The following is a 72,089-nucleotide window of genomic DNA, read 5'->3' on the forward strand; positions in this document are numbered from 1 at the left end:
AAAAAAGTGAGGGGCTGGTTCTTAAGTGGATAGATCTAGTTCTTTTGTTTTTTTTTGTATTTCTCACAATTAAGCCATCTGAACATATCCACATAAACAATCATTTTTAATTATTATTTCTTCCTAACACTGTTTAGCAACCTATGCTTCTATCCATAGTTGCTTTGTTTTCTAAACTCCACGTGACTATTGGAAATCAAAAGGGTTTTGACTAAATCTCCTTTGTTATTAATCATTAGTTTTTAATTCAAGGACAGTTCCTGAGAAGCAAGCAAAAGGTAACTGAAAAAGCCCAAGGGTTTTCATATGCTAAAATATGTCATAGAGGGAGATTAATTTCATGTCTGGAAAATATACAGGAAATCTGAAAATTGAAAAGCTGAAATCCACTTCTTATGCTACCTATTTGCCTCCCATCTCACCGCAGAATGTTGTTGTGTTTGATTTTTTCTTTCCAAACTCTGAAGACCTCTGTTCATTAGCTGCTATCCTATATCTCCCCAGTACATGTAAACTGCTCTGGTTACTGGAAGCAAGAATTTACAAGCTTGATTTTGCTTGTCTTGGCTGAAGTGCTGAATTCTGCTTTTTGTGACATTAAATGAACGAGGTAGAGCCTAGAAGGACTCACCATCTATTTTTAAGGGAACTTGATATTGTTTTTATTTTAGCGTTTCATAAAGCATATTTTGATTGCTGAAGTAGTTGCGATATAACTGTCAATGAAAGTGTGTTAGTATGCAGTATCTATTTTAGTAACATGTCAAAACTGAAGATATATTTTGAAAGTTCTTCAAATACCTCTGTTACTAGAACAATGTAAAAAGACACATTTACAAAATTTACTGTATTGAGCTGTTTATATTAACACAAAGGATTCCTGCAAAATTGTGGTTTGAAACAAACATGCAGAACTATTCAGATTCAGAAACCCTCCAACTAGTTACATAGTTGGAGGGTTTCACAGGAATCATGTATTTTAAAATTAGAACAGTGGAGAAACAAAATGATGTATTCTTGAATAAGCAATTAGAAGTTTCTGAAAATAAACTGTTTTGTAAAAGAATACTGACCTCAGTGGACTAAGAGATGTTACTTCAATTTGGGGTTCTTAACTTTTTTCTTACTAAATGGAAAGCCTTTTATTTTACATTAAGTGTTCCTTATGAGAATGAGGAAGATAAAATGAAGCATTCAGCAAATGAGTGTATAGATTATGAAATACATAGTAAAATTGTATTCCTCCTTGCTGTCCTTCAGGCTGGTGTGATTGGGATAAAACCCTAAAAATCCTGTTTTCACATTAGTACTAATCTTTCTGTTGAAGACTGATATAATGATAGAACAGTATTCAGGATATTTATTAAAATATTAATCTTTGTTTTACTTTGAAAACTAATATGTAGTCCTGTTCACTCATGTCTTTCACTTACTCAAAGAATGATATGAAGAATTTGTATGGATAGAATACATTCAAATACAGCTTTTTGAAAATAAATAGATAAATAAAAATTAATAAAAATAAAATAAATAAATAAAAATCACATTTAGCATTAAAATGTCTTAAGTAAAACACTCTGTAGTGTAGAATTGGAGAAATTTCCAGTGATTTCCAGTATCACAGTTCATCCTTTTTTCTGTTAGCCTAGTTGAACTTTACATTAATTTTCTATTTTATGGATTTTTATAAATTATTTAGTTGTATGCTTAAATACTGAGAGCAAAGTTAACAAAATAGTTTTTGTAAAGTGATTTTTTTTTTTTTGGTAGGGAGTAACATCTGTTTTGGAAAAATCTGCTACATGTTTTTTAAGAAAAGAAAAAATGGCCAAGTTTATCACACGCCAATATAGACCATACATCCAACAGTATTTTTAAGCTGTGTATAATACTGAATAATCAGTAAAATATCTGACTATAAAGAAGAATAAAAACAAGGTAATTGATCTGTACTGTTCCTCCTAGGACACAGCTTTGCTAAAAGGAGAAAAAATGGCAAATGAAATAATTATATTTTAAGATGCTGAAGAGAATAGACTACATGAATGCCAATTAGTGCATGGTGTAGATGGATGAGGCATGCATTATCCGTTCTTGGGATTCAATTTATTTTTTTTTTCAGTGATTTTAACAATCTGCGTTAGAAGCATAAATTTTGAAGTAGTTTGTATGTCTAATACAGGTTATGCAGGCACAAATGAGAGAAAAAAATGCTGCTTTTTCATATGCTTGAGAATAATCTTTCTTTCTGTAAGGCCTATGTACTCTTCCTCAGGCCTATGTACTCTGAGGTTCTGAGGCCCATGGCTTGTTCATGATACTGCTTCATGAATATATACATTATCTGAGCTTGACTCCAGATTCCTTGAAACCAACAAGAGACTTTACATACAATTGAAAGGTATTTGACCAATAATCTGATTCCAAGGTATATTTCTTATTCACTCATTAGCTGGGGGGAGGAAGTTACATTGTTCTTTTTCTGATATGTGAGGAATCTTATTAATAAATTCTTAAATAATTCTTAAATAAATTATTTAATAAATTCTTAAAATTTTATTTTAAGAATTTATTTAGTGATAATTTGGTCACGTTTTTTTTTTGCCAACAGGTAATTCCTGGTTTTCACCAGTGTGAATACATGTAAGTGGGAAATAAAATTCAGCATTTTTCTCTCATAAAAATGCTGTGACTGTAGATTGTACATGGCTTCAGAGTTGTAACTCTGAAGACTGATCTTCAATGCGAAGTTTAAGTAGCATAGTTCAGACTACAGATGGTTGGAAATATATCACCACAAGGGACTGTTGCTGAAAAATGTTTCATTAAAACTATTTGCATCCTTTTCCTTTTTCATCTTTATTTTCAATTTGTAAAAAAGTATGTTTTCAAACAGTTTTGACCGGTAATCTTTCCTTAATCCAAGATATAATGTCTCATCTAAATGAAGAAAAGGAGCTACCCAAAATCAATCTATTTTGGACAGGCACTTGAGTCTGTTTCCCTTGCATCTCAGATAACGAATCTCAGCACTAGACACATTGCTAATCATAAGTAACAGACTAATGACATTTTTGAGAGATCATGAGTTTTACAGATACTGAATGAAAACACTAGCTTCATCTCAATTTTTTCCCAGGTGGTAATGAAACCACATATATCACTCTTCTAAAAAGATTCAGAAAACAAGAGGATAGGAAAAAAAAAGAAGAAGAATTAAAAAAAAAAACTCAAAACACTGGTAGAACTGCTTCCCCTAATTCACCTCTGAACTGTGTTTTCAGCTATAAAATGTTCTTTCATTAAAAAGAAATATTTATTAAAGGCTTTTCATCCCCTGTCTTCCACTCTTCCCTCCAACCCCCAATAAGAACACAAGGAACTGCACTCAGGACCCCTTTTTTTGTTGTTGTTGACAGAAATCAAAAAGTCTGCATGCTAATGAGTTCTTTTCTCTGAAAATGAGCTCATTACTGTTCATTTTCCTCTGCTTTTAATCTATTCAAGTGTGTTTCTTTAAAAATTTCAAAAGGCATTTCATGAATCTGTAACAAAAGGAAAGTTAAAAAAAAATAGACTCCCTCTAATGAGAAACATAGTCGTGCTTCAGTCATGAAGGCAGGAATTAAATTATTGAAGAGAGGAAAACATGGATGGGCTACAGAGAAGTGAACTGGGAAAACATACAAAATTTCATAAAGGGAGATAAAAGGAAAGCCGAGAAGCCCCAGATTGTTATTAACTTTGTACAGTGAAATGCACAACATACTACAATGTAGTATAAATTACAAATACGTATAATTTCTTGATATAGTGTCCTCTGGTTGGGCTGAGATTTTTTCTAATGTTATATTTTACTGATAAAGAATTCAGTTTATACAGTAATAAAATGAAAGATAATTTCTAAACAAATCTGATCTTTAACAATTTCAGATTTTTCCTAGTCTGACTGCATCTCTACTGGATGCCACATTGTGTATAGAAGGTAATACTTTGCATTAGAGTACTTATATAAATGCATGACTTTTAGCCTATTTATTTACCTGTGCTCATTAACGAGATTCGTTTGAATGACCTGACCTCAAGTTGCTCATCAAATAACTTAGGAGATTCTTTGAAGAATCGAACATGGAATTCTAAATGATTCTGTGCTTAACAGTAGACATCCCTAACTTTTTTTTTTTTTTATTTTCCTTTTTCTGAATCTTCAGAGTTTACATGCTTTCATTGAGTTAGATTTCTACTTTTTCTCCTTCAAGCAATACGTACTAAACAGTTTAAAGATGTTGTAATTACTGAAATTTCTGATTTCTTTTGCCAAGCAGTATAAGAATTCAAAAATTTGGTATGTACTGCTAGGTTGAGCAAAATGGATGCAAGTTGCTAAAAGAAGAGATGTTTTCTTGCTTATGTAAAACTGCTGAGCTGAGCAATATTTGTGCTTTCTTCTGAGATTTTCCATTTGGTAGCGCAGCTGATTTCCAGCCATTCCTATTTTTCACGCAGTATGAGTTCAGTTCTGAGCTCATACATCACTGACCACATGCTAAAAATGGAATTCCATTTACATTTAATATATCTTCATCCCATTTCTACCTTCCAGAAGGCTTGTTAGGTTTACACCCTCCTCTTCCTAGCACTCCTCCTTTATTGGCTTGGGGTGAGTTTTAAGAGCATGAACATAATTCTTGACGGAACACTTTCTCTGTTTCTCTCCCCTCAACATGTAATTATGTAGTGGGCTGTTGAAGAGACTTAATAGCCCTCTCAATGTATAGACAAAATACTTTAGAGAAAGATATATATGTCTAATTAAAGAAAGGCTGGCACTTCAGCATCATGTATCATCTGAGCATCATCCAATTAAAAATAACACAAAAAATACATGAATTGTAATGCCATCTATTCAGTCATGGTCTGTGTGATTTTGACATTGTCACAAGGACGTTTGCTTCTCTATTTGAAGCTGGTGTTGTGGCATAAAAGAAATTGGAAAAACACCTGACTCAGGGTTGCATAGATTTTGGAGAAACAGTCGTGAGAATATTGACAAGCTTTTAAAAGATTTACTCTTTTATTATTCTTTTCTATTTCCTGTGATGCATGTCAACTTGGGTTATTGGAGTTTTATCTTCTGTAGCCTTACTGATCTTTAGCTCTTCAGTAGACTAATAACAGACAACACATGCTAAATAAAGGTAAGAGCACAGGCGTTCTGTCAAGAGCTGTCTCTCAAAGTTCATTTAACCTATATGCTAATATTTTTTTTTTCTGTAGTGAGTAATGTGTATTTACACTTACACCAGTTAAGGTTCAGTCAAGCATTGGATGTGGCTGGTAACGGATATGCTGGCATGATCAGTTTTTGCATGAACTATATGCTCTTGAACCAGAGGCAATTTACACTGAAAAAGATTTTTTATGCCTACTTATTCTTAACTATAAAGATGAATGCCACAATGTATTACTACACCTATTTGTTTAACAGTTTTGGAAATAGAGACAGTTAAAGAACTGGCAGCATAGGCTGAAGGTTAGATGGTGATTTCTGTTCATGTGATCAAACTTAATCATGGTACCTTTTAGGCTACTGCAGCTGTAATACCTGACTGAATGCTGTGAAATTGGGAAAAAAAAAAAAGGAAAGAAAAAAAAAGCCAGTTGTTCTTTCTTCATTCATGCATATTTTTGAGTTCCTGTTTTCCTTGCATCATATATATGCTGTTCCATTATGATTGAAAAACAGAAACAAAAAATAACCACTTCTAACATCAGTAGTCATATTCCTTTGCTTGGATAATCATGTCATGATTTTGCTCCTATCAGAACATTTGTTGTATTCTTCAATTTTGGGGATTTTAGGGAGAGAATACTTTTCTAGAATTTCAGAAGTTTTGAAAATATTGATGCTTCCAAGAGTTGTTATTGCATACTTGATAAAGTAATCAATTTTGTTGTATAAAGAACAATGGTATGAATTTAGTAATCTAGGATTGCGTTGTGAATATACTCACACAACTTTTTCAACTTCCAGTTTTTCAATTGAGTTTTCTGTTTCTATTCATACTTGACTTAAGCATATAGAAGACTGAAATTGTCCTGGAAAGAGGCTGGATCGCAATCAGAAACATCTTTCTTTTCCGTGAGTATTGCAAGTTAAGATACTCAGACTTCAAATTTGTTTGCTTGTTTGTTTTTCATGTTCTGGGGAAAGGTACTACTATAAAAGTGTCTCATGATAGCCTGTTTCCAGATGTATGTCACAAGAAAATGTATGTTTTGTGGTGATCTCACTGTGATAGTTTGCAGTATGTTTTCTCTGAAAGAAAAGTACACTTACCACTGGACCTTACAGGACAAATGTTCTTCCGTGTATTAAAAAAGAAATAGGCTCTGAAAATCAAATGTATATTGATCTCTATAGAGTTATAGATGGTAGAATCTATTTCTAATAAGCGAATGAAAGCAGCAATGAGGACTATTCTGTGAGCATATAAATCTATGAGATAGCACTTAATTTTTTTGCAAAATCTAGTTTTACAAAGTATGTATCTTCACCAGAAACATATAATTTAAATTGAATATGTATTTGGGTAGTAAAGCATTGGAATCTTCATGATAACTGGAAATCTCCGTTGGCAAAGTATGTTCAGATGGTGAGGTATGAAGCTCAGCAAACACGCAAGAGGCAATCCAACTTCTACAGTATGCAACCTGGTAAAGCTCTGCAAAATTTTACCAGTTAATGTGTATACAGTAGCTCATCCTGGAAGGTGCATTCAGTTGAAACTTTAAAAGAAGAAATGGATTAACAAGACACAGATCTTTGTTACTAAAATACGCAAAACAAGGTAATAAATTATGCACCCTGATTGTTAAAATACGTAAATGGATCTACCATATGCATAACAATTTGACTAGAAAAATATGTACATAAGTCAATGAAGAATCAGCAGGCTGTGCAACTTGATGTATGCATTATATAACTTGATCACAAATGTAAACGAAATATTAAATGACAAAATACGTTATGTAGATGAATCTTTAAAGAATACTAAAAAGATTGAAGATCTAATCCTTTAGAGGTGGCAATATTAGGAGCAGTGTTTTATTGTGTATTCATGTAGGAGTGTCAGAACCTGAGTTTGGCAAACTTGATGAAGATAAATGGGATGCATTTTTGATTTAGTATGGAGCTTTTGTTTGCTTTGCTTCCTGGTTCCTTTCTGTTATTTTGTCTGTTTTCATGATGTCACACATCTCTGTGGACTGTATACACATTTATAGAAACAGCTGAGTCACTTGGGAAACTTCTGAAAGAAATCAACTCTGCTGCTCAATCACAACATGGAGATTTCTGTGCCTTTGGTCTGAGGAGGAAAAATGTAATGTCTTTTGTTTCCCAATCAGATGGGGTTACTCCCTGTTGTTTTCAGCACCTTTTTGATTCCTAGCCCAGTTTTCAGTCTGGATTTTTATTTTTCAGAAGTGAGGGAAGCAGTACAATAATAGTAACCCTGCTTTTGGGAGATTGCCAGTTTCTTGTATGTGAAATGAAGGTGTACCTTCAGAAGAACTATTTGCTGTTTACCAACCTGTTTGAAGGATTCTTTATGGGAAAAGACAACTTTAGTAAGATCTAAAAACCTCAGATTTCCTTGCTGCTGTTTTTTGTTTTGTCATCTTTCAGGAATGATATGGGAATCATATGAATTGCATTATACTTATTTCCTGGTGTTATGAGATTATATCCATGCCTTAAGAGTTTCCTTGATACCATTGTCCTCTTCTGGATGGTAGAATTATTATTTTTATAGGTTTTCAGACCATTCCTCTTTTGGGCCTAAGCATGAGGAATCTAAAATATAACTCCTTTGCAAGACATGCACCATCATATCTCTAAAGTGGAAAGTAACAATCAGCAGTTTGATATTGACTCCAAATCAACCTGGATTTTATGTTATGCACATGCTTTCATCAGATGCTGGCGTGGGAGATCTGTGCATAGGATATCTTTGTGCTCCAAACTATCCATTCAGAAAAGATGATACAGGAATCAGGAAGGTAACACTGAGCTATTAACTATTCAGGGCACTTGTTTTGCTATATAAGAAGTGCATTAATCTAAAATGCATAAAACATTGAGTTAATTTCATTGAATTTCAAAGCATGAGAACAGCACATGCGATCAATGGCCTTTTAGGCTATTCTGTTTCTTACAGTAACTAGTAGGTGCTAGGGAGGCTTATGGAAGACTATAAGGACAAGGCAAGCAAATAGAAATGCTCATAGAATGTCATAGATTCTCTTGGGTCAGAAGGGATACTGTTGCATGAAACACCCTTACCTAGATAACCATTGCATTATTTTGTCTAATCACTTTTTTAATCTCTGTCAACTCTTAACAGTGTTTTATAGAATTGAGTTCCACAGTGTAATACATCCTACCTGATGAAATAGCTATGTTTTGTATGTTTTGAGCCTACTCTATGTTAGAGTGTTTCATGCCTCCTAGATAGTGAGCAGTCTTTTTTTTTTTTTTTTTCTCATCTCTCTTTTCTGTCATCTCCTCTCCAAGTTATATCTATTTCTTGTGTGGCAGGCATTCAGAAATTTTGAATGTCCTTCACTATGGTCAGTTCTTGTATCTAGTGCTAATTCTAATCTATCCTTTTTTTTAAATTGAGTAAAAGTGAGACACTTAAGTGAGCTCCAAGCAACAGGGGTCACATCAAAAGCTTTTATTGATAATCCCTCTCAGAACTGTCTGATATTGTCATTCTCAGAAGGGAGTTGATGAGTGCATCATACTTTTGTATCTTCTGCTCCTGCTCACAGCTGCATAGAACAGTATGTAGGAATTGGCTTTGAAATATTTTACAGAATTCAAGCCTTTTGATCTTTCTGCTCTCTGAATAAATTCTGAATACTTCTCTTTAGCATTCCTTCCTGCAATGGATTCCTCCCTTCTAGGGATGGGAGATACTTTTTCTAAGGCCACTGAGTAGCACAGACTCTATGTAGCTACCTTTGTGGTATTTCTTAAAAGTAAGCTGATACGACTTCAGAGGTCACCGATAGGCCATGGGATGCTTTTGTCCCATAGTAAATCTTCACTTGTTTCCAGGAGTTCTTAGGGCAGATCTTGAAAGTGGAAGAAAGAAGTAGAATAGAATTGAATGGAATGGAATAGTTTAGTTGGAAGGGCTTTACTGTGATCATCAAGTCCAACTGCATTACCACTTCAAGGCTAACAAAAAGTTAAAGCATATTAATAATGAATATTAAATAATTTCATTAATTAATGAGGAAGGATATGCTGGTTGATCTGATTGGGATGGCCATTTAGCACAAGTTCATCAGTCAGCAATGTCACGAGACATCTGGAAAAACATTTTAGAAGTACTGACAGAGAAAGAGGAGGAAGGTAATAGACATGGGAATGAAAGAAAGTGAAGGCTGAAAATTAAAACAGTAGAGAAACAGGATACAAGAGAAGATAAGGAGCTACAAGGAAAGTAAGAGGGTGAAAAGAGAAGGGGACAGCAGGAAAGGGGGGAAAGACAAAATACTAGCTAGCATTGCTTCATTGGAAGGTGAAAATGTTAGCTGGGCTGTGTCATTTAATTTTCTGTATGAATGAGTACTAACTGTGTAGCTAGTCTGGGGTCAAATACCTAGTTATGAGGGAAAACACATGAACATACAGAGAACAGTTGTCTCTGGACTGGCCACTAACTGTAGACAGCTGCAGCTGATGTGAATATATACCTTCTTCCTTATGGAGAGTGATTTTTATATGAATGACAGGAGTCTGCCAGCCCAGAGTCTTCCTTTGGCTGTAATACTCTGTATATTGGCATTAGTTTCTTGGAGAGCACAGTTTCCATGCGTAGGCTCTTTTCAGGCTGCCTTTGTGGGTTGCTGATCCTGCAACTGCTTCCACTAAGACCTATACAGGACTAAATCTATTCTGTGCCTTTACACAGAATAGCATTTTCTGGTCCCGAAATGATTAGTGTGGTGTGTTAAGAATATAAAACTCATTTTCTATATTTTGAATTAGACCAGAATAAATATAAAACAGAATATCCCTTGTGCTACGTAGTTTGTAATTGAGTTTGCTTCTTTCTTCAATCTTGAACATATAGCTTATAAATTAGTGGGGCAGCAGAGTGAAACAGAGTGTAAAATATTGCAATAAAACTGAACACTTCGTATCTTCTTCTTGCACAGTTATGATCATTACAGAAAATAGTTATTAAATCTCTAAAGATTACTTTAATTGAATTGCTTGTGTAATGATAAGTTACTGTTCCTAGGGTCCCACAGATAAAAACAACAGAAAACCTTTCAGTAATACTGCTCTTTTTTCATTCAGAAGAAAACTGCAATGTTGAATTTTCACATGAACAAACCTTTTATCTCTGTTATATTCAAAATAGATATACATACTATGGTTCTGCTTCTCATAGGCAATTCATTTAAAATTGCTACATGTCTATGGGGTTAATGCTATTTTACTTCTGTTAAAGAATTTGCCATTTCCTTGAGTATGTGCCCGTCTGCCCGGTCATTTAAAAAGCAGGAAAAAAAAGTCAGTGTACTTGACATATGACAGATAACTGAAGAAACAAACAGTATTATAGTCTTGCTCTTTTCTCTCTTATTTATCAGTCTGTCATAACTCTTTTGTCAACAAGGTGTGGCTTTTGGCTTCCTGGCTTGTCAGACATGCTCACAAGTAAAGATATTTTTCTCTTCTGTGGGGTCAGAGTTTGACAAGACAGGTATCCTAGAGCTTACAACTACCATTTTAGTTATTGGTACCCTTTGTTGCTTATACATATTTTCTTGAAGTATCATCACTGCTGCTGTGACCTTCTTGAAGTTGCCACAAAGCTTTAACTGTTTTCCTTAGGCTGCAGGTCTCCGGTGAGGTAGCAGTGATGTGGTGCTCTCAGGATCTCTGCTAGACCTGTGTTTTGCACTTGGAGTATTTCAGTCTCTAGCACAATCCATTTATCACCCAGTGATGACTGCCAGGACTTTGTCTCCTACTAGCTCATATTTCCCAGCATTATATGTAGCCCTCTTTCTTCCAGTTCCCTGTAACATACCTCTCACCTTATCTGGTGCCCTTCTGTGGTAAGTTCACGAAAACTGGGCCATCGTTTAGAAATGTGTTTTGCATCCAATTTTGTGTGTTTTAAAATTTGTCTTTTATCCACTAATTGCAACAGCAATAGATGAAAAAGAAATAGGAGTAGATTAATAACAGCATATAACGTAAGTAATCAGATGCTTACTTAATGAACCATTGCAGATATGATCCATAGACACATTATTGGCATATAAACTGGCCACAACAAGTATTTTAATGAGATATGATAGGCTACTTAAATCAGATTCTTGACAGGGTTATCCAAATGTGTTCAAGCTGGAAAAAAAAAAAAAAAAAAAAAAAAAAAAGTAATTGCAACATTTGTGGTAGCAAATAGCTAGAAGTTGTAAAACAGAAATACTAAACCACATGGCTTAGCAAGACAGTTTTCTATAATGAGGATAACATCCTCATTGTATCTCCTCTAATGAATATGAGGTCCACAGTGAACACTTTAGTAGCAAAAAAGAGGAACTACCATGCTTTGGGTATCTTTATGGATCAATCAGTCCTTAGTAAGAATACATTTTAGACAAAGCTGCACTAACAAATAATATGTCTAACGAGGGCAAACATTGTGGTAAGAGGCAGGGATATCGTTTCCTTAAGTAGTAGATATTTCTGTTACTATTTTTTCTAGAAATAAAAAAACTCAACATTTGAATACCTTTAATAAATTAACAATTTTTAAAATGTTAAATCTAATGCATATCTTCTCAACCCACACCGATAATTGGTCTCACCATCACAACTACACTGTCACTGGGTTCAAGCGTCAGTTCTTGTTTTCTATACCAGTCTGATATCCATAATAAGTTATTTAGTCATCCATCTTTCCTCATTTCTGTAACTAATAATCTCTCTTCTTTCAATCTATAAGTCTGCTTTATGTCTTCCAATGTAGGAAGTCCCAGATTCTGAGCATTTAAAAGCTAGTGTTGCTGAACCATTGTCCAGGAGTTTTTCAATGTAAACTGGAATAAAATGTCAAGATGTAGAACTTTGCTTTTGTGAGTAACAGATTTCTGCTATTTAAATTTCTGTGGATAGTGTAAATTGTAATTCTGAGTGACTTCCAGGGGACAAAAGATAAAATTAAAATGCATCTCTCAGAGAAATAAGAGAGAAATATGTGCTGTTTTCATTTAATAAGGACAGAGACTGACTCATCATCATCAAAGTCATTCTATTTTGGAAGTCTCCCTCAAAAAACATTAGTATTTCTGTCAAGCTAATAGTTTGCCAGAATGTGATTTGTTCATGGTCGGCACATTCACTCAATTAGAATAAAGGAAGTTATGTGTTTTTAGTCTGTCTAATTTGGGTCTTTGTGAGATTCCTGACGGGATTATCTAAATGTATTCAAGCTGAAAAAAATCTCACATTAATAAAACTCGTAATATTTAAGGCAGCAAACAACCAGAACTGGTAAAACAGAAAAATAGGGGAATATGTGGCTTCTCAGAGCAGTTTTCTTTACTAAGCATAACACTCTCACTGAGAGAATTGTTTAATTCAAAAGAATTAATCTAATTTCAGTCCTCTCGGGAGCTTCCAGTGAAAATAAAGGTACAGGCTATGTAGTGCTGTCCTGGTTTTTTATTTTTGCAGTGGTTGCATTGCTTTATTACAATTCTACGGAGCAGCCTGTTTCTTTTACCCAATACTAAGCCCTTTGTTTGTACCTGATTTTAAGCAACTAGAAACTGCATTGTACTAGTAAGACTAGTGTTTCTTATTTTCCAACGAGGTTTGTTGTTTGTTTGTTTTTGTTTGTTTTGAGGCATAAGGAGGGTAAGGGTACCCCGTCACTTTCTCCTGATTTTGTGCAGTGTTCAATTTCTTGTGCTATTTTATTTGCAGTTTTCTAAGGTCTTGTAGAGAATAAAGCTGGCATCAACAGCAGTGCTTCACCATTGTGTAACTGTAAAGTTTTTCAATAAATGAGCTTAAACTGACAAAATTTAAATAGGTAGCATGTCTTTTTCATTAAATAAATAAAAATCAAGAATTAATGCTGAGAATGATCAGTGAGGAATTACGTCTGAGATCATAATAAAAATGTCCTGTTTCTAGGATGTATTTCAATTATTACTCGTTTCTTGTATTTTGGTGATGGGAATTTTTCTATGGAAAAACACGATACTGTATTATTTAATAATGTACTACACTATTTTTTGTAGTATAACCATTTTGAATATCAGATTTTTAGAAGGGCTTAGCTCATGGGACCTGTGGCAGGGACTATGTTTTCACAGTGCCTAGCAGAAGGGTGTACAAACACTCTGCATAAGCAGAGCATATGCAAAGCCATAATGTAAAACTGCAAGTAGTCTCAGATGGTTGGGAGTAGACATCCTCTTCCAGGTGCAGGTGATCAGCTCCAGAGGTCACTTACTCTCCATTTCCCTGCCAGAGAATATCATTTCTTCAGAAGTGCTGGCAGAGCATTCAGGTAGGAATGCTCTCTAAGTTGTTTAATGTAGGATGAAGTGGCTTAAAAAGACTTGCCAGTTAAAATGTTTCATCTAACCCAGCTTCCTGTGACTGAAAGAGATGAAGGAGCTAAAAAATCACAGTAACATTTACTGAAGAGGGGAGAAGGAAGCAAGGCAGCCTCTGTTTTCAGAGTGCATGTCTGTGTGTCTGTTTCCTGCACTACAGCTGGGTTTGTGGCCCAGGAAAGAATCTGTCTACACATATTCAAGAGAGAATGATGCCTGTGTATCCTAACTCACCTGAGTGAGTTAGTCCTAACTTACTCATACCCATAATTTAAAACAAGTCTAGAAGAGAAAAGTAATTATAATTTAATGTAGAACTGACACTAAAATGGACATTATTCCTGTTCATAGAGTGAATTTATTGATGTTAGTGTAGAATCTAGAAATCCATTTTGGCAAAAAAAAAAAAAATATATATATTGAAAGCGTGAACTTTTTTTTTTTTTTTTTTTTTTTTTTTTGTGAGTGCACTCCTGTTTCTACAAGATAGTATTCACTTTTTTTTGACATTTCATCTAAGGAAATTAATTAACCTATACTCATCTGTTTTTCAGTTGCCCATACTTCAGAAATACTTTAGGCAAGGTACGTATTTGCTTTTCTTTTGTAATTTAAGATGTAAAAAAGAAAGTCACTCCAAAGTAGATCTTTTATCCTGAAAAACAGAAGGATATAATGTCTTGAATTTGAAATTAGTTTTTGAAATTTAGGAGACAACATGTGAGAAATTTTCTAAAATTTGCAGATAATTAATGATAGATAGGTTTAAGTACTCCATACATATTATTTTATAACTTAAATATATAATGACTGCTTTTTCTTTCATTCAGTAATTCAGCTCCTGAATAATTGATTTAATGTACCATAGTTAAACAAAATGTCATAGAAAATCAATATATCTGGAACCCCCTGCAGTGCTATCTACTGGATATATTTTTCAATGTTTGTGCAGTGGCCAAGGGTAAAAGAAAAGGACATTATATTTTTAGTGCCTTTTTAATACCTTCAGAGTAAAATACAATGTAGAGATTCTGTATAAATACGAGCAACAAAAAATAAGAATTTTAAGGATTAATGGAGCAAGGTGATATCTCTGCATACGTAGAGGAGTTTGATGACATAGTTTGTAAGAGAAAACTGCTTTTGATTTTATTATTTTTTTTTAAACTTATATAAAAGAAATACAGGGCTGAAATAAATGGTATTCCTATTTGAAGTTTTAACAGGGTGAATACTTTCACACTAATCTATTAAAGCTTTTGTGGAGTCCAGCTGAATAAAAGAGAGTCACTCTTCTTACTTAAAATTAAATACTTCACCTGCACTGTGGATGGAGTTCTTAGTTTTTTGGTTTAATCAATGTCCCATTGAGCTCGCTTAGAAATTTCCTTCTTCACCTGCTTCTTATAATTAGCCAAGAAGTTTAATGTCTCTTAATGGAATATCTAGCATTGCCTCCTGCTGCAGGTAAATTGACCATTCATCTTTTGCTTTTGTGGTAATTCCTGTTTCACTCATACCCATTTCCAACTCCTTCCTTCAAAATATATTACTTAATTAGCATCTATAACAATAGCTTATTGTAAGGCAGGGGTTCAAAGGTTTGAGAGTAGTTTAGCGAAATATTTCAGCTGCTGAACAGCCGTTATAGCTCTCTAGAGTGGAGCTGTAGACTTTATATGATTCACTTAAAATGGACCAAAGGTGAGAGTAAGGTGATCCTTAACAGGGTTATTGGTAAGATTGTACTGAAGAGAGCATACCCAGGAAATAGGATTGTCTACAGGATAACAAGATTATCCCCTGCTAAGTTCACGCTGTAAAGAAACAGGCATAATATGCAGTAGAGGAAATGAATGGGACTGTTAGAGATTTGAAACAGATCTTTGATTACTTCAGTGCTACCTTTTAAGAAAGGTGGAATTTGGAAAAGTTAAAGATTACAGGGTCAAAAAAAGTTGTAAAGTCTCAAATAAGGTTAATAGTAAAAATGGTTTATTACGTGTCAGGTAAGATAACAGTTTAATATTAACCCTTATACAGCAACATTTATTTTGAGTGCTTTCAGCAATTCTTTAATTACATACCTCTATCGGATAGACTAACATCTTTCTGGCTCCATTTGTCTTTGATTATGTAAGACCACGTCAGGGTCATTTATACCATTTATAGGTATAAATTCCTATAAATCTTTTACCTGATCTTCTGCCATTTATCTCAATGCAGAAATACAAGTAAATTTGTGCATGCCATCAGGCATAGGCATACCTGACTTCTTCCAGAATAGTCACTAAACTTCTTACTTAAGATTGTGCACTGTATCATACTGCTGAGTATTTCTGAGGAGTCTTCTTTTTTACAGTGGTTGCAACTTGCAACTTTGGGGCTGAAATTTCCCACAAAAACTTTTGTGATGCTGTCTTGATACACTGCATGTTTATAGATTTCTGGTCTACATGTGGTAATCCTGGTGAATTGCAATTGGTCAGTCAAAGGCAAGAAATGAATGCCTTTGGGTATGTGAGATACATCTTTATTCTCTTCAACATTTACACTGTCCCAAAATGAGCTATGAGTGGCTTTTCACAGATTTCTACTCCCTGTGCCACAGGATGTACACAGAGGGATATGTCTGATACATTGAATGCATGGAGTACAATTCAGGCTTTACACTTCTTTCAAGTTTAGAAATGGGGTAAAATTTGCCTGTATACTACCCTTATTGCATCTGTATAAGCTCCAGCTATGGTCTACCACTTCTTCCAGAAAGTATTTATCTTTTCGAATACCATCAGCCTCACAGTAACATTTCCTCTTGAGCTGTAATGTTATCAACAGTGGCAAACCAGTCCCACTTCAGCACTGAACAGTTTAGTCTAATAAAAGAAACCGAGGCACCTGCAGTCACCGTCTAGAGCATCCAAGTAATTCTGTCCCCTTTTTTAATTGCATATAATGTCTTAGCAGAGAATTGCAAAAGGATTCAATTGTCAACAAATGTACAGATCTAATAGCAAGATTAAAGAAATGACTCATATTCAGCAGTCAATATGTTCCATTGTTTCTCCATGGGCCAATCACTAGAATTACGGTCAAAAGGTTAATCTGTGTATTGGGGTGAGTGGGTGGTGAGGGAAGAGGAATAACGCGAGGAGTTGGTTTAGGCTAAAGCAAGACAAAGCTGGAGATACTGACAGGTAAATCAGGAAAGAAAAGCAGGGACTGTGAGAAATGAACCACTGAGATGGAACTGAAGAGGTCATTTAAATGAACCAGAGGAGAACCAGAAGCAGAAGAATAATCACAATATTAGGCAGGTGTATGCTGTGAAACCTGGCTCTGCCCCAACTCCCCCATCCCCTGCCCTGGCTCCATCTTTTCCTTTTAAAGTGATCAAAACCAGTTTTATAACTGAGGAAGTCTAGCCTAGAGGCTTTGGCAGCCCTTGTGTTTTATAACAAATCATTTAAAAGAAGAAAACATGTATCAGCTGATTCAGTTCTAAATTCATTTGGAAACATGGGGAAAGAAATTCTCCCCACTTGACCGGACATGATGTAAAATAGCAACCTGTATGGTACCATTTTGAGAACTGGAACTTTTGCTAGGGAGGCCAGGTTAGATCTGAGGTGTGCAGTTTCTTCCTCAGACTGATCATGATTTGTGCTGCCACAAGACGAAATTAACCTGTGCAGACAGCACACGTTACCATTGTGGGCTCCCTGGACCTTGCTGTCAATATTGGGATATAGCAAAAGCATTTTGCAGATCTGTCCCTCTTTTGTTGCCTGTGTGTGGGAGTCATACAGTACACAGACATAGGGGCAGAAGAAACACTTGTCCAAACAGAGAAATGGCCCTGCACTCCTTGTTTCAGACATTGTGTGGGTAAGGAACTGGCATGGCACGAGCTTCCAAGTTTTTACACTTCCAAATTGTGCTCAGTTCCTGCTACTTTTACTTTAAGCAGCAAGTCCTCTTCATTTTTGGTGATAAATACTTTTTGGTTACCTCAGGAGCCTCTTTCACTTCCTTGGCTGTGTTTTCTTCTGATAATTGTTTCTCAGCTAGTAAAATATATGCTTGTGAGTTTATCCTGTGATTTTGATTAAGAATCACTTTTTTTTTTTTTTTCCCCCCCAATCTTCATTCTCCTTCAGTCTTGCTTTTAGAAGAGGGAGAAGAAAACTCATTGGAGAACAAGCCCAAACATTGTAAAACCTCAATGAACCCTGAACAGAAAATCTTGTATGTCACTTAGCAATACAAATAAGCATTAGATGCAATAAAAATGATAACTGTATCATTAAGCTCTTCACATGTGAAAGAACTCTGAAAAGAGCAGAAGATATGAATGCTATCTTACAACTCTTCTGTAATTACCTGAATGAAACAAACAGAAGGCTTGCCAATTCCCAGTTATGGTATTGTCCCCATTTGGATTATATACATTCATTACAATTAACTAATATATGGGTCATATCATCTGCAGTAGTTGCAAAGTGTCTGTGCCTTCATTATGGTCAGTGCAACTAGGACAATTTGCATGGGTAGAAAATATGACCTCATGTCAATGTGATATGAAAAAAATATATTTTATTCTATCCTCACTGCCAACACATATGGCACTTTTATTTGGTACAGTCTCCTTAACACACAGCACATATTTACAAAGTTCTTCTGTTTGCTTGGGCTGGACTACAGATGACCAATCACTATCATCCAAGTGCTGCCCATTAATTCAGCAACTGTGATCATTATGCTCTTATTTTATAAGAGCTTCTGATCAAATAGGTTTCTTGCTGACACATTATCCAAATTCAACAAACTGATTCATGTATCATGGTACTTATCTATAGAACTTGGGAAGTTTTTTGGAAAGGCACTGTGGTCTTCCTGAGAAAGTTTCCAGTTATTCTGGGGGGAGAAGCAGTCTTGAATGATACCTTACCATAAAAGTCTGTGTCCTATTGAATGCTAACATAACAAGCATTACTGTTTTAATTTCAATTTTAATTAAGTATTGAATACCAAGTATACCAAGGGGCTGTCACTGAGATATAAGACTCTCTATTTTTATTACAGTAATAGAGACTATTCCTAAATACAAAAGACTTAACACCTTGAAATATTAATTCTTCCAGAGTTTTGTTTTATAAAATATATATAATTCAAAGTCACTGGAATCTACAGTGGCAAATTACAAGAGCTACTAAAAATTCTTTTCAAGCTAGTGTCAAGTCATCAAAAAATGAATACTCCTGACCCTTTTACCAAAGTGTAAATTAGTGGTCTAATAGTAATATTCAGATGGGCAAAAGAAATATAAGCTCCTTTTGATGAAAATAATACAAGAATGTGCTTCCCTACTGTGAATCATCTTAACATGTGAAATAGCATTTTGGTACAATGATTTCTGCAAAGGACATAGCAAGCTGGCAAATGTGAGAACAAAAATGAAGGCAATTTTGTGCATCTCTTGCCAATGTTTCATTCTCTTTTTAGTTATTATATAAAATCTGAACATCTCAAAGAACCTCTACATCTTATTTTTAAAAGCAAATAACTTGTCCAACCAATAAAGCTTTTTCTGTATGAAAACAGCAGTTATGGATGTAAATTAAAGTTAAAACATATAATAAACTGACCATATGTAGGAATGTTTGAAAAAGATTAAAAATATTTTCATTTATGAATAATATCTGCTTTTACTGTAGCATTAATTTTTGTTATTAAAAAACAAACAAACAAAAAACTGTACATACAAAACAGAGTTGCTACAAAACTGTAGAGATGTTATTATTTTTTTTTTTCCATAATCATATATTGTAGGAAAAAACTCTTAAGAGGTGGAACCATATGTTAACATATAGAAAGCAGATTTTTTTTTTCTTCTGCACATCCACCTGTTTTACTTTTTAAGACCATTTATAAAATGCTGTGTAGCCTAAAATTCCTCAATGGTAGAATCCCTTTTTTTGTAGTAAAAGCTTTATTGCATTATGTCACTTTTGCTCTGTGATGGAAATTTGACTGCTGTTTGTCATATGGGTTGATCTTGATATCTTTCTTGGGCATGAAGATAGTTTTTATTTTTATTTTTATTTATTTATTTATTTTATAAAACTGCTATATATACATATAAAGCAGACAGATGTGCCTTTCCCACCATTTATTTTACTTGCTTTCATTCTCTTTTGGCAGATACAGCTCATGTAGAGCCATTCTGCATACAGGCATTAATCCAAAAAAACACTTGAGCATGTGCTTAGCATTTAACAAATGACTAGTCTCATTGAACTATGGCGTCATGAGCTACAGTGCTGTAATGAATCAAAGCTCTATAGTCTAGCCTAGCTCACATCAAAATCAGTGATGTGGGTAACATTCACTGTAAAGGCTTTGGACTAACCCCAAAGATCCAAGATGCATGATGGCTTAACTTGAAGATAGTTCTATTTTTGCATGTAATGTTTTCTTAATGATACACATTGTTCTTCAAAATACTCTAATATACTTTAAAATCATTAATTGCAGTGCCTTCTGGGTTTTAAACAACTGAAGTCATAATAAAGTGTATAGTTTTCCTCACATGTCATAGGTTGCATCTGAAGATTGCTGATGATGCTGAAAGGAATTATGCTAAGCAAAAACAAATATTCACTTTACATCTTTATCTTTACAATTCCAAAAGAGAGGTGAACATATTGTTCATGATGACTCATTTAATTACTCTGCAGCATCTTTATCTAACTTAAAAGTTTGTTCTTCTGAGGATAGATATTTCCACCCATAGATCTCCACTCATACTCTGGAGTACTCCAGAAGTCAAGGAGATTCTACTTCTGACTGAGATTCTCTTTATTTATTACTGCTAAAATGGATACTTTATATAGTTGCTAGGGTAATATGGACTGTTAAAAAGGAGAGTGTACAATGATCAAGAGAATACACATTATTTGTTACTGGAAGCTATTATATAGCTCTTAATATCTTCCAGATTTTTTACTGCAATATATTCTGTACAGCTGCATATTTTGGGGCAGGGCTGTAATTATGCTTAAGGTTGTGATACACAACAGAAACAAGGAATTCAGAGCCAAAAGACAAGAAAGAGGTTAGCTGAGTGTTTGAACACAGAATCCACCACAGATATTGGTCACTGTCAAATAGAAGTAACTTAAGGTAGATAGTGAGTTGACATTTCCTGTCATCACCTAATGTTATTGCACCCATGGTTTGCGTATTCTGGCTGAAGTGCTTTGATTAATGGTCCAGCAATCACTAAGAGACGTTAAATGATATAAACTCAGTTCCAAGCTCAATGAGCTTGGTAAGAAATCTAAAGGCTTAATGCCTCAGTACTGTTTAAGAAGAACCTTCAAGAAAGCTCTAGGCTCTATGCTGCTGATCTGTATACATACATCATTAAGTAGTGTCTGTCTCCTTCAAAATGGGAAGTCATCGCTTTAATGTTATTCAAATTGATACTTAGATCTCTCTTAGCCATGATATGTCACTAACACTTTAATAACAGTTAAGCTGGTTGTGCACAGATGGGGTATACTGAAAAAATACTGTAAGGAAAAGGGCACTGTGGATGTTTACATATTAATTCTTTGCATATTAAGGTTATATTATTAACTGAACTACGAGGTGTTTTCTTACGATTTATTGCATTGTGGTGATAAAAACAGCTTTTGAATTGTACAAATAGCAAACAGTCATGTTTCCCAGAGATCGGTATGTTTTAGCCTGACTAAAAATAACTAACTAGCTATCACATATTTTGTGTTGTCTGTGTAAGAAGGTTAAGCCACAAGTAAATTCTATGAGAATATGAAGTGGGGCAAAGAAAGGCTCAAAAGAAATGCAGACACAATTTAGTTCCAGACCTTAAAATGATTACTTGTAAAACAGGCATATTGACACACATCTGGCTGTAACTTGTAATATTAAAATAATTCTCCTTCTTTTTCTCTTAAAACAGCTTATTTTACAGAATTACCTCTTCAGTCTTCATTAGTAGTCTTATTTTTCCCACTATTTAAAGCAACTTTCCTTGGGTCTTACAGCTTGTTTATAGTTAAAGAACACCTTTTGCATATTACAAATGACTAATTTTATCATGTAAAGTCAGAACGTAACAGTCATGGGGTTTCAGAGAATATCATCATCTCTACTGTAGTACAAGATGGGAGGGCAAAGTCCAGAAAGAAGCATCCTGCTCTAAAACCTTTCCTGCATCAGTTCATTGGGCATTATGATAATTAGATCATCTGTCTAAATAGTGTCCATATGGTGATTTTTCTGTAAATGTTTTCTTTATTTGAACACAGTGTATTAATCTATTTACAGCTCCACATTGAAATTAACCTTGGAGATGGGACAATTAGAATCTGAGCTGAGTAGCAGAGCAGTTTTTTTTTTGTTACTCAGGGTAGAGATGATGGAAATACTAGACATATTATCTCTTATTCTAAAGTCTAGGAGATGTTAAAGACAAACAATATGAACCTGACAAAGGAAGTGTATTACTGGATTTGTTCTATTTTAGTTTCTCTGAGTATAACAATTTTATTTCTGAAAAACAGTTGTCTGTGATCAGCAGTTAAGAATATGAAATTAAGAAAAGTTACAAGTTCAGCTTGAATGGATACTGGTATTACTTCATTTTTGCATGTTTTTTATAAATGTTTTTTCTTAATGACATGGATTTTTATGTCTTTGTGACCTAACAAAATATGTTGAGCAAAGAAATAGGAATAAGGTAAAAGAGTTTTATTTTGTTTTGTTTTTCTCCAGTATATTCAATTATTTGTCACTTTTTCCTTCCTGTGGCATGCATAGCATATATATCAAAGAGATTGCACTGAAATTTTTGTACAGGCACAAATGAATTGCAAGCTTTTTATTTCATATAATGGACCAGATTTTAAGAATATCACAAAATGTGTCAGAATTTTCTGTACCTATATGCTTCCTTGAGTGTTTTGCTGAATTACACTCTTCGTTTGCATGATGACTGATTGTGTTTGCAGCAATGGACTTGCACAAATAATTGTGCAGTTAATACTCCCAGCTGGTTCAGTTGGCCTCAGATACCATGGTAGTGGGTGCAACATAACAGCTTCAGTAGAGGAGAATGGTTTCTGAAGTCAGAGCAACATAATAGTCCTTTGTGATTGCCAAAGCCAGTACTGACCTCAAAACAAAGAAATGGCAAACCAAAGGAATGCTTCTCCACTGTACGTAGTGCGCAACTAAACCTAAAAATTTTAGAACTGCCTTCCTGCAAGCTTCTCCTCTTGGTAAGGAAAATTGGGTAGCTGATTATTTTACTGCCAGAATAATCCAACAAGTACTGGCACAATGTACTGTAGCATGTTTCTGGGGTAAGGTTTACTAATAGGAGCAGAAATAGAAAAATCTGTTTGGTCTGATGCTACCACTTTGAGAATTTCCAATTCTCTTAGATCCTCCCTTCAGAAAGGCCTGGTATCAGGTACCCAGATCAGCTCAGACTAGTGTCAGAAAGCCCCAAGAGGTTTGTAGGTAGTGGTACCATGTTTCATTTAAAACAACACAATTCAACAAAATATTCCAGTCACTTAGTCCACGCACTTTAAGGAGTGCAAGTAACTCTGTAAAAGCACCCGTCTGGAGAGCGTAAGCAGGACACTTAGGTAAACGAATCTCACAAAACAACAATAATATCATGCTACAATTTCAGGAAGAGCAATGAAATTATTATTAATTGTCATCATAAGTAATGAGAGCATAAAACTGAGAAAGGTCTGTAGAGGAGAGGAATCTCTTTCATTTACCCTCAAAATGGTCATAGCATTGGTAATAAAAGTAGTCAGAAATCCTTCAGGAACAGAGCAGCCTGTACATCTATGCCCTGTGTTTGAACTCATTGGCCTTGTGTAGTGGTTACGGGTCCATCAGGCATGGCAAGCCAACTGGCTACAGAAGCTTCCTGGCAGGGTATCTCAAAGGTGGTTTGCATTTCTTCAGGTAATGTTGCCACTCTAATTAAGAAATTTTGTGATCCATGGGTTAACACAGATAAAATTTTTATTAGCTTCCAAGAAGGCCAAGACTTCTGGGGGCATCTGCCCCACTACTGGAGGAGTGAATTGAGTATGTGAGGGTGTAGTGCCTCCATAGGCAAGGAGTAATGTTTTCATGGATAATGAATAGTGAGAATCTTTAATTACTGAGATGTCTCGGTTTCTCTTTAGGAGTTTTGTCTTGAGTTGCTGCATTAGGTTCTTATTTCTTTATATATTTCACCATATGAAAGAGTTTTATGTGCTTTGCTTGTCTAAGGTAGGCATATTTATGATGATTTCAGTTCACCACTGTACTTGACTGTATTAGTGCCTTCGCTGCATGGTTTTGCTTTTAACAAATGAAAATTTAAAACAATTTACTTTTTAAAATAGGTTTAGAGTTGCAGTCTGGCTCTTACCTGAACTTGTTAAAACTTCCATTTAAGCTCTTCTATCACTTCTCAAAATACCTTTAATGTAGATCTTACATTTTCTCTCTCTTTTTTTTTTTTTTTTTTTTTTTACTAAAGTCTGAGTAATACAATTACTGAGTAATTGTATTGTCTGCTCAATAGACAACTGATTACATCTCCTTCACCTCTTGCTTATAATAATGATTTCTTCAAGAGAATCAAAAAAATGTATGATATAAATTCTTTCATCAGCATCAGGAAGGTCAAAGTAAAAATCACTCGCAAGTGCAGTTTATATCTGGGTCTAAATCTACCACTTGAACAGTTCCATGGTAAGCTGCTAAAACGTATGCAGAGGAAAAACTTGGATATCAGAAATAACTGAAGATGTAGTCTGAGGAAAATTTATTTCCTTCAAATGTATTTGAATGTGCAGTAATGCAGTTAGGGCCCCTCTGATACAAAAGAAGCATTCTGCTATCTTCTGTCACTCTCAGATGCCCAAAAAACACAACAGAGGAGTAACAAATTATTTTATTTATTTATTTATCTATTTGGTAAAAGGCCAGTGCTCATTGTTCCCCTCCCCTTGTGACTTCTAAAGCAAGGAGCATGTCCAGCTTCTGCATCAGCATCTGGGTAGTTCTGCAGGAGGCACAAGCAAGGGGATAGACAATTGAGAAAATCTGTTATGAAATTCCTTATGCATGAAAGGATATTCTCCAATATTCCTATCTCTGTTTGGATCCTGTTTTTTTGTTTTTTGTTTTTTTTTTTTAAGGGGTGAATTATGAAGCCAAGCATAAGGGCTATATTTTTCACCCAAGAATACTTTTTTCCTCAGTATCTATTTTATTTTATTTTATTTGTTTGGCTAAAATTTTATCGTCATCTCCTCTGAAAATGAATTAGTACTCTTGGTTCACCTAAATAGTGATGTAGTTTTCTTCTTTTTATATTGTGGGGTACTGGTTTCCTGCTCTTTCCTTCCCATGAATGGAGAAGGCAGAAAATTCTCCTTGAAACGAGAAATCAACACAATATTATATACACATCAAGTTCTGAATTTCCCAGTTACTGTATACTTTTGTGGCTTACCATCATTTCTGCCATTACTTTGGTGTGTGCTCCAGTATCCAACTCACTGGGAGATTTAAATACACATTTGCTTCCAGTGTAATAGCTAAATCATTCTCTGTTATAACTACGTATCTTGTTTCTGTGAAAAAGTCCTCTGAATTAATGGTCACCCTTTTTGTCCATGTTTTATTATACTGACTTTTGCAAACTCTTGCAAAGAAATAGTTCAGTGAAACTCTCAGGTTTTGTGTTTCTTGCTTTTTTTTTTTTTTTTTTATTTTTTACTTTGTCTTTTCCTTTATGTACCAAAAGTTGTCTGCATTTCTTAATGACTCAGGCATCTTTCCTTATCATATCACTCTTTGTAAGATTAACGTATGAAAGCAATGTCAGTTTGGATTGGATGATACTACAGTAATTTTCATTCAGATATTAGTAGTCTAGGTAGTTTGTCCTAAATGCCAGCAAGTCTTTGGTTTCTTGCTAGGAACAACTTTCCACCAAATTTAAACACTTGTTCATAAATGTGAGAACTTCAGTGATTTCACATTTCTGCATGTTTTCCATTTAAATGGCACATTTTCATATGTGCCTTTTTAATCTACATTATTCTATCTGTTTGTGAGAAGTTTCAAAGTTTACCGCCTCTTTCAAAGTTTACCACCTCTGCATAATCAGCTGAAAAAATAAAAGGGAATTAAGATGTTCAGAATGAGATAATGTCAGGAAAAAAAGTCTTCCTCTGACATTTCTGGCTGGCATTCATTTCAAGCACAGAGGCAGAAGTTGTTTTAAGTTTCCTCATGTACTGCTCACAAAGCTGGGCCCTCTAGTTCTGCACATTCTTTTACAGAACGTACCTGTTAAATATATTTTACTTGTGGTTTAGAAACCACTCAGATCTAAGAAATCTTCCTGAGGTCTCAGCTTCATCCAATGTTTGGCTGAATGCTGCTTAGCTTTGCGCTCTTTCTAATGGGCAGTTGATTTGAGCTCAATTCCCTTCAGTCTGCTATGCTGCTTTTCCAGTCAACTGTAATTTTACTAGCTGTGCAATCCTCACCTATTTGTGTTTCTATTTTATTTTATATTATTTTATTTTATTTTATTTTATTTTATTTTATTTTATTTTATTTTATTTTATTTTATTTTATTTTATTTTATTTTATTTTTATTTGTTAAGGACATTTTGGAATTTTTAGTAGATTTATTCTTTCTAAATGGCATTTCCTTTCCACACTATTTTTGTTGTCCTTTTAAAGCTTTCATCTTCATATTCAGTTTCTCTGCAATTTTATTTTCTTTAATAAGACTAAGTAAAATGTTACCGATGATTGGTACAAGAGGTCAGAAGCCACTTCTGTGTGTCGTGGTGGACCTTCAACTCCCTATGGATATTAAATAGAGTCAGGAGTACATTAGATAAAAGAGCTGTGAAGGTTTGGAGTAAAGGTAACTCCTACTTTTGCGGCTGAAACAGAATGGAAGAGTGGCAGAGATATTCCAGATGGACCAAAATAAAATTAAATAGCTCAACTCTGAAGAGTGGAGATATGGGGAAATAAATGGAAAGAAGAGAATGGTGAAGAGCAGGGAGAAAATTACCCATTTTGCATATAAATGATGTAATTACCCCCTCAGCTTCTCAGGCAGAAGTTGACATCCCTAATTAAAATAATTTTATGATCTTCTGGGGACAGATACACAAAAGCATAAAGAGAAGGAAAAAATAACAAATACAGAACTAACCAACACCAGCAGCCATTTCTACAAAATAATTTTGCAACAGGACCTATGATGTACATGCAGTCTCAGCTTTATAACAAATTATCAGGCTTGTATTTTATTTCAAATGATTCACAAGGCTTGATATAAAAGGCAGAAGCTGAATAAAGCCTTTTCAGGGAAGAGAATGATGAAACCACAATATGAGGACAGGGAATTGAAAGCCTACTGGACTGAATTTCATTGTTTTCTTCTGATTAATACTGGAAATTGAAAGCCACTGTGTTTAACCTGTGCTGATGCTACAGTTGCTGTAATTAAGCATGAGAATATGGTCTTACAACTTGTGCATGCTGATTGTTTTATACAAAGCACCTGGCAAATTTGCCAGTACATACACTATTAAATCTGCAGCAGAGGAGTCCAGCCAACAAAGACTGGTATTCTTACTTGTTTAATTGATCTACTTTATTCTGTCCACCACATCTTCCTTCCCTCCCCACTTGCCAGGCAAGAAAGCAGGTAAGAAGTCTTTTCCAGACTCTTTGATAGTGAGGGGATGCGTTGTTTTAATCACACAAAAAGGAAGGTTGTTCTACAAAGCAAGATAAAACCCGGTTAAGTGTAACAAACCTGGAAAATTCCATTATCATATGCCTCATCTTATCATTCATACCATCTGACTGACTGATTCAACGTTGCTAAGAGACTTGACAAGCCAACTTGTTAGTATTACATACTGCATTGTAGCAATTGAGAAATCAATTGTTACCACTAATTTTCCTCCAACAGGGTGATATTTCAGTAGTCAGAAGTTTGCTAAAGGATATCTTTATGTTCGTGTTTCCCGCCCCCCCCCCCCCCCCCCCCCCCCACCCGCCCCATACAGTTAGTTCTCTTTTGCATTTTCTAAGCATTTCTTTTTGCATTTTCTAAGCATTTTTGGTGATTTCACAGTAAGGTCATGAGCTAGCAGCCAAGAGAATAACATTATACATCAGGACATCAGGCACAAATGCAGAAAATCAGGCTAGAAATCTCACAAGAACTGACAAGATCTGATGTTCTTGTCTTATAGTCACTACTTCTGGTAGTGACTAAGTGTCGTGGTTTTGGCTGGGATAGAGTTAATTTTCTTTGTAGACTCTTGAGAAAAAAATTGGGTTGGTTCTGTTCAGAAGAGAATCCGTTAGTTCAAAGCTGATTCATCCTGCTTTAATTAATGATTCATACATAGACCACAGAATCTGGAATAACTATTGTGGTTTATGAGATAATTAAGTATTATCTAGTACCCCACACGATTTGCTCTTCAACTTTACTTATATAGGTAGGAAGGGGAAAAATATTGCACTTAATTTATCTGGCATTTATGTCTCAAATGTTTTAAAGAATTATAGAATTGTTTAGACTGGAAAAGACCCACAAGATCATCAAGCCCAGCCATTACCTTACGCTGCCAAGTCCACCACAAATACGTATCTCTATGTGCTACATCCACACATCTCCTAAATGTCCAGGGATGGTGACTCTGGTGTTTCCCTAGGCAGCCTGTTCAATGCCTGACCACCCTTTCCATGGATAAATTCTTCCTGACATCTCATCTAAACCTTCCCTGGTGCAGCTTGAAGCCTTTTCCTCATGTCTTGTCACTTGTTGTCCTTCTGTGGACACAAATTATCTGCCAGAGAAACAGTGGTGTGTGAATGGTCCTGAGTGAGTTACCCATTAGCCCAATGCCCTTCTGTGCAAGACTTTCAGGAACAAAAAGTACAAAGTGCAAAGACAGCAGGCAGCTGAAACAAAGTGGTATGTTTATGGTCAAATAATGGCCTTTTTTTTATTTTTTTTTTTTATTTTTTAATGTAAATGAGGATAACATAATTCCACTCTTCCTGCTAGAGAAATAGAAAATCAAAGATACAAGAGCATAACATCTGTTACAGAGACTAACTATAACACAGGCACAATGTAAGAAAGCTAGCAGAAAGGAGCTTCTTTCATGAATAGTGTGACCCTGAAAACACTTTTAAGGATAAGGGATTGATTCTTGAAAAAAAGCTGAGGCTCTGAAAACCGTGTGGAACAATCCATCCTTGATTCAGGTTCTCCTGTCAGTGAGGGAAAGGTGTTCAATGTACCTTCCTCTCTGAGCTCCTTTCAGTCAGAGAATCAGGATTTATTTGCAGAATATTTGACTTGAAAACAAATATATGGCTTTCTCGCTTCTTCTTTTGTAAAGATGTATATACATCCTGCCAAAGGTAATACACAATCTGTACCAGATAGACTTTTTATTTATTTCTGGATTTTAGAGTGTGTATAAATTAATCTGTCTTTATCCCTATTTCTCGAGAGATGTACATAGATGTCCATATACCAGCATTTATCTTTCTGGTTAGTGCCACTGTGTGGATAATACATCACTGGAGCAGTGGTGCTAGTTATGATGTATGACACTAACATATCATAAAAGCATTGCCACTTCTGTGATGTATTATTCAAAACACAGAATTAAACAGAAAGATCAATATAATACAGGCACTTAATTTTTTAAGGTGTGTTAGAAGGTTTTAAATTAAAGAACATAGGCTCCAGAGGGTTTTCTTAAGAGGCTCAGTACGTAACAGAAACAAATGAGAATAACTATTATTTCGTATATGCCCCAGTCTGTAGGAATAAAAAATAAAAATCATTCTATGGCCAGTGAAACTTTTCAAAGCCTCATTCCCAACATGTTTTTAGTGCTTTCTGTCCTCAGCTGCAATACACCCAGCTTCTTACCACATTTCTCCAGTACTTCATCCACAAAATACCTCCTTTGCTGTCTCTGTGGTAGCTCTGAGCAATGCAAAGACAACCAGCAACCTCAGCCCTGCTGATCAGCTGCCTGGCGTGCTGAGCTGAGCAGATAATGGTGCATTTATTTGGCTGCTTTTTGCACAGTGAGGGCACTTCTTTGAGTCTCTTTTCTCTACTTGGCTGCTGATTACTGCTAAACTGATTGAAACTAAGTTCCCCTAGAACTCCCCTAGAACTGCCTCTTCATCAAATTTAGTTGGAATTATCACATAGTTTCAGAAGTTAATAGGGAGATGATGGGGTAGTGGATAAAAAAAAAAAAAAAAAAAAAAAGAAGCCTAGACATCCATCTTATTTCCTTTGTGGCTAGCTAAAGCCCTTTTGAACTCTTACTGTTTCCAGGGATTTTCATTGAAATACATTTGAATTTAGGTTCATTCACTTTGGTTTTCCAACACTGCTAACTCTAGTGCATTTAGCAATCATACTGTAGGCAGACTTTGAATAAGAAATGTGTTTTTGTTGGTGGTGGTAGTTTTTATTTTATTTCAGTAATATTTCTGTAAGTCCTTCCAAAGTTATTAGGTAGTATTTTTCCCCTTTTGTTAAGAAAGGTGTAATGGAAAAAGAAGCTGTCAGATCTTTTAAATATAAGGGGAAAAAAAAAAAAAGGAAAACAACTCCTCCCTCCTTCCATACAAATAAACAAACAAACAAACAAAAAGTTTAAGAAGAAACTACAGATATTGCAAAATGTGTTTGAAACTGCAACAGCTGGCAGTTCTGGGCTTCTCCATATACCACGTAAAGCAAAACAATCCTAAAGGCCCTGCATTTTAACATCTTAGAAGGCCTTGCTCTTAAACATCTTAGTAGAATGAGAATTGGGTATAACTATCAGATCTCTGCTCTTTGCAGGCCTTCTTATTCCACAGTTACATACAATATATACATTATTCTGTTTCTTGTGTTTGTGGTGCAGCCATGCCACTTGTTTTCTCTGGTTGAATACTCCATTTATGAATCACTTTAGCAATTTTTTTTTTCCTGCTGTCTAACCAAAACTTTATAGTTTTAGGATAGTAAATTTTTCTAACCTTTTTTAGGTACAATACAAAATCCCTTTACTGCCTCAATATTATTTCCTTGAATCCTTGAAGATATTTATACAGTTTTATATCCCCTTAATCTCTTTTTCTCTAAGCTGTGTAAATTAAGTTCCCTGCTTGCTCTTCCTCTGTCATATCCTCTAATCCTTGAATCATTTCAGTTGTCCAAACTACCACGAAAGTAGCATATACATTTCCTGGGGCCCAGAGCATAAAAATAATTTAATGTTGAAGAGGCCACAGCCTCCCATGACATGCTTCTATGAAAATACCTCTTGTGGACATCCATAGCCAAAGAGAATTGGAATACTTGCACACCCTTGGAAGTTCTATTTTGTATATTTTTTATCAGGTTTTGGTAGTATTCACAGAGCGCTAACCACTTTGTATACATTAGATGCTGCATTTTCTGCCCCAAACATCTTAAAAAGGAAGATTTTGATGTATTTGAGAGCCTCATAGCAGGAACCCCCTTTGAAGAGAGCTACATTTTAAGACCTCTGTCCTATCTCTGTTCACTTAGAATCAGCATTTGTGACATATGTTATGTGATAAATGTTTTAGATTTTTAATGTATTTTGACCTAAGAATAACGTTTCAATGAGAGGATTTCTAGGACAGTGAGAGAGGAGTGAGTTCAGATTGTACAACATACAATGTTGCACACTGCTGTTTCTGGAGCTCATGGCAATTTACAGCTTGTATCCCCAAATAATACACTGACAAGTTCATTCAGATCAGACAGATATATTTTTAAATATACAGATTACAGATAATTTTGTCCAAGTCAGAGAAAGAGGGGGACTGGCTTTGGTCCCCTAGCCAGTGATTTACAGTAGTCGTCTTCTCTCAGAGGCATCATACTAAATCTGCCAAAATTGTTTTTGTCTTTCCTCATGTTTGATTTTAAACAGAAATCCATATGTGTGGTCCAAATACTAGTGATACTAAAGAGAAATTTCTTTGTGTAGATGGGCAGCTGAAGAGATACATCTCACTTCTAAATTCCTTTTCTGTCTTGGTGTTGTCATTGTAGTGAATTAGTAAAAATGGGCTAAATGATGTTTTTAGTCATTTTCATCCTCTGGCATATCACAGCAGTTTAATGGTTATAGATGTAGGATTTCTTCAAGAAACATCCCAGGGTGGGAGGGAATCAGTTTCGTTATGGAACACAATCCTATATTGCTGGAACATAAAGGAGAGTGATATAATATAGTGGAAGATAATGGTTAGGGCTAATTATGCTACTGAACAGATATAAATGTAGATACAAATATGAATGACCAATGGGTTTGTTTATCCACAATTTCCTGTAGGAGATTGTGTATATGTACTTCCTGTTTAGGGAAGTACATATACTCTAGCAGTTTATATGTTTGTGTACTCAACAGCATCACTAGCTCTGTAGCAGGCTATTCTTTGGAAGCCCTTCAAAAAAGGCCTTGTGCAGAAGTACAATGAAATGTGGTCCCTTTTTAATAACCATATAATTTATCTCAACATGAATCTGAATTTATTTAATGTGAAGTATTAGGAATAAGTTAGAAACAGTTGGAAAGTGTTTTATAATAGTAAAAAAAATAAATACATAAAAATGCATTTTTCAGTATTGTTTAATGAAACGTTTCTCCATAACAAGATGTATCTGTGCCTCTATCGCAGTCCTTATCATGCTCTTTTCTGGCAGTTATAAGGAGGGTATCTCTTACTCAGCTGTAATGCAACAACCTATGGTTGCTTTAAATATAACTTTATTTATGGATCCATGTAGATTTTAGTTTTATGTATATTCGGTAATACTATGGTATTTTACAGTGAATAGGTTACTTATGGTAATCTCAGGAGCATTCCAAATCACAGCCTTTTAAGATAAATATAAATATGAATGTATTATGTCTAAAAATGTTGAATGTGGTGGAAGCTGGATGATGTTGCAATTATTGGAAGAACTACATAAGCAGATACAAAAAGAGATGAATGCAGTTCAACTGACAATCAGTAGAAAACACAATTTAACTTCCTCTTTTTAGAGCTATGTTGGAGATAAAAAGCTAGATGGGAGCCATTAGCTTTTAAAGATTTATAATGCTTTTAAAAGGTTCCATACAATGAGCAAAAAAAAAAGTGGAAAGGTATTGGCCTGTAATTCAGAGAAGGTCATTTCCATCTGGACATAAAAAAAAATATCCTCTGAGGTGTTTATCTGTAAACTATTTATGACACAAAGAGGTTTGATCAAAGGAGTAGAATCATACAGAAAATATGGAAGGTGAATGTTGAACTTAGCGATATAGTTTAGTGGAGGACTTGTTAGTGTTAGGTCAGAGGTTGGACTTGATGATCTTGAGGTCTCTTCCAACCTAGACATTTCTGTGATTCTTGGAAGAAGGACATCAAGGTGCTCGAGTGAGTCCAGAGAAGGGCAATGAAGCTGGTGAGGGGTCTGGAGAACAAGTCCTACGAGGAGCGGCTGAGGGAGCTGGGATTGTTCAGCCTGGAGAAAAGGAGGTTCAGGGGCGACCTTATCGCTCTTTATGAGTACATTAAAGGAGGCTGTAGCGAGGTGGGGGTTGGTCTATTCTCCCACGTGCCTGGTGACAGGACGAGGGGGGACGGGCTTAAGTTGCGCCAGGGGTGTTTTAGGTTGGATATTAGGAAGAACTTCTTTACTGAGAGGGTTGTGAGGCATTCGAATGAACTGCCCAGGGAAGTGGTAGTCACCATCCCTGGAGGTCTTTAAAAGACGTTTAGGTGTAGACCTTAGTGATATGGTGTAGTGGAGGACTTGTTAGTGTTAGGTCAGAGGTTGGACTCGATGATCTTGAGGTCTCTTCCAACCTAGACAATCTGTGATTCTGTAAATGGATGCCTAGCCTTTGGCTTAGGGCCTAGAAGGCAAGGTCAGCATGGTCGTCAGCAGCTTGTCTGCACTCACGTTGGTTGGTGACTCTCAAATATAGGTTCTCTTCCCAGGCAGTCACTTTGGAGCCAAATGTGAAAAGGTACAAAGCCTGCTAAAATACGATTTGCATAGAATTTAAGCATTAATGTTCAATAGAGCAGTCCAAAGGAATGAAGCAAACAAAACGCTCATAGAGAAGACGTGGACACCCAAAGCTGTGCTGTTTGTTCTGCTTCACTGTTACTTTCTAAGGCCTCCCTGTAGGATTAACACCATTTTCAGATCTGGTAATTTCCAAGGTGAGGTGGGAGAACAGCAATCAGGTGGCAGCACTCAGGTCCACCATTGCAGCCTGTGGTTTAAACCTGGTACCACAGGGTGCTTCCCAAGGACTGGCCCTCCTCTGTCCCAGAGAAACAGACAGCAGCTGGGGGTGACTCACAGCACTATATAGATATTTTTGTGCCATTGCTGTTTCAGTGGAGTCAAGGGGTGGCTAGGAAGCATTGCATCAAGTACTGATTGGGTCAGAAAAGATGAGTTCAGGAGCCGGGCGACTCAAGCATCCCCTAATTTGTGGGGAAGAACTGGCTCAGAGTGGGCTTGAGGTGGCTTCAGGTCCATTTAGACAGAAGAGAGCTTGAACCAATCTTTGTCCCACTTCCTTCAAAAACACTCTCTACTGAAAAAAGAGCAAATTTTATTTATTTTGTACTTCAGAATTATTTCTTTATTTTGGAAAGAGAGAAAAAATGGTAGTCTTTAAAGAGACTGAGAAAGTTCTTATTTCAGCCAGATGCTGTTTGTTATTCAGTGAGCAGCCTGGCTGCAATACACTCAGGTCCTTTTCCATCCCTCACAAATATTTTCTGCTAACATTATATGAAAGACATTATTTTGATGTGTTACTCTTCTGCTAGGTCTTGATGGGTGGCAAGAATAATGGTTTCAAATTTAACAGGAATGGTAGTAAAATTCTGGTGGGACCTCCTCACCTAGAAACACTAGAAAGAATAACATTAAACTTTGTAGTGCTCAGGATGAGTCTGCATTAGCATTTTACCTCAAAACAGGCATCAAGTTTGGAAGTGAATTTCCCCTCCACTTACTGCATTCTGGTTTGCTTTGAAGAATGAGCTTGGAGCATTTGGTTCATTTCCTTTTTGAATGAAAGTGAACTCAAAGCTGTGCTCCCAGCATGCACATGTCTGCCCCAACATTTAATGAATGCCAAGCCCACAGAATCAGGCTACATCTAGTCCAAAGGAAAATCCCTGAAGCATATGAGTATCACGTTGGGTCCTCAGCATCAACTACTTCACCCTCTGGTTCTGCCATGCTACTTACTAATGTGGATGCAGCCCCACAAACATGAATTTGACTAATTATATTTTATTATAGGGGAAAAGACTATAAACCATATAAACTATATACAAAAAGATGGCACGATTCCTGAAATATGTACAGAATTTTTCTTAATTGAGGCAAATGTGAGATTTTTGTAAACTATCCTGCCGAGCAACAAAGCCCTAAGGTGTGTGATTTTGTGATCTGAGTTACTTTGTCTTTCTCTCCCTTGCCAACTTAACCAGCCACTCTGGTCCTCAGTCAACCGGTGTCTCTAGCTAAATACTTGGTAGCAGTGGTTTCTGTTAGTTCAGCTCTTCCATATGGTTAACTCTTCTTTTATAAGATGGATCCTAAAGTTCTTCTCATACTTAGTAGGCAATTCTTAAAACAGGTTCTTTCACTTCACAGCATATTGTAGACAGAGCAAAGAACTGTATTTCTGAAATAACTTCTGTGCCTCGGTACTAGAAGCAGACTCTAAGGTGTGATTGATTGGCCCAGAAAAGTATACACTCATAATTCAAATTGTTCTCCACTTTCCCTCCTTTTCAATGGAAATAGCTTTTAAGCATAATAATAAAACACATTCAAGGGAGTATTTCAGGTGCTCAAGTGGAGCACTAGTTCTTTCCCGGTGTTGCAGCCCTTTTCCTTAGAAAGCTCTGTGCAAGAGCATTTTGATTCTCTTCTGAGACTCTACCAATGTGTTTACATAACATACAGCTCAAAGTTCTCATTAAGAACAACCTACAAACATGACAATAAACCCTAGATCATCATGTAAAAAGTGAGTGGCATTTCTATGTATTCCACTGTCCTAAAATTTGTCCTGCTAACTTGTTAGGCTTAATACCTCAAGTCCCTTTCAGGATGTGCTGGCCAGTGGTTATGTGCATGCGCATCTGTCCCAAACATAAATGATTTTGGGATCCAGTATATCAGGCTAGGTTCCTTCGAAGAGTGTGAAGAATTGTTTGCTACATTTAGTTGGTGGTTCACTCAGACTTTAATCATCCAGTTTTGGGTATTGGTCAACCTACTGTTAAGATGTGGATAACTGCCTCCCAAGGAGATGATTTGGGTTCTGTAACAAGTAATTTAGTTACTGCCTTTTGAAACACAATTTCCTTTAGTCTGGCTGGTTTTGGTGTCCCAGCAGGCTGGCTATTGTAAGCACTCCTCTCAGGTATCTAATTCTCTATACATTTACTTTGTGTAACTTAAGGGCCTTATCCTGCATTGTCATTTTTAGCATATGAGCACTGATCTGGCTGGCTCTCAATGCCTTCTGAGGTTAGGTATTTTTTATCAGGCTGAGATGCTGTCAATGTCATTTATGTGGAGCAATGTAATTCAAATCTGGAAAACAGCAGAATGTGATGCACCTTGAAGAAACCTATTACATGACTTTGGGTGGAGTCCTGGAATTTGACAACTACATGGATTTGTTCCAAACAATTAAATGAATCTCTCTTCAGAGCATATGGTGCAGAGAACATGTCATGTTTGAGAAATATGGTTGGCTTCTAATCTTGATTTTTAATTTTGAGACAGAACAATAATTTGGCACAACGATTTTTTTTCTTCCTGTTAAGTACAAATGTGTTTTCCTCAAAGACAGAAAAAAAATATCTTAGGAAAATCCACTTGTCCCTTACATATGTCATAGATATTACCTTTTGTCTCAGTTCTTTTGAGTTACAATTTGGAGTTAATGTGGTTGTTTTTATTTCCTATTGATACTAAAAGTGTGTGGTAGAAATTAAAAATCCAACGACTCAGCTGTTCAAGATCTATCAGTTGGTCTATATAAAGGGTCTGACTGGTATAATTGTTACTAGAAAGGTGATGCCAGAGAGAAAGGATTCATTCTTTGATGCACCAGAAATTCAGCAATGTATCCTACTTCCTTGTCTGAGTTCAGTGCTGATATTTAATAGCCCCAGCTATGTGGCAGAGAGGTATGATGCTCTTTGGGCTCGACCGAGAGCAGCAGTCTAACTCCATTCAGGCTTCTGGAAACATCCTGAGGAGATCCTGGAGCCAGCTGTATCAGGGGAGACCTGCCACCAGTTTCAGCAGTGCCCCTCTGTGTGCTGAGCCACAAGCAGTGGCATTATCCTCGATGAGCGGTCAGAGGGAGCGAGACCTCTGTGTGCTGCTGTATGCTGTTCCCGAACCACTGCCCTGTTTGGGGAGCCAGTCCGGGTCAGGTGAAGAGCAGAAGGCACCTGCCCACCTGGCACCGAGTCTGCCTGCAGCCTGGCCAGGCTGCTCAGCTCTGATGGGCACTGCGCCACAGCACTGCCGAGCCAGGGCTTTTCCCTAAGGGACTAAGGGGATTAGATTTTTAAGGGGAAATTTAAGAGGATTTCAGATTTAAGAGATGGCCAAAGGGGCACATTTATAGCTTTTTAATTAAAAGATATTTTGGCTTGAAGGCCAGAAGGATTAAGGAATCGGTAAAACTAAGTTAAATGTCAAATGCAGGGTTAAACCACAAATTAGGCACAATTCTAATGGATCTCTAGCTTCTAACTTCTTATTGTTTTTTGTTTTTCTTTCTGAGATTAAACAATCCGTAAAGTTTATTAAGGTCATTTCCTATCAATCTTCCTCTTTTACCACCACTCTGCTCTTGCCCGTATTTATGGCAATACAAATACCTTTAAATCCAACATAAGAATTTAGATGGCTGGTAGAATAAAAAGGAAGACCTTTAACATGTTGTGTCATGCTCACATTTTTGAAGAAAAAGCTTATATTTTATGAGAGTGATAGCTGAATTTACATTTTCCAAGCATGCTACATTTGAATATTTAAATGGCACAGTCTTTTCTTTATTCCATTTTTTCTACTTACTTTAAATGTTCTGCAGTATATGAAAGTCAAAGGGAGAAGCAAAGTATCGATCAGATTATGCAAGAGAAATTCTCATAGGCCTAATGCAAAATTTTCTCCATAAACCTCTTGTCATTATACTATTGAGTCATGTAACGTTATTTTGTTGAAGTGAAAGTGAAGGTGTTAAGTTAAAAAAAGTAATTTTAAAATTTTAATTATTCTACAAGTTATGCCCTACAACACATTTTCTAAAAATTGTACCTTTTGTTCAGCACTGAACTGCATGAATTACTTAGCAGATCAATATCTCGGAATGTCTTACAAATAATAATTTAATTCAGCTGGGATTTTTTCTGTTGTTGCTCTTCACTCACCAACATTTTATTCTTGCAGCATTAATAGCAAAAATCTGCTTGTAAAAGGAAAGGTCTCTTACCAAATGAATCTGTGAGTTCAAGGGCAAAGCTAATAGTGGTGTGATGTTCTTACCACACAGCTGTTTCCTAACACAGCAACCAGAACTGTCTTGAGTTGTATTGTGGTGTCTGATGAGTTGTGTTGTGGTGTCTGATGTGTCACTGGAGACATCACCTTACTTCAGTTGCATTGGTCCTCAACTTCATGACCATCAAAACTGTAGTGTATGTACCATTTCCACACAGGAGCCATTCAAACCAGAAGTGCTCTCGAGCACAGTGCTGATAAAACCAGTAACAGTACTCTACCAACCACAGAAGTGTCTAACACAATACGGGAAGGTGGACTATTGCAAATAGGTTTGACCATAGACATTTTTAGTATTACAAAATGGTGGAGAGACTTCTGGTCTATACGATGAAGATACTGACAGCTGTATCAGGCCCTTACCCATACACACTCCCATGCACTGTTCTGAAAGCAGACTTACTAGCTGTGTGATCTGACTGAAGATGAAAAACTATTTTCAATACCCAATACCTCTTCATTTATTATCTTATTTATTACAGTCTAATTTTGTCTTTGGAATGAAGGCCACTGAAAAACTAATGAAAAATCATTTTAAATAATATTTAGCAGCTGCAGCTTCTTGATGCCTTCAAAATGTGGAGGGATACATGAGTATTACTGAATATGAATATTTCACATATAGCATTTGCAAAATTGTATACAAAAAGTGTTTTATATATGTCATAGGTCAGTATCTGCTTGTGGTTTCAGTAAACTATATCGTGTTAAAGTAAGTTTCTTAGGCTATGCTCAGTCAAAAGCATCTGTAAAATTCTGTGCTTTGAGTATCTTTGAAAGTAGCAGCACAAGGTTAAAAGGAAAAAACTGGGTGTGGAAGATGTAGAACGCTGGTTTGGCAGTCACAAAATTCTCTGTTTTTCTCAAGTCCAAACACAAGATAGCATTGCACGCTTCCTTGATTTTCCACCAAGGGATTTCGCTTAGGACATTGCCATACCTTTAGCAGTCTGCTGTCTGCTTGCATATTGTTTGATCCAGTGCTTAATTCATCTCCCTGGAACTGCCTTTAATCCGTGCAACCTCACTATTTGCTGCATGACAGAGGGTCAGTCACCCAGAGCTGAATGTGGCTCTGCTTGCTCGCTTCTAACATTGCTCATATATCCAGAGCAATGCTAGGATTTACCCTGCTGTAAAAAACAGCAGCTTTTGACCCTCTCTCTCCACACACCTCAGTTTGTGAAATTCTTTTACCAAATCCTAAAGCAAAAATTGTGTCAGATTCCTTTACTTCTGAGGTCCTTTGACCTCACTGAAAAAAAATAAAATAAAATAAAAAATCTAAAATTATGTTCATTCACTCTCTGATGTTTTTAATAGATGGTGCACTGTGTTTACTTTCTGTTTCAACACAGCATTAGCAGTAAACAGAAATCTGAACTAACAGTAAAAGGCTCTGGCATTTCAGATGCAGGTACTCCCGCTGGTTTGGTATTAGTACTTTCTGTGTGTAGGGTAATGACAGAGTTGAACTGAAATGGCATTAAATTGTTTAAGAACTGTTTTTCTGCTGTTATTCACAGAAACCCCAGCATTGCTGACTCAGAGGAGGGGGCTCCTTAACTTCTGAATCTTGGTGGCCAAGCAGGCCAGGCTGCCTGCTCTGGGGCTCTCTGTCCCCTGAAACATGTGGAGCACAGGCTTCCAGCACCACGTTTTCTGAACATGGATTTTGTATGCTTATGAGCTCTTCCTTAGCTTGTGAATTGGCACTTCTGTGCTTTCCAAAAGAATCTCATTACAAGGTGCTGGTCCAGTCACTTGTTTCCCGAAGTGTGCTTCTTCTTAAGAAAAATGGTAACAGACCATTGGTAACAGAAGCATTTGGCATGCTTCCTTGCATGCCAAATGGTTTGTATTGCTCTCCTATGCAGCAGGAATTTAGAAGGCCTGAATCTTGCCCTGAATGGATTTGCAGTTACACAGGTATAAGTCACTAATTTAATTAAGGTTGCTTTAGAATTATGTTGGTATAGCTGTGTGGTGGGAAATTGAACTTTGCATATTTTTGCTTGATTAAAAGTGTGCAGTTTAGAGTGCTTCTCATTTCTTCCAGGAAGCTTTTCTCTGTTAGCTTCTGCTATGCTTTTCAAAGAATCGTTACTGCCAATATGTGGTAGGATAATTTTGTATTGATTCCTCATGACAATTTTTCACTTTATATTTTCTTGTGTGTTGTGTGTATATATATACATTGTATACAAGTCATAGCATGCTCCTCCTTTATCTAATAATTTTGTCCTGTATTGATAGCTATTACTTTTGTATTGATCTATAACATGCTGACTTAATACCAATAACATCAGCCTATAAAACAGTCAAGTAGAGCAACCTAAACCACATAAAACCACCTGATTAACATTTTTTACAGCACTCCCTTCTGAAATAAACAGACTGTAGTGGCTTTTAACATCTGGTCCCCAATAATTCTTGCAGGGGTGATAACTTTTTTTTCCTCTTTGCAAATGCTGGACGCTTTTTCATCAACTTTTTCATCAAGGCGCAGCTGTTGCTGCAGAACACCACGTATTCATGTCTGAAATATGGCTGATGCTCACTTCTGCTTATTTCTACATGACATCATTTTTGCATTGGATACGATTCAAAAAGACAAATATCTTCCATGTGCTTTGAAAAGGCGTCTCATCACCACTTAAAAAACAGACTTTTTTCATACTTACATAATACCTGTAAAAATATGCTTCAGTCCTATGCCTCTATAACAGAAATCTGGAGCAATTTCTCTTCTCATAGGGAAGGACAATGACTTCCTACAGACTCCCTCTGTAGGAACTTATACTTTCAGTCATTATTGTGTTGTCTTGTACACAAAGTCTTCTAAGGTTAGCAGCATTCATTTGGATTAGTCAAAAGTGTGGCCCATAACAATTCCTAAAAATATTTAAATAAATAAATAAATAAATAAATAAATACCCCAAATACCTTGTCTTTTTAGAGTATGAGCTACACTTTACTTTCAGCTAGCAATAAGAATCTTTGTGTGTCAAAAATATACTTCAAAATCTTGATCCAAAAGAACAACTTTTTTTTTTTTTTACTTTTTTTGTTTTTGTGTGTGTGTGGTTGAAAACAATAGTTTTCACCATTTAACATTGCCTCTAGTACAAGGTTTCAGTAACTCTTTGATAGATAATTGCAGTTTTCAAAGCGTGAATGGTTTTCATGTTTGTAAGAGTAACTAATTTTACTTTTATTTTTAAACTGAAAGTAGAGAATGCTATATATAGTTCAATTTTCTGAGTGGCGGAAGCCTGTAGCCTGCTAGTTTCCTTATCTTTTGAAATGAACATTTATGAAAAGCTGAATCTTGCTACATTGTGTTTCTGTAGCATAGATAAATAAGAACTATGGTTTTGGTACTTCTGATTTGGTGTGTGCAAACAGCAATAACTGTGCAGTGAGTTAGCTTTAAATGAAAATTATGTACAGGCCGATTCATTTTTCTCAGATGCACAAGATTGCAGTTTAGGTGGCAAATTCTGTTGTACCCATTAATTTTCAGCGTAGGGCAACATTTTTCCCCATCCCTTTTGTTCTCTCCCTGTTTCCCACAGGTTAACTTTAAGTAAAATATAGAGATATGTTCAGCATGGGCAAACTTTATATGCATAGATAAGGGATACAAGAGGGCGCCATTCCTTCTGTGACCATTTCTGCTCTGATTTTCTCAGGTTATCAGAGGATTTAATTTTATAAATAAATATCTTAACAGTAAAGATCATCTGAGAACTTGTACTATATTTGAAAACAGGGTTAAAAGGCAGCATTGAGTAATAACTTAGTTTAAAACTGGAGTAAGATACTCTTCTGTAAATGTAAATAATGTAAATAATTACCTAAAATGTAAATAATTACCTACATTTGAGAAAGAAGATCTAGATTTCAGGACTTCTATTATTTCCCTATGAGAAATTTTCCCATTTTCCTAATATTTATTCTCTGTGAGAAATGTGTACCCTCTTGTAACAGTCTTTACTTCCCAAACCAACAAGAATATACCAAACAAACAAAGTGGCAAACAATTGTAGTGGGCTTACATGGCAAGGTTTTGGTAGCAGGGGGCCATAGGGGTGGTTTCTGTGAGAAGGATCTAGAAGCTGCCCCATGTTTGGCAAGGGCCCCACTGCTGACCAGAGCCAAGCCAATAAGTGATGTTTTGTGCCTCTGTGAGACCATATTTAAGACAGGGGAAAAAAAAAACTCTGCACCATACAGCAGCTGGGAGAGTGAGAGGAGTGAGGAACAGCCTTGCAGGCGCCAAGGTCAGTGAAGAAGGAGGGGGAGAGGTGCTCCAGGCGCCGAGCAGAAGTCCCCTGTGGCCTGTGGTGAGGACCATGGTGAAGCAGGATGTCCCCCTGCAGCCCATGGAGTACCACGGTGGAGCAGGGCTCCACGCTGCAGCCTGTGGAGGAGACCCGGTGGAGCAGATGGCCCTGCACCGACAGAGGCTGCAGCCTGTGGAAGACTCCTGCTGGAGCAGATTCTGGGCTGGACCTGTAGCCCGTGGAGAGGAGACCACGCAGGAGCAGGTGACCTGGCAGGAGCTGCTGCCCGTGGGGGAGCCAGGTTGGAGCAGTTTGCTCCTGAGGGATGGACCCCGTGGTATGGACCGATATCTGGAGCAGCTCTGGAAGAGCTGCTGCCTGTGGGAAGCCCACGCCAGATCAGTTCATCAAGGACTGTATCCCGTGGGTGGGACCCCACAACACAGGGGACAAAAGTGACCAAGAAGGAGCAGCAGAGAAGTGCTGTAGACTGACCATAACCCCCCATTCCCCTGTTCCCCTGCGCCACTTGCGGGGAGAAGGTGGAAGAGGATGGATGGGGGGGGAAGGTGCTTTCGGTTTCTTTCCTTTGTTTCTCACTTCTCTAGATTGTTAGTAATAAGCAATAAATCTTACTATCTCCCTATGCTGAGTCTGTTTTGCCTGTTACAATAATTACTGCGTGATCTCCTTGTCCTTATCTCAACCTTTGATCCCTTTTCATCGTATTTTCTCCCCGTTCCTCTTTGAGGAGGGGGAGTGAGAGAGCAGCTGTGGTGGAGCTCGGCTGCCCACTCGAGCAGAACCACAACAACAATCAAGTAAGATTTTCAAGCCAAACTCTGCATTCCAGAAGTTTCTTCCTGTAATAGTCAACTTATTGCAATAGTCAGTAGGTTGTTGGTCAGATATTGGATGCCTCTGTGATCTAATATCTATTTAACAGACACTGGAAGGTCCTCAGCATTTTTGCCTCAGGCATTGAAATGACTGTTTTAGCCATAGTCTGTGGTGGATTCTCTTCTTATGGCAGACAGAACCTGTATGCCTTGGAAGATGCTGAGGCTTTTGTACTGCTTTTTTTAATCTCATTTTTAAGATGATTTTTTTGAATATCTAAATTCTCTCCATATCCTATTACAGGAGGAGGTTGGGACCTTTTCAAGGAAACCTTTCCAATATTTGAATTCCGATGTGCTTTCCAATTACTGGAACTTTTTACTCGTTCTATAGTGTAGTTAAATGTTAATCAAGTTATAACATCCAAAAATTAGTTATTCTACCAGTCTAGAATCTCAGTGCCCAACCTATTGCTATCTTCCAGCAGAAAACCTTAAAGTATGTTGGTAAATAATTAAACTGCAGAACATCCCACATATTTTTGTTCTTATTTTGCAGAAGAGAAAACATGGCTATCATTAAAATTTGCACAATAAATTCAAGTAAAAATGCTTACATGCAAAATGCTAGCTACCTTAGTTGATATTTTTCTATTGGAAGAGTTTTAAATAATGTATCTGTAAATGTTCTGGGGAGAGCCAAGGGAAGACTGACCACAATGAAAATACTTCAAAATAATATTTGATAGAGTTTATGGTATTTATCTGTTTATGTTTTGCTTTTGTATATCAGTATTCATCTATCCTATTTTTCTGGCAATTCAAATTAATTATTTTTTGTGGATTCCCAAGATGCACTACACTCCATTTCTTTCTTATACCACTGACCATGATTAATGACCAACCACAGTGTGAATACCTCATTTTTAATGATCATGATAAATTGTAGCCCATCATGGCAATTTAATATGCTTATCATGCAAGATCTAAGTCAAAAAACTTATATTATAATTAGGAGGCACATTTTAACCGTGAAACACAGGAATAGTTTGCCATTATAAAACTTGTGGTTCCATGCTTTCACAAAAAGGTTGCAGCACATCAACCTAGATGTTCTTTTCTGTTCTTATGGGAGTATAGATCATGAATTTTTCAATATTGCATCTCATACTGCAGGAAGGTCTTCTTGCATTTCAAACTCTTTGATTGCAGTTTTCTCCTGAACCTAATTTATGGTTGATGGAGATAAGGAGAGCTTATGAAACAGGGAAGATTAAAGAGCCTGTAAGCTAGGAAGAAGAAGCTTTAGGTTCCTCATACAATCTCGAGATTATGAGACACACATCCCTGTGACACTACTACTTATATAGAGTATAATGGTACACTCCCCAGTGCCCTGCACGTCCCAACTCTGTATCACCCTGAGAACTGATGACAGATATCACTTTTTTTTTTTTTTCCCTGTGACTTTTTTTACACATAGGATATCTGTGGGCATGTTGTTGGAGAGGAGCTGCAGCACTTTCTAACACAGGCTCTGACATGGGTGGCTGAGATACCTAGCATCACCCATCAAGGACTCTAAACTTGGCCTCTGTGGATGTCACACTTTTTTTCATGCTTAGTTTCTTCCTACTGTGATGCCTTCCCTCATGCTACTGTTTTTCATCATTGTCTGGGGGAAGGTAGAAGCTGAGAGCACAGCAACATCAGTGCCAATCTAGTATCACCTTGGGGTATAACGAATGGTTAGCAGCACCTTTGTAGTTTAAAACTTGATTTTGATTTTTTAAGACCACACCAAAGAAGCACAGTAATGAAGACAGTAATTCATCTTTTTATTTTTGTTTTGTTTGTTTGTTTTATTTGCTGCTATAGCATTTATGGTTTCTCTGAATGCTCTTGTCAAATCATCTCTGAGTTAGCATCACTTGGCAAAATGATATTTTTGAATGGACAGTGTATATACTTCATATAAAAAAAACTTCATGCTCTATAATGTCTCAACAGAAGCATGATCAGCAATCAGTAAAATGGAAATTAACTCGTTCCTTTGTTATAAAGAAATATAATCAGTTCATGGGAGATATTTTAGTATTAATTTTATCATCAGAAGTCATTTGACAGCAGTTCTTTAAGACTGGTCTCTTGTTGTTGCTGCTTGTGCCTGGACCAAGAAAGGAAAAATTGTATACTTCTTCATCACGGAACATTATAGGGGTGGATTCTATGCGGTGTGGGTGGGAAGAAGCTGTAGACAGAACCTGTAGATCTCTCTGCTGTCACTGCAAAAACTGAGCTTTATCAGCATAAAATTTTCTTGATTTAGTAGACTCAGAATACTTGATTCCTAAGAAGGAGATGATAGAAACTGCAAAAAGCTTCTAAAAAGCATCTCAGTAAAAGCGGGAGTTGGCAGAATATCTTAAAAGGGGGACAATTCAGTCAAGGAAAAAATATGATTTAGAAAATAATATTTTAAATGTAAAAAATGGCTTTGCCGATAGAGATAACAACACTGTCTTATGCATTGGGATGCTGAGAGCTCAATAGCCATTTCAGATATATAAGTTTTTTTAAGACTAATTTATAGGGTTGTTTTTAAAATATTCAATTTCAGTGCCATCAATGTTGTCTTAATGTTTTGTAATCATAATGTTGAATTTGCACTGCTCTCAGAACTTTAATTACAAAACTAAATTGTACTAATATCCATTAGGTACCTCCTAATTGAAGCTACATCATATGTCTGATGTGGCAGTACTAATTGGTATAATTAAATTCTAATATGCATCAGTAGACTATTAAAAAGAGAGTTAAGAACAGAAGAAGTCGGTTTGTGAAACTTCTCATATCTAAAGTGTTCTTACAATGGGAACGAATGTTGGCTATACTTGCTAGTTTTAGTTTAAGCACTATGCACAAAATGAACCACTGTTTCATTCACCAACGCTCACTTTTCTTGAAACATTATATGAGCATATTCACTAATAATTTATATAACGCTCTTGTTATTTATTGCATTTATTTATGTTTAGTAGCCTATGATGTTTGGTATGAGTCTTAAACTGTGAAAGATTTGCCCACTTTGGTTTGGGTTTAAGTAACTGCCAAGTTGCTACATGTCTCTTCTTTTACTGTGTTGACTGAAATGGTTCTTTTCATAATAATTCACCTCATTTCTGATGTATGTCACCTTTAATTATTGAAGTTTATAAATTAGAAGGGCCAGGACTCAGAGACACACATGAAGATCTTCAGAAGCAATAAATGTGAATATTTTGTATGTATTTCAAATATCAGGTGACCAGGCTTCAGTCTCATGATTTTACAGGCAGGAAATATCACTGTTCAGAGAAACCTCTCTGCTTCTTTCAGAGGTAAAGCTGGCAGTTCAGGTGCATGATAGGGTACCAACACCAGTGCCAGCAACCCCCCTGCCCTCCTCCTGTTGGAGAATTCAGACTTCTAGCAGTCACAATCCATGGGCATTCATAAGGTCTAGCTCCACAAATGGAGTCCCATTGAATTCCTCATAGTTAATATGCTACTTTACGGTATATACTTTTTATAAACAAAAATACCATATCAACACTCCTACAAGAAATGTATGTAGTAATCACTGGCCTTATGAAAATTAAATATACTGCTTAGTCTGGTCCTTCAGATAGTAAGCATTGTGGTAATAAAGGTATAATCTGCAATTTGCATGCTTGCTAAACTTGCTGTCAGAAGGAAATTATTAAGTCTTGCAGATGGGTAAGTTCCTTAGCCAGATACAACAGACATCTCTTCTCTCCTCCTTAAGATAAGTCTCATTTTTCTCTTAATACAGAAATCAGATGTTCAGTGCCAGTTAGGCAACCTTTTCCTTTCCTTTCCTTTTTTTTTTTTTTTTCTTTGATGCAGTTTTACCTCTTACTTTTAAAAATGATATAGGATGCTAGTACATCTTTTTCACTTTGGAACCATTTTTGAAAACAAAGTTTTGTTTGTTCATTTGTTTTTAAAACCAATCTTTGGTATTCCTTGTAGCAAGGGTACATCATTATTTAACACCATATGGTACTTCTTTTTAACTAATCCTTGAATTTCATAGTTACAACTATAACTTTTCAAACTAAATTTTATTTTATGAATCAGTCTTTTAGAAGCTATCTTGTAGATCTAAAAAACTTGACTGATTTTATATTTTTCAATACAGTATGATTTTCCACAAGATTTAATTTAGAGCTGACAACTTGAAATTTATTCAGGAGGGCCTTAAAATATCCACTAAGCTGAACTTACGTGGTATCTGGAGGGATAAGGGTTTTCAGCTTTGAATGAGAAACAAGAATTGATTAGCTTTCAGGATTTTAAATGAAGCAACATGCAGCAGGAATGCCCAATCAATGAATTGTTTAATCAGCTGGAGAAGGAGTGATGAATACCAGCAATTCTGTCACCAGCTTGCATCATTAGTACTTTTTTTTTTTTTTTTTTTTAAGTATGGTGGTTTTGTTTGTTTGTTTTGATTTTTAGTATTTTTCTTGAGCATGGCATCTTTCTAGATGAGTTCTTGCTTTGTTGGGTAGTGAAATCAGAAGTAATAGCATATTAATATTGAATAATGGGAGAGAAATTTTGGATGTTAATGTCTGAAAAAATCTTTTTCCTTCTCCTGCTGTTATAATGCTGTTTCTGTTTTCCTCTTTTACATTTACTGTCATTTAAAAGTGTTATTTTTCCTTTTATTTGCAATTTTTGCAATTTGTTTTCTCCTTTTTATTTTCTATTGTTAAAAGTTTACTTTTTTTCTTTTTCAATTAAGATGAACTCAGAAAAAACATTTTTTTTCCTAGCATATGCAATCAAAATTGGTATCCAGAAAGATGGCAATGATGTCTTGTTCAGTAATATGGGAAATAATACACAGGCAAAATTATTACAATAATGACAGATTTCATAATCAAAATGATAGAAACTGGAAAATTGTAGTGCCTGTTGAAAATTAGTGAATCTACAATATTATTTGCTGATGGTTTTTCAATAGCCTATAAAATCTGTCATGCATTCTGTAACCACATTTGACAATAATAAAACTTTTTTGCCTCTATCTGCATCAGGATTGCTTTTCCAGAATTGTTATTGATATTTTAATGAAAATGCAGATTGAAAATCCCAGTTGAGATTCCAGGTCCAAATTAAATACAAACTGGAAAACAATGAAAGTAAATTTGGTATGATTAATGAACAAAAGGCTCTAACCCATTTTCCACTTTCATTTGCTGGTTACTGTAGCTAATAAGATCAGACCATTAAATTAAGACTTTGTGATTTCTGACATTATTTTTCAGAAGTACTCTATATTTTAAACATTATGAATATGCTAGTGTAAGTGAGAATTCTATATCTTTAATTGCAATGCAGTGTTATAATCAGATGTATTTAATCCTAGTCTCAGTTGCTATCATAACAGAAGAATTTCTGTTTCAGCTCGATAGCTCTCTACTTGTCTTTATTGGCCTTTTCTCTGCTTTAATATAAGTGAAACTGTTCAGGACTGTTCAGGAACATCTATGAGCAGGGTGTTCTGATATACCATGTGGCCTGGGTAAATAACATCACATCAGAAATTCTATAAACCTGCAGCAGGAAGTCAAAAAATAAAACCAACCCACATCTTCTGTATACCTGTTAAAAAATTTGGTTTCTTTAACTATATCTCAGTAAAGTAAAATGTATTTTGCAGAATTAACATATATTATGATTTGGCTACATTTTCATATTTTCAAAATTGCAAACATCCTCATTTGAACATTGATCACAAAAAGGGATGTTCAAAGAGTTGGACCAGCTGTTTCAAATCTTCCCAAATTTGAAACTCCCTGACCTGGATCATTTGTTAGATGCTTATGGTCAGCATATAGATAAAGAGTAAAAAAAAAAAAAAAAAACCTGTGTGGGATGAACAGCAGATCTGTTTGGTTTGGTGGTTCACAGGTCACAGCACAGTTACTGCAGTAAATTCTGTGATTCTGTGAGTGGGAATACGGAGGACAATTGCAGGAGAATCAGACTGATTCTTTCCTAAGAGCAACTGAAGATATTCTGGGTGGAAAATATCGTAGAGTTCACTGAAGTCATCCAGAAAAGCTGGGGGGGGGGAGGGGGAGAGAAGGGGGGGATTGGCAACTGGAGATCCTGTAGCATGATTGCATACTGCTGAATGACAGCCAAGCAGACCCAGTACCAAAACTGATGGAAGATGGGTAGAAAGGAAGAGACTTCTAAAGATGTAGAGAAACTTGTGTAGTGTTTGCTGAGTTCAGAATACCTCTGAAAATTAGTAGAGCAGAAAGCAAGTTGTACTTTACAAGGAAATCATTGGCATGGGAGATATATGTATTTATTTTTTTTTATCTTTCTTTAGTAATTTCCTATCTACCAGATTTGAGTAATCTGTGTTTAAGAGCCTGTGTTGGTCTGGTTTCTATATTCTTTCTGTAATTCAAAAACAACAACAAACCTGTGTTAAAATTTTGGGGTGCATCTCTTTCCAAAAGACATTCCATCTCAAAGCTTCTGTAAACTCAGGATCCCAACAGAGTAAATTCTGAAGAATTTACAGACTAATAGTAACTGCCCAGAAAATACATTGATTATCAAATATACCTTGCCTGAGGTCTTCCTTATAAAAATAAATTCAAAAAGCACTCATAATCCTGTAAATATGAGCTGTAAAGTACTGTAATCTTACTATTAGCAGATTACTGAAAACAGTCCAAAAAATTAGTTAGGTAAATTAACTAATAGATAATTTACACATCAGATAAAACAACCCCTCTTCTCATTGGACTCCTTATTCAGTCTTAAATTGTGAACGTTAAATTTATGTTTATGACAGCCAGCTACATTTAATATTTAGTTAGTCCTGGTAGGCGCTAAAAAGCTGCCCACTCCATTTTAATTCAGATTAATGGGACACGACCACTCACAGACTGCCTTGGAGTTCTTAAATGTTAGATGCTAGAAGGAAGTGAAACAAAACTTTTTATGCTCAAGAATGTGGATGAATCACATCACTTTCAAATATTCATGAATGAGCTATGTTTGGTTAATTCCAAAGGCATAAAAATAAGTGATTTTATTCATCTTTTCATCATTTCACATTATAATCTCATTATGTGGAAGCCAATTGCTTTTATGTCTTTTTAATTTTTTTTTTTTAAGTTATTTTATTGCAGGAGGAGTTCTAAGGCCTCTGCAAGTGGCTGTGCTGCTGTTAAATTTAATGGGCTCCAGCTGTGCAAGGGTATTGTCAGGAAAAAACAAACAAAGAACAGAAACCCTGGAAGAATAAACAGGAAAACAGGATACTTTTTATGGGTTATTTGTTTATTGGGAGGATGTATCACTGAACTGATAGGTATGTGCGTTTTTGTTGTTGTTTTTAAGAAGCACTAAAAGCATACATAATTTTATATGCATGTAGTGTATTGTTAAATTGCAACAAATAGAATAAGTGATAAGATTAAGGACCTATGGTGGAGTGACATTTAACTATTGAATATCCTTTCAGACATTCTCTGTCTTAAAGGGAATTGAGAATTACATTTTCCTACTCATTAGACAACTAGCATTCACAAGTTGGCTCAAAACAGAAAGCCCTTTGGCCCCTCTTTGTAGAACTACAACCTCGTCCAACACCCATACTGTCATAGTATGCACAGAGCTGCATCATTGGCTGCACCAAATCACAACCACTGACTACATAAAAGGCAGATGCTAACTTCTGCCTCCTGTTGCTCCTTATGCCTCCACATCTCCCTGTCTGAGGTATGTTAGGAATTGCAGCCCAGGATAATGTTGGCCTTTTTGGCCACAGGGGCACATTGCTGACGCATGGTCAGCCTTGCTCTTCATCAGGACTCCCAGGTCCCTCTCTGCAGAGCTGCTCTCCAGCAGGTCAGCCTGCTGTGAAGAATTTCCTTCTAATGCTTAGTCTATCCTCTTTTAGTTTAAGACCATTCTCCCTTGTCCTATTCCTTCTGTAAGAAGGGAGGTATAAGTTTCATAAACAGGCCTGATTTTTAGCCCAAATGATGCTTCTTTCACCTGAGAAACTTCCTGTTCAGCTCCTGTATTCAAGTGTGTTTTTCATGCTCATGTCCCAGCCTGAGTCCTCATCCTCACTTGCATTATTTGGAATAATTGGATCAACCCAGTGTAGACTGTGAAAAAGAAAAGTGTGGTTAAAATAGTGTGTGTCTACTGGTAGAAGAAAGTGAGATTTGAAATTTATGTTACATACTGATGTGCCTAAATTCACATACTGAAAATTGAATGCTTTTAAAGATACTGATTGCAAATCTGAAAAATCATACCATTTCTACTTTTTATTAATAACCCCAAATGTAAGCTGATTCCTACTGCCTTCTCTCTAAATTTGATTCATTTCTTCTATCTTACCGATTAAATAAATTGATCTGGCAGAAACTGAATATGAATGAGAGAATAATGAGAGAATAGTGGCCTAATTGAGTGTTCCTTGTTTACAAGTTAACTTGGAGATACCATGAAATATATATCTTTTATACAACTTTTTTTTTTTTACTTTTTTTTTTTTTTTTTTCATATAACCAGTATTCCAAAAGGAGAAGTGTGTCTTTGAAATGCTATATGGAAAGCAAAGTTCCTGTGAAGCTCTCTGGCTTCAGAAGAAGTCCCAACATTGGACTGAAAGTGGCAATTCAAGACAGAATTGGACCATTTGATAGACCAGTAGATTTTTTTTTGTAGTTGGGCAAAGCAAACACATACTTCAGCACCTCTGCGTGTTTGAGTGCTTCAGGTCATGAGAGCATTACACCTACGTACTCCCCATGTGACATTCCCAGAATGGTATCTGGCGTTAAATTCTGTTATCTTTTGTGTGTAATTATGTGACTTTGAATTCCTTTTTTAAGAAATACTCATCATGAATACAAAATGCTCATTTTCAAATATCATCACAAAAAGATCCATTATTTTCACTATGTTTTCTGTCTTTCAGCTGTGCTTTCTGGTCATTTTTAAAGCTTAATCCATCCTTTTGTGATCTTCGCCATGGGAAAGGTAAATGTAAATCTTTCCAATAGCAAAGAAACAAATGGAATGAAAAAGAAAACTGTTTTGTTTTGATAGAAGTGTTAAAATTAAAGCATAGAATGCAAGGGTAAAGCTCTGCTCTTCAGAGGATTGTTTAGACTTCATAGTAATTATTCATTTTATATGCTTATATTTAAGGATAGATAAGAACGACCACATTCACATTTTTGTACTGTGTCAAGGGAAAGGTTGCAAATCAACATGAAGCTTGTGACTTTTTTTTTCTATATCCCTGACGTAATATTTTATTTTACTTTATTTTATTTTGTATTACAGATGAAACCAGATGATTGCCTGGGTGCAAGCAGGGAGCAGCAAAGACCCTTGATCATCTCAACAATCTCAACAAAATGAGGCACGACTCGATTTTGCTGTGCTCATCTTTTGTCTCTATACTGCCTTCATTAATTGTGTTTCTTGCTGTTTTTTCTCCCTTCTCCCTTCTTTGCAAGGTGAGATACAGTGGCTGTCTTATGCTGCCTCTGAACTGTGAAGCATGTTTCATTAACCCTATTCTGTCATGGATCAGATGTGTGGAACTGAGTTTTGGTGACTGGGACTGTTTGAGGACTTCGGAGGGCTGATTTTGCTGTCTTGCTCCCTCAGTCAGAACAGGGACTGTTCAGCCTAGAGAAGTCTTGGTAGACATCTTATCATTGTCTATAAACACCTGAAGGGAAGGTACAAAGATGATGGAACCAGGCTCTTTTCAGTGATACCCAGTGACAAAGCAAGAGGCAATGGGCACAAACTGGAACACAGGAGGTTCTGTCTTAATATCAGGAAGCACTTCTTTACTGTGCAGGTGATGGTCACTGGAACCGATAACCTAGAGAGGCTATGAAGTCTTCCTCCTTGGAGATCATCAGAAGCTTCCTGGATGTGGTCCTGGGCAACCTGCTATAGGTGGTCCTGCTTGAGCAGGGGGGTTAGACCAGATGGCTTCCAGAGGTCCTGTCCAACATCAACCATCTGTGATTTTATGATTTCATTCCTATTTTTACCGTAAATATTGTTCGCAATTCAAGTAACTACCTTTGAGACATAAATGAGACATTTCTCCTATTTTCTCCTAGAGCTGATAAACAGCTGTTTACTTTTTCCCCCTTCTGCCTGGCATCCAGGGAATCCTAAATAGGGCTTTAAGTTATGAATATCTTTTGGTTGAATTTGTCTGGTTGCTAGACTTCTAAACCATTGAATTGCTTGTCTGTTGCACAGGAAAGAGGCGTGCCTGTTTGACTTGTGCAGCTTTGTTTCAACAGAAGTGGTGAAACATAAACAGGGTTTTCAGAATAAAGTTCCTTTTGCCTTGCTGTAAGCTGGATACTGTTTTTTCAGGACAGTCCTTGGCTGGTGAAGGATAGGAAGGATATGGCCTGCACACTCATGCTTTTGTGTCATTAGTGAGTGCCACTTGAAAGCAACACTGCATCAATGTGGCTGTGTTAGTTGTAGTCGTTGCCCCAATTAGATAATACTTTCTAAATCATTTCTAATTTGGATATTATTATCCGTATAAATGAAAAAGGAAAACTATCAGGATTTTCAGTTAAATTCTAAGAGAGCACAAAGTGGTAACCTTTCTTTGGAATATGGTCTTGACCAATTGGAATTTCCTATTTACAAAATCCAAAACTTTATATTCCCTGAATATTTTACTATTTTTCTTTGACTGTTTTGATAGTTTCTCTTCATACTTTTCTCTTTTCCTACTTTCAAATTTTATGTATTCTTTGTATGTCAACTATGTTCTGTCTCTTTTCCTTTGAACCAGGGTATAATGCCAGTAATACCTGAGTGTTGTGTGTTGTATTTATTAATACTATTAATACAAATGGTACTTTTTTTTTTTTTTTTTTTTTTTTTTTCCTTTCATATTTACTTCTGAGTTTGCTTTAGTGTTTATTGCTTTGGTTCCTTTGCCAGTCTCTACCTGCATTGGTCTCTTATGGAGATGCAGAAGGAGTGTGACCATTGTTCTATTTCCTTAGAGCAGATTTATATCACTGACACAGCCTCAATTACACAGATCTTTCTCATTTTGTGCTTAGTTTTGTAGAGCAGTAAGGGAACCATACCAGAACTTAAACATAAAGAAAGAATTACTCATTATTGCTATTATGCTTGATACTGTCCTTATCTTCACTTTTTGAATTCATAGCAGTTAGTATAAATAAGCAAACCAATACAAAACTGATAAAAGTGAGAAGCCTGTTGACATTTTTGTGTGTATGTTTGAGTGGCAAGGATAAAAAGGGACATTTCTCAGCAAGCTTACCATATAAAAGAAATTGTCTTTGACTAACAGGAATAATTTCATTTAGTTTTAGATGTATGAAGACATTGGTGTTTCAGAACACCACTTCCTTACAGAAATGTTCATTCTTTTATTAATCCTGTTTTTGTTTGTTTGTTTTGTTTTGTTTTGTTTTTTCCCTCCTCAAAGGACAGAACATGATCTTTGTGGAAGCTCATGTTATGAGTAATGTCATAGAAGGCTTTCTGCTACCTGAGCAATTTCTCATTTTACGATGTTAATGTGAATGGATGGAAAAAATCAATATTTATATATTTTCAAAAGCCTCTGCTTAATGTAATGTGTGCTTCATTTCATGTTACTTATTTTTTATATCACCTTTAAAAATCAGTTGCCACTTTAAGTATCTATTTCTTTAATGAATACACTTTTCATTTTCTGGATATACGTCATCTCTTTTTCTCTGAAGACTATGTCAGGTAGAAATTAGATGACATCATGTTTTTTCTCAGGTGGAAAATAGATGATATCATGTTTTTTACCACTCACAAATGTTCAGAGTAGAAGTTAATCACTCTCATATTATCTATCTGAAATAACAGTAGGAAATTTGGAAGTCCAAATTGGTTATGTATTAGTGAAATTAAAAGGGGGGGGGTGAGCTAGGTTCAAACAAATATCTTTATGAGATGTCACTGAGCAACTAATCTAAAAGAGGAGGAAAAAAAAGAAAGTGTCAAATAAAGAGTTCAGATAAAAAATTAGAATAGTCATGACTGGTAGCCTGGTGGGGGGAAAGCAAGCAAACAAACAAAACCAAACATTTAAGTGCTTAGAGTGCAAATCAATTTCCACCTACACATTTACTTACGTTTCTAAAGTTCTGATACTTCCTATATACAATATATTCCCCATTTGTTGAGTCTGTGTGTCAACTGTTGAAGCAGTTGAACTATCTGTTTTAGTTCACATGGAATTAAATTAGGTGTGCTCACAGCAGCTCCCACTCTTGAAATAACTTTTTAAATGTTTCATCTGCATTTCCTGTAGCATTGTTGTCAGTATCAGCTCCTATATTCAACAGTTTTCAAATCATAAATCATGGAAATATCTAAATTAGTCTTCTTTTTGTGTGACATTTTCAAGAGGAGGATCCAGTAGGTGTTTTTGAACTTGCCTAGTGCACAAAGAGCGCTGTGTTTGGCACAGAGTTTTTGTACTAAAACATGGTCTATCTTTTAGATAACAACTTGGTGCTATCAAGCACTGCTCAGGAAGTTAGGGCTCTTCATCAGGTCATTCCAGTTGCACCTTTATCATCATCCTTTTTGCTTCCATCACAGAAGACTGCCCTTTACACCAGGTAAGGCTGTGCTGGAAACCAAAAGGACGAAGAGCAGACTCTACTCCACTGAAAAAAGGGTGCATGGAAGAAGTGTGAGCAAACACAAACCTCTATCTGCTAAAGAGCTATGAGGGCTGTTAGTTTCTATTCTAAGAATTCCTGTGTTTTCCTCATTTCCTGGAGAACTGTTATAAACAGCACTGTACAAAAAGATAATTACTCTCACCATCTTGAATATGACCTCCCCTAGGCCTGAGCTGATGTCCAGATCCAGAAGGACATTTCAGTCTGTGACTGCTATTTGCAGAGGCACTGAACTCTGGGCTGAGATGGTTATCTAGATTTAGGAAATTTCAGGCACAATCTTTATGGCATTTTCCACTGGCTTCTTTAATGGTCTGTCTATCCTTGCCTTGTACACATAACGTGAGGATTGTTGTGAATCCTAATCTTTAGCACTTTTCTTAATCTTGCTGTAGAAAGACCAATGCACCCAACTTTGACAGTGGCTTTCCATTTTTAGCCTGATGCTTGCAAATTTGGGTAGGCGATGCTTGGTGCTCTCTTTGTAAGCACTTTCTAGATAGGGCCTTAAATCTATGTATCCTACATTTGCGAGTCTATACGTTTGCTTGAGAGAGGTTCTTGCACATCATATAGCAAATAGGCTTTGAAATGCATTTACTTGTTCATGTTTCTTATGTCTGAAACAGGTGGTGATTAGCGGTGTTTAATCTTAGCCATAAAAATTAGTTGGGTCAGGTAAAAGGAACAGAACATCTCTTCTAGTAATTGTTCCAATTTGATAATACTTGTGAGGAAAGAGGTCGTGTATTAGAAAGTCTGCATTAAATGCAAAAATCTCTTAGAGCTATCTGGGACTTATTTTCACAGGGTACTAAGTAACTGCCTACTGAGGTTTTCTTATCATTTGTAATTTTACAGACCAGCCTTGTATCATTTCTTGATCATTTCCTTTCCAGGCTGATGATTCTTGGCCTTCTTAAGTTTAACTTAATATGGAAGTTATGTTACTCCTCTCATCATCCCTGTCACTAGACACCATACTTTTCCTTACTTTAGGGAATTTTCTTCACGTGGACTGAGCTGATACAAAATACAAGCTGAAATTCATTAGCATTATAGCAGCTAAATTCAGAATCATGTCTTTTGGAGGTACTTTATGAAAGAACAAAAACAAACAAAGAACTAGCTCTTATCCCTTGCCTATGTTCTAGAGCTCTGGGTTATAAATCCATACTTGCAGAATATCAAGTAGTGTACATTCAGCTGATTTAAAAAAAAAAAATACTGGCAGGGCTCAAGTCAATAGTACATTTATTTAATCTTGTCAGCATTCATTTACAGTACAACATTTAAAGAAGACAAGATTAAAATCATTTTCCCCCACTGCACAAAGCGTCAGATAAAAGAATCTTTTCAATAATAGTATTTCATTTTGAGTTTCACCAGTCCGTTTAGTTTTGATATTACAAGAAGCCTATTAGCATTGTATTCTTGTACTGAATGTTGATGAATTCTGACAGCTGTCACTGAGAAACTGAAAGAGACAAGATTTTCAAGTCAAATATGAATTTTATTGAATAAAGGTGAAATTTACTTCACCCACATAAATCATAAGAATCAAGCTATATATGGATGAAGTATGGAAGGCATGAAGTACATGCCCTTGCCTCTACATCTGGTCTACCCCCATATTATGTCACAGTCACTCCACACTTCTGGAGAAATAAGCCTACATTTTTGCCTGTACTTGAGTGTTCAGGTGGGGGCTGTATGAGACTTCAATAACACTCAGCAGGCCTGGTCTAATCATTACTTCTCATAGTAGCATCACTTCTCATAGTAGAGAATTCACCTGGAAAATACTTTTTGTAATGACCAGGGGATGTGACAGCAACAGAACCTAATTTCCAGGAACCTATTTAAGTATTTTATGTAGTGTGAAGGGCTCCTTTGGACTTTCTGTTATCCTTGTTATCACCCTCATAGACTACAGAAATAACAAAAAGAAACCCATTTTTTTTCTTTCATATATGTTCTGGAGACAGTGTACTTCCATTATTGACCACTAATTCATTCACCTTAATTCATCTTTGCCTAAAAAGATGCCTTTATTCCTTTTTTTTTTTTCCCTAATATTATATATATTTTTTAAAATTATATTTATTTGACACTAAGGAAAAATTTATAAAACTTGATCCTTCTTTTGATTTTTTTTTTCCAAATATGCTCTGAGATTAGGGATCAGAATTTTTTGCTTTATTCTTGTTTCCTGTTCTCTAAACACCCTACTAGAAAATACTTGGTCTCAAGGAGAGGAGTGGTTGGCATTATTGATTAATGCCATAGCATTTGAATTCATTTTTAGCAGAGTTAGCAAGGTATTTGTGTGTGATTTTGAGGAAATATTTTGAAAACAGTTTTCAGATCTTACTTACAAAGTAAGTGTCCCTTTCGCGGTTTCAGAGGGCCAAAAACTAGAAAAGGAAGCTGTAATACAGATCATAGGCATGAGTGTTCACATCTTTTATAGGCTGATAGGAATGAATACTTTGCAGTGACCTTGCAAAGAAGATGCATAGGCTGGTGGCGAGATGAGTTTGGGTAACTTGTTTAAAGCTAGTTCATTTATGAATTCACCAGTTATAAACTGTTATTTATCTATATGTTGCAATACTACATCTTTTTGTGTTTTACTGTGGAATCCCAAGTGTATTTTATTTGAATTTTATTTTTCAGTAGTTGTTTTGCTGCAAAGTACAGAATATTAGTAAACAATATAGTCAATAGCAATACTAAACAGTAACTCAATAGGATCGTATTTTAAAAAGTGAAATGAGTTTTGCATAAATATGTTGTCAAAAGGATTTTCTATGTCTTGCCTTCATTATATTCTGTTTGGCTCATGCCTTTTGAGGCAACAGTTCAGCTCCTGCAGGGCTACTTTTAAAAGGCTGTCATTATTTAGAATGGATCATTTAATTAAGCTACCACAGGGTCTGTAACTAAAATTAATCAGTGTAGGTATATTGCTTGTGTGAGTCACAATTACTAGGCAAATAGGTTACTGCCCAATAGAGTTGCTGTAATCCAACTGTACATAGCCTCATAGAATTTAGAGACAAGCTTTGTTTACTCTTAATTATACCTAATGCCATTTACTTCAGCTAGGCTGTAGCCTTTGTTGCTACTAATTAATTTATGTAGTTAGCAAAATACTTCATTTTAATACCAGTGTGTGACACTATCTGAGATGAAACTGCCTGTCCTATGACTGGAGGGAATAATTAGAGAGAAAATATATCAATTAAAATGAGCTATATTAAACTATATTTGTATCATGAACACAGTTACCAAAACCTCCGAAGATCTGATCTGTATTCTCGGCCTTGGGGCACTTACTTAATAAAAACTTAATAGAACATCTTCAGTGACTCATACATTATGTAGCAATTGAATCATCAGGAAAACAAAGAATATTGATCCTTCATGTCATGATCTAAACCAAGTTATTTAGAGGGCAGATTTTATATATTTATATATATATATATATATATATATATATATATATATACGCACACACATATACATACAGTGTCTTTTTGATATGGTAAAATCACATGATTTGTTATTCATCTGTAAAAAAATCCAGACATAAAGTCAGACAAATAGAAAGGATGCTAACCCAAGTTGTAGTAGACCTGAACTCAGTTTAACTAGTGTTTCAAGAGAAGCATGTGAGGTTCACTAAGACAATTCAATTTTAGGGTGCTACTTTTAATATAACAATTAATACAATCTCAAGATACAAAGCCCTGGTAAAGTATAAATTCTTTCTACCTATGCATTTTTTTTTCCAAAAGATGTGAAACATGACCTAGCTGTCAGAAGTTTTGCTGCTTCTGTTCTTTAATTGGATTTCCTACAGCAATCTCACCCCATGCCCTGTGTGCAGCGGTTCTGATTTCTGAATGCCTTCTTTACAATCCATTTACAATCCATTACAATCCATACTTTTTCTGTTGGAAACTTGCATTGGACCTCTGTGGGGAGGCCTTCTCAGTAACATGGCCTGGATTAAAGCAGTTGATTTGAGATGAACTTGAGCGTAACTACTTCATGTGAATAGAAGACCCAAAACTGCTCTGAGAGTGTTTACCCCACAACTGGTAACTTTATGGGAAAAATAACAGTGACAAAGTTTGTCCATGATGACCACCAGCCAGATTAATCAGTAACTAGGGGGTTACCAAGAGAGTCTTAAAACCAGGAGAGAACTTCAAAAGAAGCATGAAGATTTGTGATTGTGGGGGGAGAAACTCTAGAGAGGCAAAACAGCAACAGACCGGCTGCTGAGTTGTGTTTGACCCTGCCTGGAGTCACCTTATGGGCAGTCCCACCTCTGCGTAGACCTGAGAGCAGCCTCCCCATCAGATGCCAGGAGTAGCCAGCACCCAGCTTGCAGACTGACAGCACAGCAAGAAAGAATTGGGGAACAGCATATCAGCTGTGTGTGTGTATGAGAACTCTTGGGGTGCATTCTCAGGAGCATATAGTTAGTGGACTTCTGGAAGCAGTGTAAGTACACACAAAGCAGGAACACTCGCACCCCCAACGGGCAGGATATGTAGATAAGGGAAGAAGCACTCCCAGAAGAGGTGAGGATAGGCTTGTAACCCTCACTGCTTATGAGAGAGGAGGTTGCACACATTACTTACTGTCTGAATGTGTCTACAATGTGCAAAAAACACTCTGACTAGAGTTTTGAGATCACAGAAGTATGCTAGACATTTTTTTGTGTGTTCATTGGTATTTTAAACACCTAGTATTGTGGTTTATCTGTTGTATTCCTGGTACTGATCTTGGTGTTGTGTTCAGTGATTGCCAGTTAATTATCCAACCACAACAAATAGATAAACCACTTCAATCCTGATTTGATCCAAACCCCTTGAGTTGACTGGTTTTCCCCCAGAGCAACCCACTGTAGTAGATTTGCCCTCCATCAGAGCTCTGACCCCATCACTGTCCCAACACTGTGCGCTGTAACAGCAGCAGAACATTGCTTCTTAGGGTCATCCTGGAGACACAGTCAGCTCATGAGTCCAAGTGAGCTAAGGCAGAGAGCACATGGGCAGTGCAGAAGATTAAGATGGTGCTGATGTGTTTGGAGAGGTTTATATGAATAACAAAGCCAACAAGTTCATATGAACAACCTCTAAGACAGAAATTTCCTGAATGGTGTAAAAACATGTTGGATAGCCGGAATTCTCAAATCCCAAAGACTGGTAAGCATGGTAAGCATTAAGAATGTCAAGACCAAATGAATATATCATTGTTCTCACTGGTCTTACATTGGTTGTCTTTCTGCATGAGGAAAAGATTGAGCTCAGTGTGTGTCACTCTCTCTGCTCCAAAAGTATCCTATTATTTGCCATTTACATGTATGTATGCTTGCTGCATGAACCCCGGTTTCATTTATTGCTATTGCAGCAAAGCCAGCTGTTTTACAGAATGATCAAATATTTGGTTTTAGAATATTTAAGAATTTTACCAAAGTAGTAATTCATTGAAAATCATACATAGAACATGTGCAATCAAAGACTCAAAAATCATATCTCTCAAGGCTTAAGCTAGTGTCCTAACATGTGAATGAGTGTTTTCTTTGGTTTCTTTTACATCTGTATAGGGCAACCATGGTAAAAACAAGTGTGGTTTTGACATATCAAAATAGACTCCAGATGTTACGCAATTTATGGAAGCTTCAACGTGTTTCAGTAATGGTTGATAAACGTTTAATTTTGCTCTCCAGTTTTAATGATGTGGCTTACTTTTCTGAATTCTGAAAAGTGATAAAGAAAAAGAATTTTAGATCTTGTTAGTGTTGACATTAGCCTAGTGTCAGTAATTACTGCTAGGGATTAAAAATTAAGAGGTGTTTTATCAGTGAATGTTTTATGGTAAATCAAATGGTCTCATCCCGATGTATGAAATTCTGAGTTTTTTTTCTGACAGACTTGTTTAAACATATATGATACATACAATAAATTGTTTATCCTTTTCACTGCAGCAGGTATATAATGTAAATTGATAAAATTCAAAATGAGTATCTACAATAGAACATTTTCAGTAAATTTTTTTTTTTTTCCTATGTGTAGACTAAAAGTCAAGAACTTTGGTGGTGATATTTTCTCAAACTACATGTTTTGTGCATTATATAAGATGCTTCAAGCTTCTCACCAGTGATTTGTCACAAAATAGCAGTATACTTGGAGAAAAGGTGACATTACTCAGGAAGAAAATACATGTACTTACAACAAGTAAACAAATCATTCATTTGTTAGAATGTTATTGGTTATTAGTTGTAATCAATTGGAAATGCAGTATCTGACTCAGCGAAAATATCCATTTATAATGACAACTTATATTTTTATCCTTTATATTATAGGTATAACATCTGTTGTTTCTACAATATTACTAAATTTGAGGATGTTATACCATTCACATCAATAATGTTTTTGTTTTCCTATGGTGTGTCAGATCTCAGGGAAACTAGAAGTCCTTTACAACTATATATAATATTTACTTAATCAAACAAGTAGTTTACCGTGGATTTTGAAAAGATTTATTTCAGATGTATTAGCATCTAGATAGAAAAAAAATACCAAAAACAGCTCAGTTACCTAAAAACACTACTAAATTTAAATGGGAATTTTAAGGAGTATATAAAATACCTTTTTTTTCCCCTCTTACTCTACTGAGGTATTTTACTGAAATTATGACAGTTTTTTAAAGACTAATTTTGAATTGTTTCTATAAAGTGTTTTTGTGTCCTTAGAAGTCAACATACAGTTAGTTATACCTGAAGTGGATGCAGAAGGCATCTATGCTTTGCTGTTGACGGTACTGATCCGGAAATAGTGTGCAGTGTGGTAGCATAGATCACTGGGCTGAAATGAGCTTGAGAAACCTGTGTGTAGAATATCCTCTATTTAAGTGATTCACTTATAAAATGTTTTAAAAGAATCATATAAATACAGATGACTGGTATGAAAAGATACAAAATGTAGGTGACATTCATATTTTGAGCTTCCTTTACTGTATTGTTCATAGATATTCCTGTTTCTTACATGTCTCAATTTTAACCAATCCCTCATCCCAAGTGAACATTTGTATTTTTGTATGTTTGTATTTTTTTTTTCTTTGTGAAGAACAAAGTCCCAGAAATGCCTTAAAACTAAGGACTTAAGATTTCACAACTGTTATTGCTTTCAGGTCAGAAAATAAAAGCTTTTGAATCAAGCCCTTTGTGCCTTGTTTTATTAGCTGGCTTAAGTTTTTCCTGGCTCCATTTTCTAGCTTCCCAGTTCTGTGCATATAAATATGTACTTAACTGAATGGGAAACTTTGTGCTCAACATATTGTTAGGTATTGCTAGGTATTGAGTGAAAACACTCCAAGCCATCTTGGGGTCTGAACTTATAATATTTTTAAACAGTTCACTGCTAGATAGGTAAAAATAATTTAGCAATGTGTTTTAATAGGATTTTTTTAAAGAACAAAAGATACTGTTAACCTTAAGTTTTCATATAAATTATTATATGCAATGATCTGTTATGTTGTGGTTTTTTTTTTTAGATAATTTTCCTTCAGGGTGAAAATTCTTATCTTAAAATGTATCTAATTTAAATTAGAATTATCTAATAGTAGAGCTAGAGTTTAGACCAAATGGAAATCTGAGGGATTAAAAAGCTGGTATCCTCTTAACTTGAGGGTTAATGTGATTTCCAGAGTTTAGATCACTCCTGAAGCATGTTTCTGAAACCTCTTCAGTTTTCTTTTGCTGTTTCTGAAGTGCAAACAACAGAAATACACACAGGAGCTTTCTCATCAGTGCTGTATAGAGATGTAGCACTGTCTTCTTACAGAATAGTGTTTTGTTTGTATACCTGAAAAATGTTAGGGTCACAGGGTCATACTGGAAATTCACAGAAATTCTGTACAAAGAATTGCTCCTTTCCAAAATACCCTCTTTTAACATGTACAGACTTAAAAGAATATCCTGCCCTGCTTAAAATTAAATGTTTGCTCACACATTTCCCTAAAATGTGGAATAGACTTAGCAGCACAATATAATTCTCCATTATCATACCATATCATCTTAGACTGGACTTTATGCAGTGAACTGTGCTTTCAGGCCTGTCAAATACAATAGACTAGCAAAAGGTCATGGAAAGAAAAAAAAAAAAAAGTTAGTACCTCAAAGATCTGTTCTCTTTTTTGTTTTCTTTTTCTATTTCCATCTTTGTTCTTTTCCTTAGATCCAGTTGGATCCACTAGCTGATGATGGATAGAATGGCATTGTGTGCTCAACATCTGTACAGAAATAAAATGAATCAAGAAATTCTTTTCTTCAGGAGGAAAAAAAAAAAAAAGGTAAGTGTATCTTTCATTTAAAAAAAAAAAAGTGCAAAGCTGAATGCTGAATAGTTTTCAGGCACAATCCACTTAATGTTATAGCAACAGGTACTGAAATCTACAACAAAAACAGTTTTTAATATATGAAGGAATACATAGTTTGCCATTGGAAAATAATGTGTATTCCTGAGTCAGCTGTCAGGTAGAACCAGAAGTGGCTGCAGGAAGAATAGTCACTAGGATAGGAGAAAGAAATGTATATCCTGTGGTCTATAATAGGTTCTTGATGTTATAGAAATAGCATTGAGATGGTGTCTGTAGCTTGCTCCTATGGAGCAGAAAACCTAAAATTCCTCAAGTAAGGTTGAGCTATGTACAGTTTTCAAGCAGTTGAAGTGCAGTTGTTGAGCTAACTTTATATTATATGATCAGAAGTAGGGTTGCACTGCCTGGAAAGCACTGATGAGAGCCAGAGACCATGCACAGCTGTTGTCAGTACTGTGACCCAAGTCATCAGCCCCGTTACATATGCAGTAGCAGGATAGCTTCAGATCTATGCTCAATTTCAACCATAAACTGCTTTCAAAGTTTTTTACTCCCTGAGATATGTATGTTTTGTGGCTCTTGATTATATGAAAGTCCTGATAGGTAAAGAAAGGTTGGAGAGCCTGTACTAGTCAGAACAAAGAAATAACATGTTTTCTGTTGTTTGTTTGTTTGTTTGTTTTAATTTCTTGATGTTCATGAAAATGATTTTTCCAGTCATTTTTCATGACAGTACAATAAGTTATTTGTGCATATGTGCAGCATTCTAACATTTAATAGATGGTATTATTGTATTAGAATAAGGAATTTCAGTATTAAAAAGTGTATTTCAAATGATATCTAGTAAAACTTAGTGACAGAAAATTTGTTTGTAAAAACGAAAATGAAAAATACAAAATTTCTGAATATATTCAGAAATGTAAAAAACAAGACATTCTTTTATAGTTTTATGAGACAATCTTATTCCTAAACTAATGGTGGCTTACATTGATAGAAATTTCATATATTGTCAAATAGAGAATATCTTAATATATGATATACTTATCACTTTGACATTTTTCAAGCAAGTTTAGAATCTGAGAAATTCACAAAGTAACTGACTATTGTTATTTCATGTATATGTGCATGCTTATAGACAGATGGATAGCTACACTATTCTTCCAAAAAGCTTGTCTTGCAAAAACTTGCTCTTATTTTTCCTTTCTTCCCTTGGTACTAACCCCTTCTTTGTGAAAACTGTAATTCTGCAACCTCGAATACACATTTTAAGATGCATAAGTTGCAGTGTAGAAGTATTTATGCAGTCAAATTGTATTTTTTTATTGTTTAAAAAATTAAGTACCTATTTAGTATGGTTATTGTTTTCTAGTTTGTCTGCTTAGTAATTGAAATTACAAGGTCACTCAATCCCTGTAGTAAAGAATGCAACAACAATAATAAATAATAATAAAAAAAATGTGATATATTATTTAAGATGCTTTATTGACATGGTGGAAAATTGACTAGCATTTTACACTTAAATATGAAATATCCATCAAGGCTGCTATTTGTTTATGTTTCCCTTAAAGCTGCTATTTGTTTGTGTTAATTTTCTTATAGTCTAAGCTGTGTTGCTGTGGAATTCAAAATAAATTTGACAGAGATTTCTTCTGGCATCAATTTCCAAATGAGCTATCATCTTTAACAGTACAGAACCTGGAAGAGGATTATCTCTACTAACATTTTCTCACACTCAGGATTTTGTTCAGGTTGAAGAAACCTGTATATTCCCAATTCTGAAAGAACAATTCTGAAAACCTAATATGACTTCTTAGCGTAGTCCAAAAATTCCTTCATCAAATCAGTAATAAGTGACTGAGCTGACATTATTTCAAGTACTTATCTAATATGCGTGGTGAGAAAGAGAGAATCTACTGAAATCTTTCCAATTAACTGAAATATACAGTATTAAATCTTTTCTTTTTCAAGAACACTTGCTTTGCCATGTCCACATTGTTTGGATAATTCCAAAATATCTCAAAAGTCCTGTAGCATCAAGTTAGCACAAATGTAGCAAACATCACAGAACTTGGCCCTGGAAGAGTAGCTGATGAAACTAATTTCTAGTTTCGTTAGTTTGTGCCCTGGAAATAAAACTGTCCAAAAGACCCTCTTTGAGCTTTGTTAGGGTGTTCTGTCAGTTTGTTGAGAAACAGCTAATTTTAGATGGTCTGTCAGAAGGCCATCCAAGATTGCACAAAGTCACTGTAAGGTCAGATGTGGAGGTACAGTGAAGAGGAGAGTAAAAGAAGAAGAACAAAGCCCTCAACACTGACAGAAGTGTCCAAATAAAAAATGATGATAAAGGTCATAAATCAGACATCACAGTTGCCTTTAAGTCAGCAACTGTCAAAAAAATTTTCCTTTGCCAGAAACATGCTTTGCCTTTGTCATTGTCCTCCATGCATGGGCCAAATCTTACTGAAGGGAACAACCAGAAGCCTGAGAGGCTCCATACAGAAACTGTGAGAAACAAGGCACAATTTTGTCCATGCAATTTTGCCCAAGAATAGTATCCATTTAGATTTAAAGCCATCCATTTAGGACTGGATGCAGCTTCCTAACAGAAATTGTTTTATTGGTTTTGAATAATAATTTGATACACTGATTTATTAAGGATGTCTTGAATCATCCCACTGAATGGAATTTAGGAGTAGCTGAGCATGATCAAAGATATGCCTTTCCTGTCACTGATAAAAACCAAAATAAGGAAAATAAATATAGCTAGGGTACACTATCTTTATTTCTTCTAGAATATGGTAAAAAATAAAATAAAAATAAAATAAAATAAAATAAAATAAAATAAAATAAAATAAAATAAAATAAAATAAAATAAATCACATAACTTTTCAGAGGCTGACAGAGCAACCTTTGAGGCTCTTGAGTCTTTTGTTGGGATCTAGAGTTGATCTAGTCTTTATTTCAATTTGTCTTTCCAGTGTGGGAGTGCACCTTTACTTTGCTTATAGCTTATGAATTAGGTGGACAAAGTGCCATTGAGAAGAATGAAGTGACCGGAATTTTTCTACATCACCAGGTACAAGTGATGTAGAAAAATTACAGCAGTTTGTTTGACTTTGGCCAACTGGGAATCACAAAGTGGCTTATGGTAGCAGCAACTTTCCTGTGAAAAGCTTGGAGGTGTTACGTTACCATCTCAAGACTCATCTTGCTTCTGTAAGCAGCTCTCCTGCAATACACTGACCATCACTGCTTTTACAACATGCTGCTTCTGGTCCTAAGCTTCTGTTAATCTTTTCCATCAGAGTTCTTAAAGCATAGATGAGGGTGTTGAGTCAGAGGCTGCTGCTTGCTGGCTGTCACCTGAATAAGCTTCACAGATAATTCGTTTTATTCATAACTGAAAATCTGAGAGAAGATTCAAGTGAATACTGATATCCTTTCAGTTTTCCTTAGTCTCAACAGGGTTTTCTCCTGTTGCTTCTTAAGTTCAGCAGAGCAAGGAAAGAATGGAAAGCACACTGTGCAGCTGAAGTCACAAGACATGTGGAAGGGAGGAGAGGAAAATTGTAGGAAGTACACTTCAGAGACATTGGTACAACACAAAAGAGAAATATAAATCCAAATGTTTAAATCATATGTAACTGGTGAGCTACTCCTGCTCTGTTGTGTCCTGCTCCTTGTAGCAGTTATATTCTTTTTATCCTTTGAAGCACTGACTGTCTTCCAGCTGACCGGTCTACTATGGTAACTTCACTGAAGTCCTGACTACAACTACAACTCAAGTTTTACAAGAGTACTGTGGAAGTGGAAGCAAGAACCTAGTCTTCGTTTCGATACTAGCAACAGGGCAACTGTTGGGTAGAATCAAATTGATGCAATACACTACAGGAATAAATTGCATTTTTTTCTAGTTATTTAATTTATTTTTCCTCACTATGTTGCTTCTTTCCAAATAGAAATTTTACTACTGGAAGTCAAAAATAATATCCAGAGTGTTGAATTTTGCCATTTTAACAAGATTGCTAAAATAGCCTTTCTAATATTATTGAAAGACAGGGACGTTTTACAACTGGTGAAATACTATTGACTTTTTTTTACTCATATACACTTTCCTCATAATATTGAATTCATTTTGGAGACTTATTTTTCCCCAATGTAAATGAACACAGCTTCACTGAAATTAGCTATCAAGGAGTTATCAGTAATTTGTACTAAAATATAATGCACTTCAGAATCCAAGCCATTGAAGTATTTGGAAAGGTTATTTTTCAGTAACTGAAGGTAAGTCTCCTACTGACTTTTCATGATATTTTATTGTAGTAACAAACAAAATCCCCACATTTATTGCATAGGAACCTCCCATTTTAACAGGATGAAGCAGTCATGCAGGATATAGTAACATAACTTGCTAGTCTTTGAATTCAGCAATCATTTATTCATTATGCTGTAAGTATTTACAGAAGCTGTATTTGATTTATATAAATCTTGAAATGTACTCCTTTATGAGACTTTTTCTGGTTGTAAATTCCATATTCCTCTCATTGTGTTTTCATTTTTAATTTACTACATTCCCCCGAAGGCTTTCCTTTAACTAGTTTGCTTGTTGTAAATTCAGCAGTGATATTCTTTAAACAAATGGAGGCACAGAACATAATTTCCTGGTAACACTGCTTTAGAAAATGGATCAGAATAAGGACCCAGAGCTATTCTGATGATGAATTAATTATAAGATTCCAGGAAAAACAATATATTGACATTTTACAAGTTTGGGCATGCAACCTTGTATACTGCTGCACACTTCATAGAGATGTTTTTTTTTTGATGCTTATAGTATGAAAAAGGACTGAACTCCCTAAGAATTATAATAATAAAAAAAAATCAGCATAATGTAAATAGTAACTTCTTATTCCTCCATTTAAATTACAGAAATCTATCATTATTATGCAAACAGAACAAAAGAGTAGATGTTAAAATGCTGAGTCTGTGTTAAGATAACTTGACCGTCTTTTTTTCTTGTGTAGCTTTTGCTTTAATAGTAAAAAAAAAAATCTGGCCTTTTCTCATTCAATTTATCAATTAAAAAAAAAAAAACAAAAAACAAAAAACATTTAGTAGTATGTTATTCTTAATGCTTTTTCAGTAACAGTTTATTCCTTTTTTACTTTTACATTTATGCATTAAGTTATTTACATATCATACTCATATACTTAGGTATCTTTAGCTGAGCAACCCACCAATAATTAAAACTCAAAATTCATATAAAATCAAAATAGATTATTCTTGTTTTGTAGTGCGGGAACTGAGACAGATATGCACAAGACCCACATACCAGTAGGGGTGAAATTCTCATTGCAATTAATATAAATTAGATGTTTAATTGCCTTTCAAGATTTTATTTAAAGAGATAAAGTTTCTGGTGGTTTCTGGCGGTTCCTGGCAGTAAGGAAAAATAAATAAATAAAAAAAATGTAGATGAGAACTGCATGCAATGGAAGTAAAGCCCTTTAGCACTTTTGAAATGTCACTAGCCGTTTTTAAGTTCCTTTGAGAAATCTCCTCTGAAGATCCAGAGAAGATTTCACCTTTCACCGAAAAAAAAAATAAATGACTTGAATGTAATATTTTAGAAGTATGTTTGTAGTCCTGTTTTCAGAATACATATTGGGATTAGGTAGACACAGGTACTGATTCAGCGTACCTTTTCTTTGCTGACTGGGGCATCTGAGGCTCTTTTCAGTTCAAGAACTGTGTAATGATGCCAGTAAGAAAATTCAAACATAAAGTTGTGACTGAAGAGAACCCTGACTTAGGGTTGCTGAGGAACTAAGCTGAAATTTAAGCTACAGTTGGTGTTGTTGGTGTTGTTGTTTGTTTTCTTTTGTATATTTTCTTTTTCTACTCTCTGAAGAGAGCAAGATGTCACAGCTATTTTTGTCAACTTTGTTAATGTAGGAAATACTTCTCAAGCTCTCTCAAATTGTAGAGATGTACAGGTTCATTAACATTATGCTTTGCCTAACTTAATTAGCTCTTCTGAGAGCAGGAGCATATTACACCAGTAAGATAGCTATGATATGCTGAAATTGGTTACCAGGTTAATTCCTTCAGTCCTAGCTTGGCTGTTTTGTATTTCTGTAGTCCATAGCCTAAATGTTGAGACCACGGTATACAGCGAACCATGTATGTACTATCAGAGAAATTAAAAAAAAAAAAAAATCGCAGCCTCATTAAAGTATTTGTGAACTAAGGAAGCTCAATCATTTTACTCTGATTGTAAAACCTCTATGACTCAGCACTATAGGAAAGAGGGATTTATATTTTTTCAATATTTTGGTGTTTCTGCATCTAGACCTGATCAAGGGCTGAGAATAATAAAAATAAGTTTTACAAGTTTTTTAATGAGTTCAAAAAATGCAGATGAAGTTGTGATGAGTGTTTTAGTGAGTTCTTGCTCCAATTTTCCTGCTTTTTCAGACTCTGGTATAATTGCCTTGGAAATGGACTTGATTCTGATAATACAGATGTTCAGTCCCAATGTTTCCTGCACAAAGCCAAAATATCAGATTATATATTGAGTTGTTACACAATGTGGACAAAGGACCTCCTTCTAGGGAAGACATAGATTATGGTGGCCTGTGCAGGAATTAATAGTTGTAGTTTCTTCTGCCTTTTGGACACCGTGCTGTTACTTAGAATAGGGGAAACACACATAGACGAAGGATGCAAATATTTGTGTTCTTGGTAATGGGTTGGTTATAGCATTATCCTAGAGTTCACTGTGAATTTCTAAAGCTATTTCACTCATGTTGTCTGTAGGGTAGTTTGGCAGGAATTGAGTACTTAGCTTCAAAATCTAAATCAGTAATACTGTTAATGTAAGTTTTTCTGAAGAACCTGTTAGATACAGTTTCATAACCATGCTATTGTTTTTTGATGATGTTATAAATGCACTAAACAGTGCATTCACACAGAGGAAATGAACTGAGCCACAGTCAACCCTCCAATAAGCAAATATAAGAAAATGAGATTTTTTTTTTCACTTACAATAGAGCTGAATTAGTATTAAAGATCAGTACAAACAATATTGTATTACAATTGTACTCCTGTTAAATTCTCATTAAATTTATAATATTTTTCTGTCCCCTGGGGGTTGAATCCAAGCATTCCATTACAAGCATTTATCCCAGTGGGGATTGAATAAACTGACTACCCCATCTTCCTGTTTTACTCACCTTCTTCTGACTTCTTCGCATTGTTTTCAAAACCTTCTCATCCATTT

The 72,089-nt window shown here is 35.7% G+C and overlaps 1 long non-coding RNA gene across 1 annotated transcript; it reads left to right on the forward strand.

Moving 5' to 3' along the window:
* Window positions 1–13,498: 13,498 nt before the first annotated feature.
* Window positions 13,499–54,059, forward strand: LOC137855241 (uncharacterized). The gene is made up of 4 exons (XR_011095627.1): window positions 13,499–13,619; window positions 14,223–14,253; window positions 52,624–52,685; window positions 52,995–54,059. It is a non-coding gene; the product is annotated as an uncharacterized lncRNA (long non-coding RNA).
* Window positions 54,060–72,089: the final 18,030 nt, after the last annotated feature.

Source organism: Anas acuta, chromosome 4, assembly GCF_963932015.1.
Source record: "Anas acuta chromosome 4, bAnaAcu1.1, whole genome shotgun sequence".
Taxonomy (NCBI): Eukaryota; Metazoa; Chordata; class Aves; order Anseriformes; family Anatidae; genus Anas; species Anas acuta.